Source organism: Amphiura filiformis, chromosome 2, assembly GCF_039555335.1.
Source record: "Amphiura filiformis chromosome 2, Afil_fr2py, whole genome shotgun sequence".
Classification (NCBI taxonomy): Eukaryota; Metazoa; Echinodermata; class Ophiuroidea; order Amphilepidida; family Amphiuridae; genus Amphiura; species Amphiura filiformis.
Window position 1 is genome coordinate 60,767,039 of NC_092629.1, and position 72,089 is coordinate 60,839,127.

The window sequence follows — 72,089 nt, forward strand, 5'->3', positions numbered from 1 at the left end:
GTCAAGTCCAGACAAGTCAAGTAATACTTTATTATACTATTCAGCAAATTCTCAGCGGTGACGATGTCCTTCTGCTTTGTCTGATTATCACATAAAAAAACTACAATCTTAGAAATAATTATTCGAACACTTTTAATGGCTTATTGGAAATGGTCCCCCTCTCTACCCCCGTATAATGTTTGCATGCCCAATATGCTCATCTTCACCATATCTTCTCCCAACATTGTTTGGTGGGGAAAGGGGAAAGGTACGTATGCTGAAGATGAACATTGAGATAACACTACTAATACTATAATCCTTAGTTTCCAGTGACTCATATAGCGTGCACACTGTACAAAGAAGAACAGGGGAATTACAGTGGGTGTTCGAACACATTTTGTCCGGGATTGTAGGTCACACGTTGCTACTAGCACACGTTTGACTAGCGAATGAGGTGCCAATGTGATTCTAGAGTTCAGTCTTTGATCAAGTAATCTACATGTGTATGCCAATTGAGTTTGTCATCAAAATAAATAAATAAATAAATTTCGGAAATTATATAGCGCTTTTTCCAGCGGATTCAAAGCGCTGTAATTTCGCTGCGTGGTGAATCATCACAATCAGATCGCATCAACTAGGCTAGTTGCAGCCCTACCTGGCGCAAACCTATCCGCACTTAGATTGTAACATCCACCCATTTTCTGCAGCTCCCCAAATTCCATTGGGTGAAGGAAATTTTTTGATAACGAAACAACTAATCACAGATTTTGAAAGCAGGAGGAAACCGGAGATCCCGGAGAAAACCTGCGAGAGCGAGCATGGATCGGGATAAACCAAGTGCACATGAGTCCTTGGGCCGCGTCGGGGCTTGAACCCGGGACCTCAGTGGTGCAAAGCGAGGGAACTACCGCTGCGCTAACTCGCCCTCCCTCAATCATAGTGCCAAGATATTTATATGAGGACACATGCTCCACATCACTACCCTTTACCACTAGGGTTTGGAGTTGTACTTGACGTCCGAAAATCAATTATCATTTCCTTAGTTTTGGAAACGTCTCAAGCTATGGAATGTTATTGTGCGTATCAAAATAACCAAATTGTTGAGACAACATGTCACATTATCCAATTCATTCCAATGCATAGGTTTTTAAACCTTTAGACACATCTGCTTCTGCTTGAGAACATATTACAGTAGCACTGAGTAATTCAATTTGATCGTTTATCTTACAATTTAAAGCTACTTCATGAAAGTTGGGAATTCCCTTTACCGTAATCACAGTAATCACAGTAAACAAAGTCAGGACTATTTATGTACCCGGAATCCCCTAGAATGTAAAGTGGATATTACATCATTTTGGAAATTCCCCAGGAAGTGGTGTAATATTAAAGGTTAAAGTTTAAAATTAGTCTTGGGAATTTCCAGATTACATCTTATTTTGTGCTAATAGTGTGCTAAAAAGAGTGCTAATAGAACGGGACATTTATTTATGTTTATGTATCAGAAGATTATTAATCATGTTTTACTTTTATTTATTCAGATACTGTTAACTTTTCAAACAGTGTGTTTTCTTGTGCACTCTGAAGTGAATTTGGGTGAAAGGTGCGTTTGGCCTTGACGACTCGGTAACAATATTTGACTCGCGTTGCTGTTGAATCGCACCTGCTGTCCCAAATCTACAGAGTGTATACACATTATACACACATACAGATAATGCAACTTCCAAGTCCCCCTGACAAATGTTTGAATAAATTAATGTAGTTTTAGCCGACAGAAAAAGCATAATATAAAAAACATGTTGTGCATCTTCAGTGTTTTAAGGAAATCCATTCAAGCTATTTTAAGTTAAGAGCAGTCCTGATGATATCATGCCATTGCTCAAGTTTTCAAATTTTGTTAACTGCTCTGAAACATGGGAAGCATCATTACATATTTAACACTGAAGATGCCCAACATGCCACAATTACCAGTCCTGTATTCACTATTTATAAATAGCTATTTATATATCACCATGGGGTACATGGGCGCAGCCATTACACAACATCGTACCACCAAAGTGTATCTAGATAAGGATGCACTCCATACAAATGCATAGGAAAACAAGATGTCGGTATTCATGAATTTTCACAAAAATGATATGTGCCAAAAATCTGAAGATTGGGGGACCCTGTAACTTACATATGTTATGAGAAACTGAAGTTACCGAAAGCGTTTTAAAATTTACCGAGCGCCATTCATTTTATAATGGTTTTTATTCGGTAAAACACACCAAATTTTGAGCGACTTGTTGCTGAAGTCAACTGCCTTACCATTGAAAAGTACAGGAAGACCACCCACTGTGCTAGAGGTCAACTCTCCAGACATATTGGCGCCATAATGGCAACCTGCATTCCTCTCTATCAAGAATTTATATATTGCTATTTATAAATAGTGAATACAGGACTGATTACATAATCGGTTGAAAAAACATTTATGAGGGGAAACTGTTAAAAGTTGTGTTACCTGTATGTACAAGGGCACTTTGTGAACACACATAATCTTGGGCCATGTAAAATCACGGACGTCACTTCATTACCAAATACAAGGGGAAACAAAGTATTACCTGCAATATTTGTCACATTGTGTCAACAGTGATTTGAGAAATAAAAGTTATCAAAACATAATGTTATTTGTGAAGTGTTTACTTGTGTGATTCAAAGAGTAACATTACAGCAGAGCATACAAGCTACCAGTTCCTGGTTATTTGAATACTGTTCTACTTGTCAGTGCTTTGAAAGAAATGAATAATATAGCTGGCTTAAATCTTTCAAGTGGAAAAATGCACAAGGCACATAATTTGTGAGAAGTCCAACTATGGATTAGCTCACGGATTTATTTGGTGTTTGTTTAGGCTAAAAAATGGCAAATTCATTTTTTTAAACTTTTTGCTTACACAATAAACGAATATATATAGACCCCATTTTTGCCAAAACCACATACCTTTGCAAAATATGTCATTTTGCATGATTATGCAAAATTACATACTTTTCCAAAAGTGTGTGCTTTTGCTTATACAAATTAGTATATACTATATTAATAAACGTATATAAGACCTAATGTCTTACAGTACATTATGCTTTCGGTGGTGGTTTATGCACCGCTTTTTACCCCCATTTTTGCCAAAACCACATACTTTTGCAGAATATGTCATTTTGCATGATTATGCAAAATTACATACTTTTCCAAAATTGTGTGCTTTTGCTTATGCAACTAAGTATATACTATATTAATAAACGTACAAGACCTAATGTCTTATAGTACATTGTATTTCTGGCGGTTGTTTATGCCACCTCCCCCTCCGTTTTTGCCAAAACCACATAGCCTACTTTTTCAAAATATGTCATTTTGCAGGGTCATAATGGTTATACAAAATTACATACTTTTCCAAAAAGTGTGTGCATTTGCCTATGCAACTTAGTATATTCTATATTATTGAATGTATATAAGACCTAATGTCATATAGAACATTATATTTCTGGTGGTGGTTTATGCCCCCCCCCCGTTTTTGCCAAAACCACATACCTTTGCAAAATATGTCATTTTGCATGGTTATACAAAATTACATACTTTTCCAAAAGTGAAAGGTGTGTGCTTTTGCTTATGCAACTTAATATATACCCCCCCCGTTATTGCCAAAAACACATAGGCTACTTTTGCAAAATATGTCATTTTGCATGGTTATACAAAATTACATACTTTTCCAAAAGTGTGTGCTAATGCAACTTAGTATATACTACCGGTATATATTAATAATAATAATAATAAACGTATTATAAGACCTTTCTTACACATTATATTTCTGTTGGGGGTTTATACACCGCTTTTACCCCCCGTTTTTTGCCCAAACCATGTACTTTTGAAAAATATGTCATTTTGCATGATTATGCAAAATTACAGACTTTTAAGTGCTATCTGATTAATAAATGTACAATAAGACCTTATGTCTTATAGTACATTACATTTCCGGTGGTTGTTTATGCAGCCTAATTTTGCCAAAACATAACATACCGTACTCAATTGCAAGATATGTCATTTTGCATGATTAGGTCTATGTAAATTAACATATTTTTCCAAAAGTGTGTGCTTTGCATATGCAACTTGGTATATAGGCCTACTATAAACGTATCTTTGGCCTATAATAGTACATCATCGTGGTTTATGCCCCCCCCACCCTTTTTGCCCATAGTTTTTACCCGTAGTCTTTCACACAGCGTGCCAAATCTAATAAGTAAAATTGGAATGAGAAAAGTATTACATGTGTAGCCAAATCTCAGTTTGGAAGGGATATAAGCGAGAGATGAGACTGTTTTGAATCGTTTCAAACACCAAATTGCCTGGAATACCTCCAGCTTCCTGCAAAAGCTCCGTGGAATGAATGGTAACGGCGCATTATTAAGTGGTGTGCTCCCGCTTTGGTAGTATGCGCCCTGATTCCCTATAGCCAGCCCGTGTGCCCCAATACGTGTTTCTATACAAAACATCTATTTTTGTATACGTACTGTAAAGTACGGTAAAGTATGATGTTTTGCTTATGCGAAACTACATGTTTTTCGTAAGTATGTGTTTTTGCATATGCAAAAGTACATACTTTTACAAAGTATGTAGTTTTGCATATGCAAAACATCACATTTTGTGTAAGTATCTGCTTTTGCACGCAGCACCGGATGAGAACTTTTATATGAATGATTCTGTTCCGCTTTTTGTTCACGCAAGTGAATGTTAATACCACTTGCACCCACATCTCATGCACAGTTTATCCCCTACATACCATGTTACTGTGTCTTGAATAGCTATTGTATCCCACCAACCCTGTGGTTAAGAGGCTAGGAAATAATTCCTAATATCTCATACCCTCGTTTGTAAGCTTTTGTATGCCTTTATCTAATCCTGCTACCCATAACAAGGACTATTTAGCACATTTAATCTTGAGTGAGACTGCTCAGTGTAGGAACTTTGTAGCATTTTTTTTTTATTAAACATGTTTGCAATGGCTTACAGCCATCACATGCTGATAATACACATAGCTGATTGGTTAATAAAAGCTAGGCAGGTCACTATGGTCAGTATAATTAGCTATGATTAGGCGATTAGGCATATCATCTGTATAGAAACCTATTCAGCAAGCTGCAATATTTACTTCAGAAAATAACTACAGTGCATTTAAAATTAAGTCCATTCTCTAGTTAATTGAATGTTTATTGACTCTTGTGATAACCAAGCAATGTGTGTATAAACATTACCAATGTATAATATATTTTCTGTTACAAAATAATAATTGGTGTTCATAAAACTGGGATATGAGACAGATATCCCTGACAAAAGCTAGCAAGACCACACAATGTATTGTAATTTGTTTACTTTAGTGTTAAGGCATCTAACACCTGTATAGAAAACTATTCAACAACATAATTTGATGCAGTGTTCCTGAAACACATTAGGCGATTTGCTTCCAAATAAAACTTCTTCTTTTAAAAAGTTCTTTGTTTCCGCAACAACGAGTTGAAAATAATGTGTAGTTTTATATTTTAAAAAATCCAACGGAAGAGGACAAAAAACACATCAAGGATCAATAAATGATACAAGAGGGTACCTGGAACGGAAGGTACACAACCTTGACGTGGGGAAACAAGTAAAATACAGACTAGACGGTACGCAGAGGGAACAAAAACAAGAAATGTAGGCATAGAAGTAGGTAAAGTGAAAATTATTTAGCACATAAGCAGACACGATAAACCAAACAACCAATAAACAGGCAAAGTTCGATGGCCAAAAATTGCCAATTTCTGAGCCCACGGAAGCGTCAGAAAAACAGGACAAAAGTTTACTGGAAATCACTGTGCACATACATAAGCAGACAAACACAACCAAACAGACAAAAATAAAATCCGACGCTTCGAGCAGATATAAACTGCTCTCCTTCAGGGACAGCTCAACAAAATATATAATCAAGCAGCGAAAACTACATTAATGTAGTGTAAAAACAAATTCAAGTCAAAACTGAAGACAAGTTCAAATAAAACTCAGTAGCAAACAAAACAACAAGCTCAGAGCAAAATTAATAAGCTGTGTCTTTACATTGAATAAAGCAAGTTTACTACACAGAGTGCTGGGAAGCTATATGCAAAAAAGCAACACCAGTATGCAGATTTGTACCAGAGTCCAGCTTGCCTGAGTCTGAGCCGAGCTGAGTCCATTTGTATCCGAGTCCGAGCTAAGTCCGAGTCCGGACTCGAGTCCAAGCCTGGGGGTGCCGACTCCGAGCCAAGTCCGAGTCCAACAAAAATAAGGCCCGATTCCGGTCTCGAGTCCGGTTCGAGTCCGGACCCGGAGGTGAGGAGGTCATTCAACTTTAATGTGACAGGTATCTGCCTATTGGCATTGCTTAGTAGGAGCCTATTTGTATAAAAATGGGTCATTGGGTATAACAAAATGAAAAAGGGGCAATCTGGGTATACCATTTTGGAAGAGGTACGCCCTTTGACGTAAGCTAGATCTTCTCCGACAACATTGGCAGGCAGTAGTACATTGACTATATAAAATATTTCTTTGAAGGAAATGGACTGTAAGCACATTAGCTGACCCAAAACAACACTCAACTTTGTAGAATTGTGTTTACATTTTCTTATATACCAAGCAATGGAAAAATCCCATTATTTTAATAGCCAATTGCTATTTGTGATCTTGAAAATTCCCAAGAACAATTATAAACATTTACTTTCACATTACATCACTTCCTGTGGTTTTCCCCAGTTATGATGTCATTTTCACTTTACAATCTCAGGGGAAATTATTCAATTTGTTGTTGCTCAATTTGATACAAGAAAGGAGAATCCCTAAAATGTCTCATGAAATAAACTTTAATTGTAAACAAAGATCACACAATCAAACAATTTTTAGGCCCAAGTTGTGTCTCAGTCCCCCTTTCTTGTTAAGAAGTGTCACATGACCAGCCCGGCGGGTCAGTTGCCTGATGAAGTCTGATGGTATCAGACGAAACGTAACAAGTTGTAAAAGTAAGTTCCAGTAAAAGATTTAATTCAAAACTTTGTGAAGTTAGCTTCTGATAGATGTAAGAAGGCTATTCCCAACCTACCCATGGTCGCCTATCGCAAGAAATGATAACATGAAGACTTTTGTTGAGGAGTTTATAATATTATCACCTATTGCTTTGCTTACGGAATTACGATCAGCGATATTAACCACAGAACTAACCTAAGTAAAATAATGTTGACAAGGCTACCACCTTGACACTGACAGCGATTACGTCCATTATTTGTAAGATGGTCAAGGCTGTGTTCTTTCACTGGGATCCGCATGATAGGACTATGTATAAGCGTTATTGGGCCCTATAATGACCAGATAAAAAGGTAAGCTTCATATTTTCCTGTATTTTGTCTAGCTGTGTCACGGTCACGAATGTTCTTAATTATAGAAAGACAATTACTTCTAATTTATTTATTTTTTGAAAGGATACTGTGAATCAAGTAATGAACCTTTAAAGGCGTGGGTATACGGTGAATCTCCGACATTGGATTCCAGTGTGTAACAAAAATAAATATTATTCAAAATACTCTCAGAAAAAGGATAAACTCAAATCCGTGCTAAATATATATTAGAAGTCGATATTTATTTGTCGTCATACTTGAAACCAACTTTGGCGGCACTTGCTTTTTCAGCCGGTCACATTATCATGATTTGTCAGCGGATTTGTCATGTACATGTACAATCGTTATCTTCGTTAGCCACCATGTATGTCCATTATTTGCAAAATATTCAAGGATCTATTTGTTTTAGCGTTATCAGCATGGTATTCCTATATTAACGTTATTTGTGCCGTTCATGAATATTCATACAGAGTCTGTACCAGACCGATTTGAAAAAGGTAAACTTTATTAAAGTTTAGTATTAAAGTTTAGAGGCACCATAGAAAGACAATTACTACTTATAAATACAAAAGTAAAAAGTAGAAAACTACAGTGAAATATATATAATTGGGCAAGCTTTCGGCCATAGACCTTTTCCATAGCCAAGTATTATATCATGGCTATGAAAAAGGCCTATGGCCGAAAGCTTGCCCAATTATATATATTTCACTGTAGTTTCCTACTTTTTACTTTGTATTTATCATCACACAGCCGACGCAGCTTTTTACAATTACTACTAATAGACAGGTAGCAACTCAAAAAACTAAATTAGGGGTTCATTCATATATTTCCATGACTAAACGGTTGTTAATGCCCGAGGGGCCGCTTGCGGCCCGAGGGCATAAATTAGGGGTTCATTCATAAGATTTAGGGCATGATCACTGTTTATACCCAACATTCTTAGCAATTCAATACAGATGAAAATAATAAGGGTTTACAAGTTTAAATAACATTTCCATACCGCTTTCCTTCATAAATTGGAAGAAAATGAGTAGGCCTACTTGCAGGAAGCAGCTCGGCTCATGAGGTCAACGGCCGGTTGTCAACGCGTGATACGCGTCATCTTTTGCGCTCCGCGTGAGATGGGCGCGGTGACATGCTCGCGTACGCAACACTAGCAAATCGTGGATCGTGTTAATTGGGTTCCAACGCTGCGTGACGCAGTTTGTTTATGCCCTGCGTACTGGTCATAAACGGAATTTATGACCAGCGAAAAAGGGCGCAAATCCAATCAGAAACGTCGTTATAACGTGAGTATGTATGAACAACCGTTTAGTCATGAAAATATATGAATGAACCCCGTTCATACATACGCGCTATATTACGGCGCGCGTGATTGGTCGAGAGCCGGGCATAAACAACATTTTGTGATTCTTATTTCATCAAAATAATAACAAATTATTACAAGTAACATTATTAAAAAACATGATTTTCCTTGCATTTTCCCACCCGGCGATCTCACATCCGGGACACCATGCATAAACGCTGTTTATGCCCGGCTCTCGACCAATCACTCGCGCTGTTACATAGCGTGTATGTATGAACTGAGCGTTAAACATTGCGGTTAAAAGCTAGACATAGGTTTAGATACATTGCATAGAGGAATAGGAAATCATGCAAAAGTACTTGTTTTCAAACCTCTTATGTCCTTTGTATGGTCACCACTCACCAGCTTAGGTCAAAGGTCATAATGATGTCAAATGATCAAGTTGCTTCAATCATAATGTAACGTGACTCAAACTGTTCCTCTAATCATAAGGAACAAAAAAGTTAATTGTCATATTTCTGTAGGAAGCATAGTTCATGACTTTTACATAGTATTCAGATTTTAAAAATGGCTCCGATTCGCCCGAAATTTTCAGCTATTGTGTTTAACCGTTCTTGATATCAGCAACACCCAACACCATCCGTAAAGACTGACAGAAAACATGACTGGATATGCGAAGAATGAAGAGGAGGATACTACAAGTAGAAATAAAACTCGACGCGGTGAAAGGCACGATAGTATTGGAGACAATGCCGATAACGTGCATCTTAAAAGACAGGTAAGCTATCCTTTAGATGAATCAAACGAATCAAGTGATGGTCATAATTCATTCGGCCATCCTGCCCAATTGGGTGGATAAAACAGCTTAAAATTTCATTTGGCTACGGGTGATGGAATACAGTATAAAATATATATTCCGTATATGAAGAGCTTTGTTTCAAAACCCCTTACATCCACTTTTGACATTTTGAGAAATACAGCTTTTTTTTAAATTGTGCAAGTATTACTTGTTCGATTTGATTCAATTTGGGTTCGGATAAAGTGTTGATGAATAGAAACTAAAATAATAGTTTTGGTACAATTTTCATGCCTTCCTATTTATTTTATTATTTGTTTAATATCACGCCTGTTGTGGATGTAGGGGCTTTTGCAACAAAATAAATCTACCCCTTTTCTAGAAACCACCTTTGCAATCAAATTTGAGCCCATTTGTTTGCACTACTTTATGTAACTTGACTAAATGCTTTCAAAATCAGAAAGAAAAATTGAATTATCTCATTTACTTTTTTTATTATGAATTTTGAATTAAATCCGGCAAAATGACGTGTATGAGCATTTCCGAAGCTACAGCTTTTGTTAATTTTAATGATTTTTTCATCTTGCCTTAAGGGCTGGGGTATGAACGTTTGGACAGTATTTATTTTGGGACATTAGAGCACATCAGACATATCGAATTGCATTCTGAATACGAAGAACATCATTCTGATATCAAATAATTTTTGAAAATTTTGATTTTTGAAATTCGCAATTTAATACACATTTTATGGCAAATCATTAAAATTGATATTTTTGATATTTAACAGTACTTGAAGTAAACTTTGTAAATCTGATGATTTATACTTAAAGTGTATGTAGGTGGGATGAAAAGCCGACGATCAATTGAAAATTTTGACCTTTGGTATTGAAGATATGGATTTTTTCCCAAAACAAAAAAAAAATTAGGTCTTTTTGGGAAAAAACCCATATCTTTAATACGAAAGGTCAAAATTTTCAATTGACCGTCGGCTTTTCCTCCCTGCTACATACACTTTAAGAATATATCATTAGATTTATATAATTTACTTCGAGGACTGTTATATATCAAACATTTGAAAAATATCAAATTTTTATAATTTGTCATAAAATTTGTATTATATTGTGATTTTCAAAAAATGAAAATTATTATCAGAAAGACATGCTTCGTATTCAGAATGCAATTCGATAGGTCTGAGGTGCTCTCATGTCCCTAAAAAATACTGTCGAAACGCAATAAACGCTCATTTTAGATCCCTTTTAAGGGATCTAAAATGAGCGTTAAAATACACTGCGGGGCCATTTATAAATGGAAAATATTTGCTATAGAAGGTTCCGACCTTAGCACTGCCGGACTTGCGGTATTGATGTTTTATAAGCCCTGGCGGGCTAGAGGAAACCTTCGTGAAATTGAAATATGATTGTCTGCTAGAGAAGACATTGATACTGCAGTTGAATTTAAGAACATATTTTTGGATTGGTTGTATTTTCTTATTTCTTACTTCTATGCTTTGTAAGATTGTGAAATTAAACACTTATTCGTGTGTAATAAGAATAAAGTGAAAATACGGGATAAATAAAGAGAAATCCACAGAGGAGAAAGAAACAGAGAAAGTACCACCAGTCAAAGTCACCGCATCATCCGATAATGAGGGCCGATTGTTTCATGAAATGCGACAGGCGCGACTGCTACGCAATTACCGCGTATTTTCATGGTCTATCGCGTAATCGCGAAAGCACGCAACGCTCTATTGCGTATACACATGTATGTAGTACATGTAGTAATACTACCAGGTTCAACGCCACTTATTATCTATTACACGAATATCAATGGGAAAATGGCTACTTTCGGGTGGAAATGCCAGTAATATCAGACAAAACTATGATTTAGATGCCAAATGATCAAAAACTCAACATAGGTTGACCTGAGACATTTCTTGCTTTAACGCACTGACCATAAACACCTTGAAATGGCAGTGCGCCCTCGAAGCTGAAAGCTAAAATATGATAGGGCGAATATTTATTAAAAACCAATGCCGTGCGTATGAATTTTGGTAATATTACAAAAACTGGCAATAACTTGATTTTAAAGCAGTCTTTTTAGATGCCATGCAAATAAAATAGTTACTCGTCGTATTTCCATGCATCGCCCAGGCCTATTAGTGGGGTATAACCTACTAAGTTTCGAAAGATGATATTAGTTTTGTTTAACATAATGCAATAAGGCCATAGATTCGAAAGATAAAGTGGTATAATGTGAATAAAACGTAAATAACATTAAAATGTTGGGTTATATAAAGGTCACGAAAACGTTTCAAAACGTTTTGTATGAAAACACACTACAACAATATTTTAAAAATGTTTTCAACATGTTATTGTAAAATATTTTTGCCAAATATTTTGTCAACACTTATATAAAATTACGTTAGAATATTTGCTGTAGGTTATTAACCCGACATTTAAACGTATTCTGGCAACCTTTTCTAACCTTTTGCAAATGATGTCCAAAACGTTTTGTGTTCGGCTCTGTTCTGCCGGTATATGCTATCAAATAACATTGATGATATCATCATCTTTCAGATTGGCCTTTTCACAGCCACTTGCATTATGGTAGGAAATATAGTTGGCGTAGGAATATTTATTTCACCTCAAGGTGTGTTGAGGCAGACGCAGAGCGTAGGAATGAGTCTCATTATATGGTGTTTGTGTGGACTTCTATCTATCATGGGTAATTTTTGTTTTAGAGATTTCGTTAAATGTTGTTCTGTAAGTCTGCATATTTTCCCAATACGTTTTTATATCTGTGGAATTCTATAACCCACTATCATTTGGTGATAGAACCTGGTGGCAGTCTGGCATGTGGATCGCCACTCCAGTGCCCGCCCGAATATTTTGCCATGGATGAAAGTGTATTATGTACTGCGGGGCCCTTATATTGGGCCCCACTTGGAGTGTTTAGTCGTCGTGTGGGAGTCGTCGGTCTCGGGCCTGCCGGATTTGTGGCCTTAATTTTTCAGTATCAACAAAACACATCAAGGCCGCATGGCCGGCAGGCCCGAGGCCGGCGACTCCCATTATGACAACTAAACACTCCAAGCGGGGCCCCAATATAAGGGCTCCGCATTGTAAGAAAAACCTTAATGTAAGATTGACCAACAGTATACCGTAATGTAATTTGACAGAATATATATATTCTACTTTCAATATGTCGATAGCCATTTTTAATAAGTCGACTTGGCATGTTAATTTATCTTACCATGTCAACATCCATTTTTTTCTGAGTTGATTCGGCGAAATAATTTATCTTGACATGATAACATAATGCTGATAATAATTCGACATGTCAAGATAATTATCTTACCAAGTCGTGGCATTTAGACACTTCCATCATAGGCAACTAATAATGGTTGGCAACATAAAGGCATCAAAAAAGAACGTGCCCACTAGATTGGGTAGTCTAAACTCTGAGCGACGTATAAGAAATAAAACGGATATGGACGTGAATCAAATCAGAAATTGTAGATTAGTGCGATTGACAATGTTGCCAATTCAGGGGCGATCAGTGTGTGCCATCCATCTGATGACCATGCTGACAGCGTCTTTTTTAATCTAGAGAGCATTTTGCATGGTTGATACGTATTAAAAGGGCATTTCGTGATCCACAGCCTCATCCCCCACTTTTCTCAAAAAAAGTTGAGATTTTATATCACTGGAATACTCTGGCTACATAATGTTTATGTACAAAATATTTCTTGCAGATTAATTCGTTTAGCAAAGATATCGCGAAATTTAAATTTCGTTCTGGTGCACCAGAACGAAATTACAACGTATTGTCTATGGAGCAGTGTAATTCACACAAACGCAAAATCGGAATCAATTGAAATTTTGGGAATATGCTTTTTCGTGGATATGTACTGAAAAATGTCATAAAAAGAGGATGCTAGGATCACGAAATACTCCTTTAAAACGTATTCATGGTATTATTTCACAATGAAGCTGCAAGTTTTTAATATCGCACTAATGTTAATTACTCATTAATTTCTCGAGCATTCCGTTTTCTTTAAAAACAAGTAAGGTATCCTCTCGGTTGAGAAATGTGAGAAATAAGAAAAAGGGAATCAAGTGACGTATCAAATTGGATATTCACACGTAGCGGTATATAGATAAAAACTTTTTTTAAAACTTCAACACTATATACTAAATTTGATCACTTACCGGGAGCGCTTTCACAGTACCAATTGCGTCCTCAGCCGGATGTTACAGCCCTAATGCTTTACCATGCTTATGACTTACGTCACACATACGTCGCTCGGTTCACGATCCATTTACGTTTCAACCTGGCGTGTTTTAATAATCGTGTGACACCTTTCATTCGATTGCCGACCCCAGAAGTAAAGGGATTTCGTGCGAGAAATGCCATAAAGCGGAAATATAACGAGCAGGTACAGCAAAATAATTTCACTTTGGACATTTTAAAGGGAAAAAAGAACATATCAATTTGTAAGCGCTCTTTTTTAAAAGTCATAGTTCATTTAATTTACAACCGTATAACAAAACAGGCGAAAATAGTAACTTTTTGCACAAGATTTGCAATTTAAAGAGAATTGACCATTGCTCGTGTGCTTTTTCATTTAATGACATAAAATTTGAAAAATATTGTAAGGAACCCTTGAGGTTGTGACTTTTACAACCTACATTTTGGTCAAAAAATGTGCTTGGAAAGGTAGTTTTCAACAAATTTTACACATTCGCCTTGCTATAACATTGAATCGCGTTATCTGTTGACCTATAGTGACTGAAAGTGTTTTTAGGGGGAAGTGTTAGCTTTCGTTTGATACAAAACAAATTCTTATTGGATGAAGGGAACACTTGAGGTTTCAACGAAAAACAATCAAAGAGGCCCATTTTCAGCTAGAAGCTCCACAGCTCTTACATTGCTATGTACTCACCACCTGTGTGCTCAGGTGTATCGAGGTGGAAACTGTGCGCATGATGCATGGTTTATAATAGAATCGTTTTTGTATAGAAATTCATAGAGTTTGGATTTGATTGTTGGCAAGTTTTACATGAAATGTTATGACCATGAAATGTTATGACCATTGGAGGATTAAGCTTCTGAAGGCGTCAGGGAGAGCCCTCCCTGTAAACAAGATAAAGAATAAAAGCCCCTCGTACAACTACACAGTCACTAAAAATAGGACTAACTGTTAAATCTTCTCCCCCGTAGGACTACATAGTAAACGAATTCCACTGTAGGAATACACTGACAGTAAAAAAAGACAAAAACAACAAATTTGCCCTGTAGCAATACTCCCCCAGATCTACACGGTGAATAAAGGGGAAAACACTATAGGACTTCTGGGCAAAACATATCTTCCTGTAGGACTACATTAAATAACATCTACCCCTGGATATCAATACAAGTAAAAGAAGTGTCGTGATGCAAAGAAACATGGTTCAACAGCAGATGCGATGAGCTTGAGAAGCAGAGGCATACAGGCCCCAAAGAAATGTACCGGATTATTAAAGAGGTTTGTGGAAATAAGGGGTGTACCTCAGCTGGTTGTATCAAGTCGAAGGATGGAGATATCATTGTGGATTGGTACCAGATCATCAAAAGATGGACTGAATATACCCAGAAATTCTGCAATCTGAAGTGCAATCGGTGGTCCACAATACGATGAGTTAGGAGTGGAACTGTTTAAGAACTTAGATGAGTTGGGGGATAATGAATTTGCCAGAAGTGTTGAATGAGATCTATAACTTAGGTGAAATTTCTCCAGAGCTGAGCAAGTCCATATTTATTGCTTTACCAAAGAGACCTGGGGCTATATTATGTGAGTTACTCAGGACAATAAGTATAATGAGTCATGCAGTGAAGATCCTGCTGAAGGTGTTGATGAAGAAAGCAAGGAATAAAATCAGGCCAGAAATACCAAATCTGCAGTGTGGCTTTATGGAGGATTGTGGAACCAGGAACGCAATTTTCATGCTGAGAATGTTATGTGATAGGGCAATAGAAATGAAGCAAGACATGTATAATGTGTTTTATTGATTACACCAAGCCATTCGACATTGTAAAACATAAGGAGCTGTTGAATATTTTGACATTGATGGAAAAGACCTCAGAATTATCAGAAATTTGTATTGGAACCAGACAGCAGAAATCAATGATGTTTGTTGAAATCAAGAAAGGAGTTCGGCAAGATGGGTTTTGTCGCCAGATTTGTTCAATTTGTACAGCGAGTGGATACTAAGAGAACTGGAGGATTTACCAGGAGTGAAGATTGGTGGGACAACTTATTAATAATCTTAGGTACGCAGATGACACTGTCCTGATAGCTACATCTGAGTCAGACCTTCAACAAATAGTCAACAAAGTTGTGACTGAAAGTCAGAAGCAAGGACCGTTCAACAACTGCAAGAAAATTGAGTGTGTGGTAGTTACCATGGTTACAAAACAAAAGGGTGTTCTTATTAATTTGCAACATTAAAATCATGAGGGCAATCTGAAGCAAGTTGATGGGCTTAGCTATCTGGGAAGCTGGATCACATCAGATGGGAGGTGTGACAGAGAAATCAATAGGAGAATTGCAATGGCAAAAGACACTTACACAAGGAAGAGCATCCTCCTTTGTAATATGAATATCACCATGAGTATAAAACTCAGGGTCTTAGATTGCTATGTACTACCAATTCTGTAATATGGTTGCGAGAGCTGGTTAGTCTCACAAGCAATGGATGATCGTTTGCAAGCAACTGAAATGTGGTTCCTCAGGAGAGTGTTGAGGATCCCTTGGACAAGTCACACCACAAATGAAACAGTATTGCATAGAGCTGGCAGTCAACGGATGCACCTGAAGGAGATCCGGAAACTGCAACTTGATGTCCTAGGCCACTGTATGAGGAAAGAAGATCTGGTGTGCTTGTTTCTTACGGGGAAGATTAATGGAAGGAGAGACAGTGGGCGCCAGAGGACAACATATCTTCTGAGTATCGCAGCCTGGACGGGTGTGGATAACATCAAGCTGTTGAGATTGGCAAAGAACAGGATGGATTGGCATTATATGGTCGCCCACGTCACTGGATATGGCATATATATATAGAGAGAGAGAGAGAGGGACCCCTGTAGGACTACTAACACATTACAATAAAAACAAAAGAGCCCTCAATATCATTGTCACCATTATATGTAAATAAGATATAATGACCAGTATAATGCTCAAGAGGTGTGGTCAATTAGGTGTTCATACACAGTCCCTGGTATTACAATCAAAACTGTGTGATTGCTAAGGGTATTGTTAATTCAGTTAACGTATCCAGACTGCAGGCATATGATCTTCAGACAGATGACAGGACATAAGTCATATGTCAACATTAGTGTATATTGCGTTGCTGTGAAAATATTTAGCTCGCAGGGAGCTTAACATAATTTGACACCCTTAGCGTAAACAAAACCAAAATTTGATGTTTTATTGGCGTGCGAACAACCTTGTTCTTCGCATTGCAAAAATCCGTTTTCCAAAATAATGTAAACTGTAAAAGTTTTCGGCTGAGGACGCATGTGGTACTGTGAAAGAGCTCCCGGTAAGCGATCAAATTTAGTAGTGTTGAAGTTAACCAATTCTTTTAATCAAGTGAGGTATCATGTTGTATCTAACAAAATTCTCTACATGTTCCTCTGAATTTGATTGCTTTTAATTAATTATGCTCAAAGTTATTTTTTGACGTGTTTAGTAGGTAGGTAATGGCCGCCTATCGCCTTCTTGTTTATCACCATATGCGGACATTGATTGGCCAAATGCAACTCTTGAGGTGAACAACTTGTTACATAAAATACATTTACCAATGAAACCATTTTATAAAACTTGTTAATTAATTTTATTGTCTACGCAGGAGCACTCTGCTATGCTGAACTTGGAACCATGGTACCAGTTTCTGGCGGAGAATACGTTTTCATCAAGACCGCATTTGGAGACGCTCCAGCATTTTTGGTCTCTTGGACTCTAAATCTGATAATAAGGCCGTCTGGTCTGGCTATAATATGCTTGGCGTCTGCCAACTATGTTATGGCGCCATTTTATGAAGGCGTAGATCATACATGTGGTCCACCGGAGATCGTGCTGAAAATAATGGCTATTATTTGTGTGCGTAAGTGTTTGTGGCTACGTTTTACATGCTTACAAATGTATTTAAAAAAAGCCAATCATGCCTTGCACATTTTGATAACTCATTGTTTGTGTAAATAGTCCTAAAATTGTTACTATTGTTACCAGGGTTTACTTAAATGCACAAATCACGGATATTTACGCGTTTACGCACTTTTCATACCCCATCAAATGCAAAGCGAAAAGTCCAACGCGTACAAAAACTCGTGCGCGTTCATAAATTCAATGATTTGATGCAGGAAAACCCGATATTTTCATCTGGCCGTGATAGACGACAAATTATACCCTTCTTAGCAGAATGAACGATGGGATTAATGGCTGTGGCTAGTGGTGGCACGAGTCAATAGTTAGAGAATAAAGGTATTGGTTTTAGCCACTGGAGTGCATCTATCGTCTCATATAACACGGGTGACATCATTATTTTAAGTAAAACAACGAGGCGCAGCTGAGTTGTTTTACGCCAAAAATAATGATGTCGCCCGTGTTATATGAGACGATAGATGCACGACAGCGGCTAAAACAATACCTTTATTCTCATTCTTAAACACTTCAATTCAAATAGAAATATCATAAGTATTACAAATTTTAATCAAATTAAATCCTACATTTTACAAGGAACTACCTAGGGCTTAAAATCGATCAGTCCCGTTGTTGCTATGCGCCTCCGATTGGTTCAAATAGCGAGCACGCGTATCGCGTTGATGCACACGCGCTGACCCGTGTGATATCGTGTCATATCACACGGAAAAGAATCGATGAGATTGCAGGAACGTTCTCAAGTGTTTAAGAATAATAAATAGTCTTTAGTTGCAAACATTTTCGCATCGCCCACCCACATTTTAGATTCTTGAGCGTCCTGGCGAAAACAAAATAATTTGGGTTAAAAATACAGTAAACAAATACCCCCGGGCAATGTTTTATATCCCTTCAGATGAAAAATTTACAATTGAAAGGGTAAAAATAACCAGATATCTCTGCCCAGAATACTTATGTGAAATTTGATCTTTTTTCAGCCAGACCAAACCTTGACATATCTGCCGGGAAATGAGTATAATCATAGGTTAATAAATGCGTATTACTTGCTGGGAATGAAATTGTACAAAACTTAAATGCACGCGTACGGATATGTTGATGCGTCGTAATGCACGAGCCCCGAAAGGGGGGGGGAGCGCATTAGACGCATCAACATCTCAGTATAAGTGCATTATTTTGTACAATTTCTCGAGCAACAAGTGAAACGCATTTATTAACCTATTTCATAAACGAGAAAAATATTCAACGACTTTTGCTATTTTTATAACAAAATTGTCACTAAAAGTGTTGGAGAATACAATCAATGTAAATGTATCTCCCGCAAGAAAAATGAACGCGTCCGAAAGCACTGTGCGTAGTAAGCGCCTGTGCATATACACAATCAATGCGTGGTTTGAATTTTTCTAACGATTGCTCTGGTTGGTTCTCGTTATCTAAGAGTGTATTCACGTTCTTTCATGTGCAAATAACCAAATGCACACTCTAATGGATTTGTGCGTCTATCAGGAAATACACTTTTGTTATGCTATAATCTTCTGAAATGTATGCATTGGAACTGGAAGCAGGGAGACGGGCCTCAAACTCACAGTTTTTATTTTTGTCATCACACTTTTTATTAACTTCAGCAATAAAGCAATAAAGACACATAATGATTTCTTTATCTATTTATAACTATTTATTTGTTTTGTTTCTCTCAGTACTACTGGCCGCAGTAAATGCCTATAGCGTAAAACTTACTTCATACTTTGCTTCTTTCTTCACCGTTTCCAAACTACTCGTGCTTGGTATCATTATTGTAATTGGAGTTACACGAATAGGACAGGGTAAGTACTGTATATCTCCCACCCATGGAAGGGGAGGCTCATCATGTATGATAGTGTAACATTTGCGATCAAATCAAATAGAAACCTCACAAAAAGAATGTCCGCATTTGTTTGAGTGGTCACCAATAATTGTAATGGAAGCCACGAGTTACTGCTCATTTCAGATGAGTCAACACAATTTAACACCGTAAAAACTAGTGGTGTGAAAAAGAAAAACCATCAACCATGTGTCAACTGCAGATAGTTTTTTCTACAACATTTGTTATTCATTTTCAGGTCATACAGAACATCTTCATGTCAAGTCATCTTTCGACGATGCGCCAAACAATATATTCTCTTACGGTATTGCATTTTATCAAGGGTTATATCCTTTAGACGGTTGGTAAGTAGAATACAAAATAATAATAACTTCTCAAGAGGGTGATTGTGAAAATTATTGTTTACGCGTGTGGTGTCATGGTGTGGAAACCCTCCACGGCAGTTGAGGCTTTTTGTCCGCCTTGAAACCGTTACGGTAATTTTTAAAAACACAAGTTCCACAACAACCATTGGTCAATAGATTGAAACGAAATTGAATAGCAATATAAGTATAAATATTTTTGGAACCCACATATCGAGAGGAACAATTTGTGACGAGTCGCAACAAAAGGTACACCTTGTCGGTTACCGTACAAACCTCGGGGAGCTAATCCTAGTTGCGAAAGTCCCTGGGTTTAATTGTTTAGTTGTTGTTAAATGGTTTATGGATTGATGTGGGCTGTAGTGGTCAGCGACAACCTGTAAAGTGTGCTGAGGCTTGTAGATTAACGTCTAGGCATTGTGTCTGTGCGTAGCGCACTATAGATCACTGCGCTTTCCCCCTATATATCATCACCCTGCTACGATCCTTGATAATTGCATGCCTAGTCATTTTTTGTAATTTTGAGAACAAAATATGGTTCAAGCATGCCTCAGTTACGTAATCAGTAATCACCCTTCACTAGACGGAACTCTATCATCCTTGTCTAAAACCTTCGTGGATTCCCGATCAATGTTGTGGTGAGATTCTGTCTTATATTCTGCAACATCAAAGGGTTTGTGGCTGGGGCAGTTGACTTGTGCTTCTTCAGTCTAATACCGAGTTGTCTACCTGTATGGCCGATGTACGAACTTGTACACTCTCGGTAGGGACTCTATTGGCGTGGGATCCGTAGGTGAGACTTAACAGTTTCCTCAGCGTATTGTGTGGTCTGAAGCGGGAGTCCGCTTGTAGCAACACCATAGGTCTTTAAAAAATACGCCGGTGTTTCTGCGTCAACCCCTCTATAAAGGGTAGGGTAACGAAAGTGGATGATTTCTTACCCTCTACCTGGTTGGCGTTTGTAGGAGGGTCAGGAATGTTCTTATGCTTGTCTTTGGATTTGGCCTGACCAAAATTCCAATTGCGATATCCACAGACTTGACTTAACAAGCAGATTTTGTTCAACATCCTTTACCCTTTCCTCCTGGTCTGTCACAGCAATGTCAGGTCTGTCAAATAATGTCCTGATGACACTTAGTTTGTGTGCGATTGGATGATGTACTGGTGAATCAAAATGGACGTATTGACCCGTGTGTGTCGGTGGAGATAATCACGTTTCGCGAAACATTAGTGTCCAAGAAAGCGTGGTATCCGTCATCTTCAGTTTAATGTGCGAATTCTGGCTGTTATTTATTCTGAGAAAATATCCACATCCCTTTTGTGAGTGACTAAGTAGGTGTCATCCACATAACGAGGCCACACGGATGGTTTAAGAGGTGCGTAAGGCAGTTGTCTCAAAATGTTTCATACAGGTGTGCGATTACCGGGCTGACCGAATTGCCCACAGCACATTTCCCATATTGATGGTAATATTATCCTCAGAAAACAAAGTAGGTAGTGCTAAGACAAAAATCTAAAGAATGGTCAGCCGTGAGATCAGTCTTTTCTTTCCAGCTGGTATCCTTCTCCAATAAAGTATTCGCTACATTCAACGTGCTCCCACCACGGCCACAGATCCTACCTGTCTAGCTATTGGGCCTTACACGCAAGAAGGAGTATAAAGAGGATTGACCAAAGAAAAATGAATCATTTTTATCTTTAAACACCCTACATTTGTTCATGTATCACTTTCATTAGGAACACTTTGACGTTTATTACCGAGGAATTGGAAAATCCGAATCGGTAAGCAAATGTTGTATTAGGAATTAATAATTTAACTTTTTAGGGTTATTTTACTTTCAACGTAGAAATTACAAATAACAAATGGGGTAAATTAAATACGACACTGTAAAAATAAACGAGATCACAGATAATTTCGGAATCTTGCCTCAGTGGGTAGTTGTGTTTGAAATGCGGAGGCCGCTGTTTCTGGTAATTCTATTATTCTAGAGTTGCTACTTGGTTTCTCCGATCTCCTCGAAGGGCCCATTTAAATTTATTAAATATGACCCGCTTTCTATTATCCATTAAAGGAATCTGCCTATCGCTATACTACTAGGTCTGTCAGTCGTAACAATAGCTTATCTTCTGACCAATCTGTCTTATTTTACTGTATTGTCGGTGGAAGAGTTCTTACGATCTGAAGCTGTAGCTGCGGTAAGTAATAAGCGGTGGCTCCGGCAGCCCTCAATAATGGTGACATGGACTCATGGGGTCAACAGGGGGCCTCAATAACGTGGGCTTGACCCCATTGCCCTCCCTCAAGATCTTCCGATGCCTACGATATAAGAATGGAAGAATATGACCCATTTCGTCGGCCGTATTACATACTGACGCATTTGCAAAATACGCATTTCGAGAAAATCGAACTTGGAAATTTTCATTCATCACTATCAGAGCATAACTTATTCTGCAAAAACAAATCATTTTTAGATAAAATACGTCACTATGTGAAAAGGACTAATGTCAATTTCGCCGTTCAAATTAATACGTCGTGCAAATACGTCAGTATGTGATACAGTTGCGCAAGTACGTCAGTATGTGAAAAGGACAAAACAGCAATTTTACCGTGCAATGACAGAGTCGCGCAAATACGTAGCGCAAATTGCAGATACGATTTACTGAGCTTGCGCAGTATACGTCGTTATGTGATGCAGACATTTCAAAGTTTTGTAAATACGACATAATTAAATTAATGAATATTTTACTAATTAAGCCACTTTGAGGCATGGTTTTTGGTGAATATCCCAAAGTGCCGGGCGATCTTGACAGTGCAATACCCAGCAAACATAAAACGTTTTCGACATCATTCGCAAAATGTTATAAAAGGTTATCAGTAAACGTTTAAATGTCGGGTTATATAAAGGGTACATTAATGGTATAAAACGTTTTCATAACATTAAATAACATTTGTTGGTAATTTACTGCACAGCAAACACAAATGTTTTATAGAAAACATTTAAATGTCGGGTTATATAAAGGGTATAAAAACGTTTTAATAACATTCCAAAAACATTTTTGAAAACTTGGTACAATTCATTCTAAACAGAATGTTATTTTGGGGTTGAAAAAATATTTTGCAAAAATGTTTGCCCAAAATATTTACAATAACGTTTTTAAAATGTTTTCACGACCTTTATATAACCCGACATTTAAATGTTATTAAAACGTTTTGTAAAAACATATTAAGAACATTTCTGTGTTTGCTGGGTGCAAATATTTTAAAATAATGTTGTTTAAGTGTTGACAAAATATTTGGCCAAAAATGTTTGCAAAAATAGTTTACATTGACATTTCGAAAACATTTTTAAAATATTGTTCCAGTGTGTTTTCATACAAAACGTTTTAAAACGATTTCATGACCTTTATATAACCCGACATTTTAATGTTATTAAAACGTTTTTACCTAAACCAAAACCCAAAATATAACTTAATTAAAACGTTTTAAAAAGGTTTTTGTGTTTGCTGGGTAATTCGACTTCAAAATTGTGTATTGGATATAAAAAAATCTGGATGACTGCAAACAAACTGTCATTAAATGATAGTAAAACAGAATTCTTTATAGCTGCATCACCATATTATTCAAACATTTGCCACCAAATATAACTCTGTCTATTGGAAATGAACGCATCGAATCTGCAAAGACCATTAGGAATCTGGGTGCTTTTTTCAATACTCACATGACTATGTCTTTTCATATTACAAATGTTAGTAAATCTGTTATCTTTCATCTTCGAAACATCGCTAGAATTAGAAAATATATAGACCAATCTACATGTCATCATACCACACGTTCATTGATACTTTCTCGTCTTGACTATTGTAATGGCCTTTAATTCTCTCCTCATCACCATCTACTCATATTATTCGTCTACAACGTCTTCAAAACTGGGCAGCACGTCTTGTATTTGAAGTCGACCGAAAACACTCACCGGGTCCACTTTTGAAATCACTTCATTGGCTTCCAATACGCCAAAGGATCATTTTCAAATTACTTTTGCTTGTATATAAATGTCTTCACAACCAAGGACCAACATATTTATCAAATTGCTTATCATTGTATGTTCCAAAGAGACAACTCCGATCTTAGCTGGTGATAGAACTTTTACAGTTTTTGCATCAAAAGAGTGGAATAAGCTACCTGTCTATATTAGACAATCTTCATATACATATATATTCAAAAAAGCTCTTAAAACTTATTTGTTCCCTTAACATGTTCTTATTGGTAATTGTAATTTGTATTTTTAAGATGCACCTTCAAAATGTAGTTTTTAAGTGGTAGTATTAAGGTATTTTGTAAGCGCTCTGAGCCTTATGGAAATGGCGCAAATGCTCTTTGTATTGTATTGTATATAATATATAGAGTAGAACATAACATACTAATATACCAATTTTCTCAAAAATGTTAAACATGTCGAATACGTTAGTATGTGATACGGCCGACGATTTAATATGGGTAGTTCTAGTCTCATAAATAATATTATTATTTATGCAAAAACATAAGTGGCTGGTTTTTGTGTCCTCTGCGTAAAACACCACATACGTGCGAAAGTGGCTCAACTCGGGCGATTACCATGATTACGTAAAATCGGGCATAGCGTTTAAACATGAACTAGGAAAAAATCAAAGTTTTTCTGTAAGTCAAGATATTACTGATTCTACTCTATAATCACATTTACGCCTTTATTTTTGTCTGAACAGCAAAAATGCAATTGCTAATCATGAAAGTCAATTTTACGCGATGCAAGCTTGATATGCGCGAAAATGTCAAAAGTGGCCCAACTCGTTTTCTGGACGATTTAGTTAGTTGAGCATATCGTTTGATGAAAGTAATGAAACCAAGTCAAATTTTTTCTGTTACGATTCCACTGCATATGACATTGTGAAATGATCTCTTACTTTTTCTAAAAAGCGAAATTGCAATTGCATAATTTTTATTGTTACAGTCTGTATTTTGAAAATGTTCCAACATCTCAAGGGAGGGCACTTCCCCCCGCAGACACCCCCTCGCGTCACTCAAGCGCGACACGATGACAGCTTCACGGCCAGATATTCGTACCAGTTTTCGTACCAAAGAAACCGTTCGTTGGGTAACGATCATACGCGTGGCTTGCTATACCGTTCTGCTGGTTGGCATTAAAGGGGTCGATGGGTCAAATTCAGAGGGCAGGGAAAACAACTTCTCTCTTCATCTTCTTCCTTCCTTCCTTCCTTCCTTCCTTCCTTCCTTCCTTCCTTGGGGTGAAACATGTTGTAATTTACATTTTATTTTGTTTCCAAAGACATTTGCCGCCAAAACAATGGGTCGTATGTCATGGGTAATACCACTTGGTGTTGTGTTATCAATATTCGGAGTCCTTAGTACAGGCTTGCTTCTCTCTGCCAGGTAAGCCTACAGTTTGTCCACTCTGAAGTACAAAGTGACTAAACAGTCCGCAGTGATGCGTCTCTGCTGCAGGTATGCGTCGGTATTTCGTACTTCAGACTAGACTGACTGTAAACGCCATGGTCAACTCAAAACGACAAAGTGAGGTTACATTTCTGTTGTAAGCATTAGTTGATCATATATCAGCACGTCAATGTTTTAAGGTTCAAATGGTAAGATTGGATTTATTTATTTATTTAAATTGGCGTTGTTTAAAAAAATGTACAACACTTTATAAATTGATAGTTTTGTCACAAAATAACAAAAATATTCAAAAAGCTTAAGAGATCTTTAAATGCGGGTTTCTGCTTCCAGTGTAATTTGACATTGTCTTTTTGGTGCACTTAATATTGTAAAACATAGTTTTTTTGGTTCCCTTTTGAAGACCTAAAACTTTTTGACCCCCCCCCCCCTCTCCATTTTGCCCAGCCCCCACCAAAGTATTTATGAACACTCCCTTAAGCACACGTGAAATATGCATGTTTAACACCTAATTAGTTGTTTGGTTATCAAAACCTTCCTTCACCCAATGGAATTTGGGGAGCTGCACAGATAATTGGTGGATGTCACAATCTAAGTGCGGATAGGTCTGCGCCTGAGGTTCGGCTGCAACTGGCCTAGATGATGCGATCTGATTGTGATGATTCACCATGGCAGCGAAATTACAGCGCTTTGAATCCTTCAAGATCTAGCTGGAAAAAGGCGCTATATAAATCCGAAATGTATTTATTTTTAATGACATTCTATACCAACTGGGTGCTTGTACAAATACAAAGTGATTTATTTGAAGAAAATAATGGATTCCATCGTCATGCAGCTACCTGTATAAAAGTATTATAGTGCATCCATTTTGAGAACCCGAATTTTGATCCCACCTGCATTTGTCTTATTCTTCAGATTACCGTACGTTGCAGCTCGTGAAGGACATATGCCTGGTATTCTATCAATGGTTCACGTTACACGACACACCCCACTGCCATCCATAATTTACTTGGTAAGGACAACTATAAGGAAAACTAAACTCCTCAACAAAAGTTGATTATCTCAGATTATTTGTGACATGTTCATATCGTGCTGCATATCAATGCATAACTTTTTTTCCCTTTACAATGAACCACATTTAAAACAATCATTCCTTTTCACGTCTGAGTACACATCTTGTGAATGTAGTGGGGTCTCAAACCGAATGTGCCGAATTTATTCTGTGCAGTAAACTGCAATCTCATATCTCCACAATCTGGGACCTAATGCAATCCTCCAAGATGACAACGCTCGCTCCTACAAGTCAACGACTACCTACAGAAAATTGAAGTAGAGAGAATGGAATGGCCTGCCATCAGCCCAGACCTTAACCCGATTGAACACTTGTGAGACCAGCTGGTCGTGCTGTGCGTGCCAGCATGGCCAGAGTAGCCAATGTAACCACATTGAATGACCTGCGACGAATTAGGTTGAAGAATGGAACGCCATTCGACAGCAACGTATGACCAGGTTGGTGAGCAGTATGAGAAGGAGTTGCCTGGCTGTAATGGCTGCATATGGTTTTTCCACCCGCTATTGAGGTATAGTGACTAGTGTTGTTTCGGCACAGAATGGTCAATTTGGCACATTCTGTTTGAGACCCCACTACATTCACAAGACATGTACTCAGCCGTGAAATGGTAATTGTGTCAAATGGGGTGTCACTGTAAAGGAAAATAACGTAGCTATCCATTGATGTAAAACACGATATGAACATATCACAAATAATCCCCCCCCCCCCCAGCTAGGTAAAGAAAGAAGAATCGGATAGCATTGCGTGTTCGTCAGAACTGAAATGCACTTGCCACTTGTTATCCACCAGTTTTGAAAGTGGGAGGAGCTTTAAAAAACATGGCTCTTAAAAGTGGTACGCACTCAGTTTGAATGGGCCAAATGTTATAAACTTACAGTACACAAAGAAACAGCGTGACATTGGACAACCAGGAATGCGCGCATTTGTTTTTTACCGTAAGTTTATAACATTTGACTCCAGGCAGGTGGTTAACGCCGTGCATTCTCTAAATTCAAAAAATTTCCTTTGTCAGCCCTGTAATTGAATGGGATTATTTTGAAATTTAAAAACGCTTAAAATATCACAAACAAGTAGGCCTATGTTAATAAATAATATTAGTACAAGCTAAAACCGTTGGGGTTCGATAATGAACCCCACAAAACTAACCTTCAAAGTAAAATTTGATTATTACTGGGTGAGAGTCGCTGTGACGGTTTTAAATTCGCCGTGTTGGTTAGGCTCCAATCACACAGTATGCAAATTGAATGGCGGGTACCAGTGATCACGGCAGCTGCGAAATTCAGTCCCGATTTACTTCCGTGTTCCGATTGTGTGGAAAGTGCCATACGGCCATGGAGCTTTATACGGCTTAACAGTTTTGCCGTCTCTCTATATCATGTCATCCGCCGCCTGACTCCAGGGAGGCGTTCAGACTCTCTGAGTACGAACCACTTTTAAGAGGCCAATTTTTAAGCCCCTCCCTTGTTCAAAATATTGGTACATTACAAGTGTATTTCAATTGTGATGAATGCCAATTGCTGACGAAGTTTAAGAAATGTCACCTCAAACCCCTATGAATTTGATAACAACAGCACAATGTTGCATAAGGTCCGAAATTGTATCCCCCACAAAGCTAAAATACGGCCGCCCTAAATCCGCCATTTTAGGCAAATTCGCTACATTAAGAGCACCATAATGTAAACTTATGGAAAGTACTTTTTTTTTCTATCAAACAATTATTTTACACCATCTCCCGACACACCCCAATTAATATTTAGCCCGTGCGGTTTATGCAGACTCCGTCTAGAGCAGTCTTGGAATTTGGCGAAAAAATATTCCATTTCAAATGTCAAGTTTGTATATTCATTAAATGTACAAAAATTAGTAGTTCCAACCATCTGAGGTCAACTTTTAACTATGATCATTAAATGAGGGTTATTGACTATGCTTTAGACCATTTGACTCATGTAATAACATCTAGGATACCAACGTATACAATTTGGTAGATCAGTCAACTCTAATGATGTTGAACTTGACTGGGCCAATCAACCGACCTTTTCTGTCTAAATTTGTGAATATTTGTATGAATGAGATTGTTTCAATGGGAATTAAAAGTGAAATATCTGAAAAGAAACATGCCTAGTGTCATGTCTTGATAAAATTATATCAACCAGCCAAAGGTCTACATCAGTGGAACCAGTCAATGATGGAACAATTCGTCGGTCGCAACACATAGTGGCGTACGTGAAGGACAAAATACGTCTCCGAGCAAAACGTTTTTGAAGGATATGCTACTAGTAACTGCGTCGATACTCGTCCATTATTATCCTTCATTATTATAGTGGTCATATTCCATATGAAATTAAATATAAATAACTATTATAAGATAATAGCTAGCTCTAAACCTGTACGCCACTATGTGAAACGGAAAGTTTGAAAAATCACTCTACGCCACTATGTGTTGCGACCGACGAATTGATATATGATTGGGTCATTCCTTTTAGGGGATTTTGTATACTCTGTGCGTTTTATACGCATATCACCCCAAAAATAAGCGCAGCAGAAACACGTTATTTAATGTTTCTACATGAATGAGCTTTATTAAAGTATCAAAAATCAAAAAACGGAATTGAAATCGGTCAATGCATTGTGATGTAGTGTCAATATTAAGATGCTCGTAAATGGAATTAAAACCTGCCACAAATGGCTATAATGACAAAATTGGCACATTTCGAGATTTTGAAGGTTTATTTGGACCCTTGCTTGAAAAAGCAACGTTAATTTAAGTATCACAGGTTAAATGCCTATCTTTCCTTACTTTGTTAAAGAAAACAAAATTAAAAAATATATCATTGAATAATATACTATTTTAGCAATTTCAGCCAATCTGCAGACAAATTAAAGGTGAAAAAATGATCAAGTTCAGCTAATATGCAAAATTGATGCCAATAGAAAACCGTACATGATATCAGGGTGCGTTTTTTGCACACATATGTATACAAAGTTATTTCAATTGATGACAAAAAATACACAAAAAGTAATTAATTATGCAAATTAGCTAATTACATGTATTCATGATATTATTATGTAAATTACGCATGAGTAATTGTGGGATTTTCAATATTTAATGAAAGTCTATTCATTCACCATAAATTTGTCAACTAAGAACCTGTTATGATGTTGAATAAATAAACTGCAGTTAATTACTTAAATAAATTTATAATACAAAAAATACAAAGTTTGACATTTTGACGATGTCTTCAATAGCATTTTCATTTTTTTCTGTAAACATGGTATGTGTCACCATTGCTCAAAGCCAAACCGAAAAGTACAAATAAAAATTCATTTGCAATGAGACATTAAATTAACATTTTGTTATCTGGATTAACATGGGAAGACAAATGGTAAAAGGAAAAGCCATTCCACTGTAACGCGTATACAAAATAGTATGGCCTTGGACACACACAATGGCTTAGAGCTATTGTGGTTTGGAAAATTACTCCCTAAAAACTATCTTTGATAATGTTTTGTTTCAATTAGTTTTCCTCAAGTGTTTCATTCGTTGTCGACGGAAATAATTTACATGCTAAGAAAGATTAATATTTCAGTTAAATGGTGGTAGGTCCCTTTATTTTAATAGGCCTATTTACTGATTTATGAACGATCTTCAAAAATCCATTAAAAAAAGGCAGTAGCTCTTAAACAAAACAATATTGAATTTTTGAGGACCCGATGGTAGCCTCGGAAAGTCTTCACACACCATATATTAAAAATTCAAACAATTTGGATAAATGAAGCATATGAGGAAATTCATTTTTCGACATAGATGTTTTCTAAAATTGGTCAACTTTGAAGCGCGCGCTTTTCAATTCACTGTTATGCTTGCATGCATAGTGTGGCAGAATTATTGTGCAGCCACTGTGACATCCCAAGACGTACTTTACGAAGCCTAAGAAGTCAAAATGCGCATCGTTACCATGGTTTCTGTGTATTTTGAGTGTGAATTTGAACGCAATTCATCATCGTTTATAGCTAGCAATAATTATATATATTGTAATAAGCGATATTTCTTCATTCTACATGTTCTAGGTCACATTGATTATCATAATGATCTTACCAGGAACAATAGATACACTTCTGAATTACTTCAGCTTTGTTAATTGGTTAGTTTACGGTAGTGCGTTTCTTGCCTTGCTGTGGCTGCGTTACAAACATCCGGATTGGAAGAGACCGATAAAGGTATCAAAATAATGCATTATTAAGGAAGTCTTGAATCTATTGTGAATTTGTGGAGACCGCATCGTGATTTTGAAGTATAAATTACCTAAATGTATATTTTTCGTAGAGTTTCCAAACTGACTAAGAAAAAGCATACAGTTTAGCTATAGTGGGAATTTCAATTGAATGAACGCAGCTTTCAATAGCGTGACGTTTTTTGCGTACACTGCGCGATGTACGCCAGCGTGTGCGACTGTGCGTGCGTAACGTGGAAGTGAATCCAACCATGCCAACGCACTCGTGATTGGTTAGCATTGTATCCAAGGTCGTGCGTTCGCGTTGTAGTTTGAAATACGGCATACGATCGCGGTTGGATGGAATATAGCTGGTGAAAGCTGTGTTCATTCAATTGCAATTCCTACTATAGATTGACTGATTTGGTTTTGGAATGAAAACACACCGATGTAAACCTTCGGCCCCACAAGGAGCCCTATTGGATGGCTCCTGTACCCCACCCATTTAAGTTCGCGTTTCGCGCTCGACACATTATTATAATACCGGCCAAATTATTTCTCTACACCCCCTGAAAAATGATCTAGCGACGACACTGTCTATTGCTTGTTTGTTTCTATACTACATGTAGAGTGTACTTTTCATATTGTTTCAATATACTATGTTAATTAATTGAACCTTTCAGGATATGTGAATTTTCGAAAATATAAAGCGAATATTACGCAATCATTTTGTTTCTATTCATTTTAGGTGCCAATCGTTATTCCTGCCATTGTACTCATAGCTTCTTTGTATCTGATTGCCGCACCTAGTATTGACAACCCGTCGGTAGAATTTCTGTACGCAGGGCTGTTTTTGCTTGCAGGACTGATTGTATATTATCCAATCGTGTATCGAAAACACGATTCTCGCTTAATAGGTTTGTATAGATCACATGTATATCATTGCTATTGACATTATCGATTAATTTGAAATAATAATTGATAACAAAATTAAGTTTCGGGCACACTGTCACCGCCGTCACCGTCAACCATATGTTTAGCTCTGTGTATGTCCTTTTCATTTCATTTCATTTTATTCGCTGTTAGATAACATACCAATGGTAAACTGCTTCACGAGTCCAACAATTCGCTCCCTCTCCAGATGCCCCACCCCCGATCGGAGAACCCCTTCAGCAACACGATGAACCAGCAACACCCCCACTCCCACCTCCAGAGCGCACAGCTCCCCGCAGCGGTCAGCCATACACATGACTTAGTGGTCATGCCCCTTCATAAACAAGTCCGCCATCACAGATCACGCGTCACATTAAAACCAAAGCATCGATTGGAAAAGAGCTGGGTTAACGCCAACAACGGTGATGAAGGGACACACTCACCAAATCATGCATATGACCAACCACCGCAAAGTCCGCACACTCCGGAACGAGAGTAGGAGTGCCGCCAGCCCCGCATCACCAATGACGTCCCTCGACCGGAAGATGAGACGTCCAAAACGCGAGCAAACTACCGGACCCGCAAAACAAAATTCACCAGTAGTACTACATGTATATAAGCACTACACATGTGTACATCCACATCAAAAACGATGCACCCGTCGGCCGTCACACGTGTTCTATTCCACATAAACAGCCAGGAACGAATACCAGACTCGTCCCAAGCAGAAGCCACCCCAAGCCATACCGAAGTCACCTGATCTAGGAATACAGAAATGTATTCCCAAACCATGCGACCCGGGGACGACCCGAAGCAACCCCCACCCGAGACAAACCCGGCACCCACCCCAGCTATCATGCGAAACGAGACACATGCAGCAACCGACAAGCGCACCGCCCCGATATGGATGTACACATATGGGAATTGAGCAACATGGCCTGTTGGGCAGATAGCACCAACCCCCGGAACGGAAGGGTGGGTCGGAGCAACAAATTATTGACAAAACAGGACGGAAAAAACAAGAGAACCCTGGCAGGGAAAGCCAAACAGTGACAAGAAGTCAACTTTCAAAGTTGCTAACCGTATGGCTCTCTACAAACACAAAACAACATAAAGGGCTGAGAGACCCCTCTAAGATAATTATATAATATTTTTACTCTTTCTATTCTATTTTCTATCTCCTTGATCATCTACTTCTTCACCTTTCTTTATATTTGTCGTCTTGTTTTTCTTAGTCTTCATTTTCTTTGTATTTTTCTTCTTATACATTCTCATGTTCTTATTTGAATTTCTCTCCTTTAATGTTCCCTTTTCTCTTAAACTCTTCCTGTTCCTGCTCATCTTTCCCTCATCTTTCCCTCTTCCCACCCCCGGTTCCTGTCGTTCTTCCTCCCCTTTTTTGGTCGTCTTCTTGATCTTTTCAAAAAAATTGCAATTAGAAAGATATTCTTCGTATTCAGAATGTTATTTGGTGTGTCTGGTGTGCTCTCAGGTCACACGACAAAAAGTACTATGTAAAGGTGGGTTACAGAGCCCTTAAAAGAGAGTCGTCTTCCCAGCAAACACAAAATGTTTTCGACATCATTCTCAAAAGGTTATAAAAGATTGTCAGAAAACGTTTAAATGTCGGGTTATATAAAGGGTATAATAAGGGTATAAAACGTTTTCATAACATTAAAAACATTTTTTTATAATCTACTGCCCAGCAAACACAAAATGTATTACAGAAAACGTTTAAATGTTGGGTCATATGAAGGGTATAAAAACATTTTAATAACATTCCAAAAACATTTTTGAAAACTTGATACAAAACATTCTAAACAGAATGTTATTTTTAGGATTGAAAAAATATATTGCAAAAATGTTTGCCCAAAATATTTGCAATAACGTTTTGAAAACGTTTTCATGACCTTTATATAACCCGACATGCTCTTAAAATGTTTGAAAAAAAACATCTTAAGAACATTTCTGTATTTGCTGGGTGCAAATGTTTTAACATGTTATTTAAGTGTTGACAAAATAATTGGCAAAAAATGTTTGCAAAAATAGTTTACAATAGCATTTTGAAAACATTTTAAAAATATTGTTGAAGTATGTTTTCATACAAAACGTTTTAAAAACGTTTTCATGAGCTTTATATAACTCGACATTTAATGTTATTAAAACATATTTACCTAATATTATTAAAACGTTTGTACCTAAACCAGAACCCAAAATATAACTATTTAAAACGTTTTTAAAACGTTTTTGTGTTTGCTGGGTTTCTACCTCCTGGATTCCATGCATAATTAGGCGTACACATAGTTTCAATAATTATGTGTACTGCATGATTCGTATTAAAGGAGTATTTCGTGATCCTAGCATCCTCTTTTTATGACGTTTTTCAGTAGATATCCACGAAAAAAGCTAGTTCTCAAAATTTCAGTTGATTCCGATTTTGATTCCGATTCTGGTATACCAGAACGAAATTCAAATTTCACGATATCTATGCTAAACGAATTAATCTGCAAGAATATTTTTGTACATAAACATTATGTAGCCAGAGGTTTCCAGTGATATAATAATCTCAACTTTGTTTTAGAAAAGTGGGGGATGATGCTGTGGATCACGAAATGCCCTTTTAATATACTCTGTTCTAATTCCGACCATTTGACACTTAGCATGCTTAGACTTCTATAGTGTTTTTACATTTTTTGCACCTTTTAAAATTTCTAGGTCGAGTGACGTACTACCTGCAGATTCTGTTGTTTGTTGCTCCATCAGGATACAACGAAGTATAGACCACAATCCACATGACAGTAATGGCACCAGAGTGAATTGGATCAATGCAGTTCTTGTTCGGCCATAAATGTGCGTCAGCTACTCAGCTTATTAGTGAATCTAGATTAAGAGAGGATGCGCTTGCTCAGTGGCTGGCCCCAGAGCTTGGAATAATCTCCCAAATCACATTCGTAATTCTCCAACATTTGAAACCTTCAAATCTGCTCTCAAAACTCATTTGTTTCAGATTTCCTATGTTTAGTTTTTCTTGTTGTTTTTGCGGCTTCTTTGTTTTTATTGCGCTTTGAAACCAGCGGTAAAGGCGCTTTATAAGTGTTGTGCAATGTAAATGTAATGTAATGTTATGAGCCTGAGAGTGTTCAGCTTGTCATATTTAAAATGGTTTCCTTCTCTTGCCTTCGATGCCGGGAATTATTTAAAGATTTCACTTACTACATTTGGTGATTTGTTTTTAAAATCTGAATAATTAATCATTTAGAGACAACCAACACGGTCTCTGAATATCAATCTTTTCATTTTTCAGATCTTAAAATGCTAATATTGAGCGCTTTTGTATACATTATGAAAACTGAGCTGCAAAAGTGTTCAATTTTGGCATTTTGAGATCAAAGCATTTAACAATTTTTCAAAAAATTGTAGCAAAAGAATGGAGCAAAGTATTGAAATTAAAATTTGATATGTATACATTAGAAACATCTTTAGCAATGTATTGGCAGAGGAGTTTGGTTTTGATGATCATTGATTTGATTTAAATTGACTTATTTTGTTGTTAGTTAAAATCAGTTTCAATATATCGTAAAAATAAGTTGTACATTAATATCCATTACAAATATATTTTTAATTGAAATGAATAGACATTTAGGTTTACACAATAAAAACACGATGAACTTAGGCACTTTTACAGCTCGGATCAATGATGATGTACATTCATATTCATTAGAAATTGAAATGAATAGGCAAATGTAATCGTTTGGATAACATTTACCTACTTCTTTAAAACAATAATTGTAACATCAGCATAGTAAACAAAGAAAGACTATGAAATACAAGGCATATATATGGCAGTGGGAGAAATTGGTACTGCATGCGATGCAAGAGGATCGGATTTTCAAATAAAACGAATAAAGCTCAGGTTACCATTACTTGTTAGGCAATCATGGTGTATTATGTTGGTGGAGCGGGATTATTCTATTCAGAATATAGCTTTGCATATTGAATTATTATGGATAGTTTTCCAAACAGAAGTATTTATTTCTTATGAGTGACTGCATTGGTAAAGAAGACGATAATAAATAATCTAAAAGAGTGATATTTAGTAACTCTTTATTCAATCAAAAGATATGAATATAACATTTAGATATCAATATTTAAAATGAAGTTTAAGTTAACATTAACAATGGCCTGGGGGCCGGAACGCGATGGAGAACTGTCAAAATCGACGCCGATCGATTAGAGATCAATGGCCGTTATACTATATCCCCGGGAAAACTATCCAATGACAACATGTGTTTATGAATTATAGTGTGTGAGACCAGGGGCTGGGAGGCACCACTTGGGAAATGTTCGTTTTGACAATTCAAATAAGGATGGGATAGCGCCATGTAAGATGTTTTGTTACCTAGAAGTAACACAGCAAAATAGGTAAAGTACCGTACCAATGAGGCCTATTGACCTTGACCTATTTTGCTATGTAACGGAACATCCAAGACAGTGGTGCAATCCTATCCTTATTTACATTGTTTCATCAATATAAACATTTTGATATCTCTTTTGGCAAAATCGGAGCACATTGATGTTTTGACCCCCATAGAGCCAAAAATATGACCTTTAACCTTTTCGGTTAAAACTCAAGAACGTTATGTCTTAGATAGGTCAAACTATACATTTTCTGAATCCTTGTGACAAGAGGGATACATTGGAATGTTAGCACAATTTGAGCAAGTTTGAAATTGGACCCTGTGTAAGGTTCGATGACCTTTTCCCGCCAAAAGCTACTCCCGTCCAATAGCTATGAGGCATTTTTGTGTAGCCCATGATGTCAACTACCTATGGTGAAAGTGCAGCTTTGCCCCCCCCATGGTGAGGGGCTTCCCCCGCCTGTGGAACATCTTTCTCCCTTCTTGTGGGATGCTAACCGCCATAGATTATGTAGCCCTTTTTTTGCCCAGATTTGAACATTTTCGTAAAAAGTTTCTCCCTTGAAAGGAAAGGGAGACTACACCACTGAGTCTTTCTATAATGACGAATATGAAACATGGTTATCGTTCACATAGAGAGATATAACTTCCTCATCAACCATGATCAATTTAATTTATAGTAGCGTATTCGGTGGTGAAGGGGAAGTGGTGGAGACGCAGAGGGCAGGGGGCAGGAAACAGGAACTTTCATTTTTCTAACAGGTTTTTGTGGGTCAAAGTATTGCTTTAACAATTGTTAAAACAATTTTGGCAATGCTATTGTCACTGTGGTTTGGGTTAAATGTTATCAATGTATTGGTATAAACCGAAATTCCTCGTAGTCCTTGCAGTGTGCTCCATTCATCATGCATCACAATAAATAATACGTTTATATTCAGCTGATAATATTGTTGAGTCCTTCTATAGACTCACGAAAATAATATATGTGACCGTACAGCACTAATGAGCCGTAAATTTATTGTATTCTGAGTTACAGTGTAAAATGTGCATGAAGGTCGTATTCATCGGTACCTCAAGTTGGCGCGACATCTATCTCATTTGGTAGTCAAATACCAATCAATAATCCTATTGTTGAAGAGGATAATAAGCTTCTACCTTAGATGGCAATAGAATTTTTAATATCTTTGGTCTTTGATTGCTTTGGCTAAATCCTGTTCAAGTGGAGAGTTACCAGGCATTGTATTTTGATTGATATTTATTGCCAGCAATGTGGAAAAAGAGACACATGTAGAAACGAAAAAAAGCTACCATTTTGTTGAAGGAGCAAAGTTCAACAAACCATATCCCCGCTTCTGGATATCGTTTGAAGTCAAATGATATACCATTTTAAAGCTTATGATGTATATTGTCTAAAAATGATATACCATTTTAAAGCTTATGATGTATATTTTCTAAACTCGAAATAAAACACAAGTGACCGGGGGAGGAATTTACGGCTCATTCGTCGTGTACGGTCACATGTTACTAGACAGGCTTTACGTGTACTCAAATTCTTTTATTTTCATTATAGATGTTCCAATGTTCTAGCTCGAATCAAGAATGACTTTTATTAACAAAATCGCAGTTCTATTATAAAGGGTTCACAAAAAATAACTCCCCCTCTAAAATTACAAGACATTTCTTTGCATAACTTGACATACATTTCGTTGATTTGAAAAATCTAAAAACCTGTGAATAAAGGGATCATTTTTCTACCCTTCCAAAGTTCTTTCCTTAAAAAATCTTTTTGTTTTGGCCAAAAATAATCACATTTTCCAAAAATGATGCTTTCAGAAAAAGTTGCACTTTTCCACATCCTATACATTTAATGTACAAAAACATTCTCGATATCATTGTTTTGATTTATTTAATGGTGTTTTTGTTTTCTTTAATTTTTATGTATACAATTACCCAGTCATCCATGCAGTCATCTTGCAGTATAAAACAATGACTAATTGACATGTACGGGGTTTTTCTAGAAGATTTTATTGAGCCGGTGTTTCAAAAATGGTAAAATCAATTTAGGAGTTACAAAACATTTCTTTGCATAACTTAACATTCATTTTGTTGATTTGAAAAATTTAAACAAATGTGAATAGAGGCATCTTTTTGCTACCCTACCAAAGTTATCCCTTCTCAAAATCTTTTTGTTTTGGTCAAAAATAATCACATTTTTCAAAAATGATGCTTTAAAAAAAGTTGCGCTTTTCAACATCCCATACATGTAATGTACAAAACTTTCTCGGTATCAATGTGACGATTGATTTAATTGGTTTTTTTCCTTCACCTTTTTGTCTCTGAACTCTTAGTCACCCATGCAACCATCACGTAGTGCAAAATAATGATTTGTTGAAGCCAATTTTGACATAAATGAGGATGTTGAAAAGTGCAACTTTTTTTGAAAGCATCATTTTTAGAAAATGTGATTATTTTTGACCAAAACAAAAAGATTTTCAGACGAAAGAACGTTGGGAGGATAGAAAAGCAATTTCTTTATTCGCAGGTTTTTAAATTTTTCAAATCCACGAAATGTATGTCAAGTTATGCAAAAAAACGTTTTGTAATTTTAGGGGGGAGTTATTTTTTGTGAACCCTTTATTAACATTAATTAAAGCTGCTCAGTAATAATAGGCACATCACCTCAAAAATAAGGGCAGCAGAAACACGTTATTTAATGTTTCTACATGAATGACCTTTATTAAAGCATCAAAAATCAAAAAACCGAATTGAAATCGGTCAATGCATTGTGATGTAGTGTCAATTTTAAGATGCTCATAAATGGAATGCAAATCTGCCACAAATTGCTATAATGACAAAATTGGCACATTTCGAGATTTTGAAGGTTTATTTGGACACTTGCTTAAAAAAGCAACGTTAATTTTTTTTATCTTTCCACTCAACGTTAATTTAAGTATCACAGGTTAATTGCCTATCTTTTCTAACTTCGTCAAAGAAAAGAAAATTAAAAAATCGATCATTGAATAAGTATAATAAATTAACCAAATATACTATTTTAGCAATTGCGGCCAATCTGCAGACAAATTAAAGTTGAAAAAATTAGTAAGTTCAGCTAATTAATATGCAAAATTGATGCCAAAAGAAAACCGTACATGATATCAGGGTGCGCTTTTTTTCGCATACATATGTATACAAAGTTCTTTCAATTGATAATAAAAAATACACAAAAAGTAATCAATTATGCAAATTAGCTTATTACAGCTAATTATGTATTCATGATATTATTATGTAAATTAGGCATGAGTAATTTTGGTGGTTTTTTTTTCAATATTTAATAAAAGTCTTTTCATTCATCATAAATTTGTCAAGTATGAACCTGTTATGATGTTGGGTAAAGAATCTGCAGTTAATTACTTTAATATAATACAAAAAATACAAACTATGACATTTTGACGATGTCTGGAATAGAATTTTCATTTTTTTCTGTAAAATATGGTATGTGTCACCATTGCTCAAAGCCAAATCCGAAAAGTAAAAATAAAAATTCATTTGCAATGAGACTTTAAATTAACATTTTGTTATCTGGATTAACATGGGAAGACAAACGGTAAAAGGAACAGCCACTCTACTATACCGCGTATACAAAAATGGTGTGGCCTTGGACACACACAATGGCTTAGAGCTATTGTGGTTTGGAATATTACTCCCTCTAAATTCACTTAAAAAATGTTTCAAATCGTTTTCCTACTCACTTAAAAAATGTTTTGTTTCAAATCATTTTCCTCAAGTGTGCCATTCGTTGTCGACAGAAATAATTTACATGCTTAGAAAGATTAGTATTTCAGCTAAATGGTGGTAGGTCTTGATTTTTCAAAAGGCCTATATTTATTGATTTATGAGGCATCTTCAACAATCCATAAAAACAGGTAGTAGCTCTTAAACGAAGCAATATTTATTTTAAAAAAAACCCGATGGTAGTCACAGAAAGGTTTTACACACCATATATCAAAACTTCAAACAATTGTGATAAATAGCACATATAAGGAATTTAATTTTTCGACATGGATGTTTATCAAAATTGAACAACTTTGATGCGCGCTTTTCAATTTACTGTTATGCTTGCATGCACAGTTTGGCAGGAGTATTGTGCAGCCACTATGACATGCCTAGTAATAACATGAGCAACTAGAAGAACAAGAATACATATAGCGTAGAAGAATAACCCATGAGAGATTAGTGTAGATAAGAATGACATATAAGAGATAAGGGTTGAGGAATAGCTCATTATATAGTAGGGTAGAGAAAAATGGAACATGAGAGGTAAGGTTAGAAGAATGGCTCATCAGAGATTAGAGTAGAAATATATATTCAATATTCTTCAATATATTAGTAAAATCGCCCGATTTTCGCTGTTTTATTTTTTTTCGATCCACCACACAAAAATCTCACGTCTGACATCGTCAGACGTCAACATAGCCCAAATCATATATCTCAATAAAAACAATCGTTATCTTGACCACAATGCAACCTCCCTGAAAGATGAAAAGGTGGTCTATTCTTGCCACAGATACACAAAATTAAAGTTAAAAAAACCAATAAAATTAGTTAAAACCGCATTCGGTATTAGGTTTTTAACTTTTATTTTAAAAAACAGAGCGATCAATTGTCAAAATTCAAAAAGTATGTAATAGCTGATATGTTTCTCAACATCATCATTTATTTAGTTACGTTTGGTTTATGCGTACTTAAAGTACCCAAAAATATCAGTTCCCGACAATACAGTTTTTTCAGGGACACCCTGTATTAAGAGGTAAGGTTAGAAGAATGGCTCATGATAGATTAGGGTAGAGAAAAATGGCTAATGAGAGGTAATGAAAGAAAAATGACTCATGGGAGATTAGGTTAGAGAACAATGGCTCATATTAAGCCTTTTTGAAATATGGTGGGCACAAAAGAAGAGAGCGTACTTTGGTTTGAGTAATCTTTTGTCAGCTGAGAAGGCATACAAAAGATTACTCAAACCAAAGTACGCCCTCTCCTTTTATGCCTGCCATACTTCAAAAAGGCTAACGGGAGGTAAGGTTAGAGAAGAATACATGGCCCCCTATCAGAGGTAGGTTAGAAGAATTGCTCATGGGAGATTAAGGTATACTAGAATGGCCCAGGTAAGGGGCAAGATGGAGGCCTCGCGATTAACATTATGATAAATACGTCAAGGTTCTATGTACACGTCACTATCTCTGGATGCATGACTAATGAATCCGCTCTTGATCTACACATTATGGTAAATCTAGAACTACATTAATCCAATTCAATATGGGATTACAAGTGCCATGTGGATTGTGGTCTATACTTTGTTGTATCCTGATGGGGCAACAAACAGCAGAACCTGCAGGTAGTACGTCACTCGACCTAGATAAAAGAAAATATAGATCTGTAAATTTAACAAAATGGTTGAAGTTTAAAGTCAAAAGGACAGCCTCCCTTGATAACAGGAAAATAAGAAGAATGATGTGAAAAATATGAGGAAGAAGAAAATTTGAAGAAGGTGAACTTTGCTTTGAAGGAGGGAAAGGAGAGGAAGGGGTGCATAAAAAGATGATGAAGAAGAAGAGCACGAAAAGTAATTTTTTTCAGTTATCTCAAAATAACCATTTATGTCAGTTGTGGTCTTTAAAGTAGCCTTAGGGTTAACCCTAACGGGTTTTCGGACTGACGGGGGTTCGGATTGACCGGGTGTTTCGGACTAACGGGATGTCCCCTTTGGCGCACACGATAGGATGGCATTATTCAATCTCGGTATTCAAACCCGGTATATTCAGAAGATTTTACCCACTTTGTGCAGTGCCATCCTATTTATTATGTCTGCCATACCTCTAAAAGGCCTTCAGCCTTTAAAGTACGGGCGATGATTACAAACCTAAAAAGGAAGGGTGATATTTTCGATACACGATTGGATAATATACAACCAGTCCTGCAAGCACAAACAGCCCTGCGTACAGAAATTCTACCGACGGGTTGTCAATAATAGGTGCGGCAATCAGATACAAAGAAGCTATCAGTACAATGGCAGGAATAACGATTGGCACCTGTAAACATGGTAAAAAGAATAGAAAAAATTACATCCTAAAAAGTTCAATAAGTTAACACGGATTAAAAATGTATAGTTTGTGCTATCTACGACCGATAGTTAATGTCGAAGCATTTGTAAATAATACAAAGGTGTATGACTTTTTGAAATTTATTTACGTCCATGGAATTACAAACTTGATACCTTGATGGGTCTCTTCCATTCCGGGTGCTTGTATCGAAGCCATAGCAAGGCAAGGAACACACTGCCGTAAACCAGCCAACTGACAAAGCTGAAGTAATTCACAAGTGTGTCTATTGTCCCTGGTAAGATCATTATGATAATCAATGTGACCTAGAACGAAGAAATATCACTAATTAAGGAAAGACCGAAATGGAAAGAGCGAAGTGCCTCCCGTGATCGCTCGATCCAATGAATTAATTTTCACTTTTTAGAGAGTGAATTGCGCTTCTTGTCCTCTTAGTCTTTCCAATGGGTATGAATATGTTTAGACATGTTAGAGTGAAATTATTTTTTACTCTATTACGATTATGATATACGATAATGATTTGGGTTACGGTTAGATATGCTAGATAGACTCAATACTCGCATAGTACACACCAACAATGCATTTTGTTCGTGACGTCCACCTCAAGTACTCTACTCTATTCGTATAAAACGCAGAGAGAAGGGGACAACATTATGCCTAATCACAAAGAAGGACGCATTTAACAGGATGAGGAACTTATAAATCGAAATCAACCCCGGGAATCAACCCGGCAGCCTTTTATGATCAACTCATTCAAAAGACAGTGGTTCCTCACCAGGAAAATTATGGATGGCAGTGGGGTGAGTCGATTAACGTGTACCATTGATAGAATATCAGGCATATGTCCCTCTCGAGCTGCTACATACGGTAATCTGGAAAGGAGCAGGTGAACAAGGTTAGTCTGTGCAATAAAGGCCCTATCTGCTGCTAGGTGTCATATTTGCAAGTGTATTCAATATTGAGAGGCTACATGTATTGCAGATAACACTCTCAAAATCTAGTTTCTCAAAATTGCTGTATTAAAATTTTCAAATTTAGCGATGGTGAATTCTTTTCTTTAAAATGCCATTAAATCCTACCACTTTCCTGTAAAAATATATAACGTGCGCATTAATGAAAAGAGTGACCTCGAATGAAGCTGGTGGCAGGGAAAGGAGGTTTTACACTAGTCTACCTCTTGAATACCTAACACCAAAGATACACCCGAATTCAGGCTTACCTGGCAGAGAGAAGCAAGCAGTAACTAAGAACACCAACTATTGATAGCACAACACCGAGTGGTATGACCCATGACATTGGACCCAATGTTTTGCCTGCAAATGTCTGTGCACACAAACAAAGTTAGATCTTCTGATACTCATTTTAATTAAGTAGAAGTAGAAGTAGAATGTGTTACTATACTGTATACAGTAGGATTTGACCATGTATACTTTGTACTCAAAATATAGTATAGAAAGTCGCAGTATTTTCTGTTAATATGGCAGATTACTTGTGCTTTCTATAACGCAACCACCTTTTAACAGTGGTGTGCACAGGGCCGTTCCGACCATTAGGCCAGGGCGGCAAATGTAGTAGGGACGCAAAAAAGGCGAAAAAAAAAAAAAACGGGAATGGAGAAAGAAAAGGGAAGAAAAAATGACGGCGTATAAAAAGAAAAAATGAGAGGAAAAATAAAAAGGGGGGGAAAAGAGGAACAGAAAACAGGGCAGAAAAGGAAAAGGGGGACCTGAAAAAAAGAAAAGAAACGGGGCATATTTCTGACCCTTCCCGTATATTTTGCCAGTGGTGGACATAGCTTTTCTAAGCTAAAGCTGATTAAGACTTATTTACGTTCAACGATGACCCAAGAAAGATTTTAAACCAATAATTCATACAATAACAGTGAAAAAAAGTCGCTTCAATTGACCTGTCAATATGTTATGTTTACATGTAAAGCAATACCGGGTAAACAATAAATCGGCTTTTTCAAACTAAAGTTTTACACAATAATAGTGCCAAAATAATCTACCAAATGGTTTCAATTAGGTCTTCATTTTACAAAAGTTTCTCACTTCTCACCCCTGCGTTCCCAGCATTATGAGTACATAATTATAAAGTAACAATTTATACAACAAAAATTCAAATTTGTCCACGAATGGCTTCAATTGGGCCGTCCCACAAATTTTAGGGGTTTTCAAACTAAATGTACACAATAATAGTGACAAAATGGTCCATCAAATGGCTTCAATTTCCAAAAGTTTCTAACTTCCGAGGAGCGCACATTCCCCCTCAGACACCCACCTGCGTCACGCAAGCGCGACGCGATGGACGCATTTTTTCTAAAATTGCCCCCCCCCCCTCTGACTGCTCTAGATCCACCACTGGTATCCCCCTAACACTTTTTTGGTATGCTTTGGTATGGTGGGGCGGCAGGGAGAGGCTTTGCCTTGGGCGGCAAAATCCCTATGAACGGCCCTGGGTGTGCTCTTATGGTTATGCTAAAACAATAGAACTAAAAAAATTGAGATAAAAACACAAAAACTGGATTGCACAATATAGGATGTTTCTTTCCTTCTTTTTAGGTCAAGCATATCTAGCCATTAACAGGTGAAATCTAGGAGATAACGCTGACTTTATCATATTACCATATCATAGGCGGCGGAACCATAAATTTTTCCTTGGGAGTCTTTCCCTAAAAATCTTCAAAGAAGAAGAAAAGTCAAGCAATAATTGCCCTGTGAATCTTTCTTTTTAAAGTCCAAAAACTCCAGTATTCTGGGCCAAAAATAGGATGAAGTTGCAAATCAATAATTTATTGTTCGCATTTTGAGCTATAATGTAAAATTTTCGCGCGTTATGAGTCCGACACAATATGAACTGTAAGTTATTCATGGTTATTCAGTCGTTATATATCACAATACATGCGCAGTGTAAACGACTGAAGTATATTGATCAGCTCGTAATCGGCGGGCCTTATAACACCGCGGATTAATATCAAAATATTTTATTTTGAGAATGTTCTTATGACATCTTGCCAGAAGCATCATGAATTATTAATTCAAGTCCTATACTTTGTCTACTTTCTTTAACACAAAAATAATGACCAAACAGGTCAACCAATATCACTCTTAACGTGGGTGTACTTTTCGGTGTAGTGGTAAAAGCCTAACATTTCCCGCCTATTACGAGCTGATCAAACAATATATACCTTCTTCATGTTTATTACCAAATTACAACGACCCAATTGGGTAAATGATTTTATACTCACCGCGGCTACTGCTTCAGATTGTAGGAATTCTCCCACAGACAACACAGTGAAATAAGAGATATTGGTTAGAAGATAAACGATTGTTACGACAGAAAGACCCAGCAGTATGGCAATGGGCAAATTCCTTTAAAACAAAGCAACCGATAAATACATTTTAAATGCAGAATTATTTATCCTTTCAGTATTCACTTTATCAACCTACTAAATAAGAAGTTGTTTTTTCTGATGTGCTATAAAACCAACTGGTCCTATTCTTTGGAATAATTTATAAAAACATCCTTTGGTTATTTTTTTGTTATTTTCCCAACTTCTTTTCTTGCTGTCTGTGTGAGCGTTTGGTGTTTGTTTGTTTTAAAACTAGGGGATGACCATTATAGTCTTGTTGGTCTTTAGGCCATGTCCGCCATAGCTTTTTGTTTTCTTTTTAATGTATTTTCATTGCATATCGTGTATACGAGGTTTATGTAATGGGGACACACTTTGTTACATATAAGGTTTTGTATTTTACTTTGGAATTACATAATAGAATTACCCGCCAAGCGCTGAATATTTGTTATGGGAAAAAATAAAGTTCCACTCAAATGCATGTTGAAATTAAAATTATATAACCCTAAAACTAAATAATTCCGGATACAACACTACTTACCGATCAGGATTTACCAATTCCTCGGTAATATAAGTCAGAGTATGCCTAGTAAAATGTGATATATGAAAATAAATCTATGAGTTTAGTTTCGCAAGCAATAGATATTAAAATAAACATCATAAGAATACCCCACATAAACAAAACAACATTGTTTATACCATCCAGTGCAAAGACTAACTGTGAAAACTCATATAATAGGTGAGACTAAACAACCGTTGCACAAGGTTAAACACCACTAATTAGAGCTGGGCAATGCTTCAAAAACAGAGTGGGACTATTTTTTTTTGCATGGCATCTGAAAAAGGTGCTTAAAAATCACTGAAAATACCAAGTTATATAGCCGGTGCATAGCGAAATAATCTTCTTATAGTATTAATAGCATTACATAACAAGAAATAGGCCTCAAACGTAGGTTATGTTTTCTAACTTAGCCTACGTGGTTTTTTTTTATATCGAAACATCATTGTTCAGAGGGTGAAAATTAATCCAATCAACATGGTATATAATATACAGTTTGATCAGCTCGTAATCGGCGGGAATGATTGTTAGGCTTTACGACTACACGCCGAGAAGTACACCCATGTTATGAGTGATATAGTTGACCTGCCTGGTCTATATTGGGCATTTTAAAGAAAGTAGACAAAGTATTATAGGACTTAATATTTAATTAATATTATTAATGTTATTAAATTAATAATTTGTGATGCTTCTAGCAAGATCTCACAAGACAATTCCTGATACGGATATTAATCCGCGATGTTATAACTATAGGTCTTTTTTTACTCGTATGCCCATCTCGTATGAGGGCCAGGGGCGTAGCCAGCTTTCTTGGTCAGGGGTGGCAAAATAAAATTTCGAGGGCACAGACGAAAAATAAATAGCAGTTGCATCATACATACCGGTACATATAAACCGTTTTTGTTTTTAGAGAGACTGTACATGACATGTCTTGGAGCTTCAAAAAGGCATTACTGGGACGTTGTGCCGCGTAGCGCGCACAATTTGTGTATTTGACACTATTTTCGCCCATGATTGGGATGAAAGGGGCTACGTTGTGACAATGTGCGCACGATTTTTTTATTTTACACTATTTTGGCCCATGATCTGGTTGGTGTAAAAGGGGCTCCTTGCCCTTTTTCTTTTCCTTTGCCCTCCAGATTTTCTCTTCCTTTTTTGCCAGAGGGGCACTTTTTTCTTTCATTTTTTGTCAGGGGTGGCACTCTGCCCCCCTTGCCCCCCTGCTGGCTAAGCTACTGATGAAGGCACACCACATGGAACAATAATTGCATGCTACTTACCAACCACCAAAAGAATATAACCCTTGATAAAATGCAATACCGTAAGAAAATATATTGTGAGGGGTATCGTCGAAAGATGACTTGACGCGAAGATGCTCTGTATGACCTGAAAATGAATAACAGACGCATTTGAAATAATGAAAAACATTGAAAGGGAGTGATTGGCCATAGATTACCATAGCTGAACAGATACTCATAGAGAGTACCATGTGGTGATACAAGTTGGTCTTGGGGTTTATTTAGAAGAATAATGTGGTAGCATGTTATCTCAAGACATGGTATCCTAATTTTGAGCGTCCTGGCAAATTCGGTTGGTCAGATAAAAAAATGCTAAACATTTTGGACTAAAAAACCTCATGAAACGATTAAAACATTTTCTATGTTTGCAGTGAGTGGGAAATTGTGCCCCAATATTATCCCAAATGAAAGTAAAACAGATTTTGAAACCATCAGTTGGTCTCATATCAAAATCCAAAAATAAAAGTGTGGGATTTCATTGGCAGATCACGTTATTGTGGCCTTAACCTTCGATAAAAAGCGCCCAAATGTCACCTGTATGGGCTTTTATCAAAATGCGCCATTAAGATTCCATAAATATAACAAATCGTTTTATAACTAAAACGTTTTAAAAACGTTTTTGTTTTGTGAAGTAAACTCATGGAATCTGTGAAAAATGAAAATATCATTGGATGGAAAGAGCAAATTCTACACGTCTACATAAAAAAGGAATTGTTGCAATTGCTGACAGTGAAGTCAAGTTATATTCATTGAATACAACCACCCATTTTTGTAGCTGCACACGGTTTCACTTCCCAAGTATCTATTATATCGATTGTTATTAAAGCGCGATATTCAAATGCGAATAACGTGGCGGGTGTGATTTCGATCAATAATTCATTGCACTACATTATATAATGAAACGGGCCAAATGACAACATGGTACCACAATTTACCGCACGGGAGCGCATGTGTCTGTCGACGAAATATCATGAAACTAAGAGTCTTGATTTTATTTTATTTTATTTTATTTTATTCGGTACATACAAATACAAACTAAAATACAGTTACATTACTATTTTTACAAATTTAAATAAATTGCACATCAATATTGCATAACATGAAATATAATGAATTACAAACCAACACAAGTACCAAGGATAGCCCAAAAAGCCTTGGGAAAAGCTTATTTCCATTGGGGTCCTTTACAAGCAAGAAAAAATGCCAATAACAAGAACACAGAGACAATAAATTATGCACGAAGGACGCAAAAGCAGATATGTGAGACCAGCTCAAACTCTATTAAAACATCAAATGGATCCATGATCAGATAAAAACTGTTTGACAGACTGCTTGAACAATTTAAAAGCATTAATGTTCCTGATTTCATTTGGCAGTGAGTTCCAATGATGGATGGCATTATTAAAGAAAGTGAACCTATCTTGACCCTTGGAGTGAGGAACCTTAAAGTTGAATGGGCTACCCCTGGTACTGTAATTATGTAGAGATGATACTCTGGTAAAATGCATTTTCATATATTCAGGACAACAGTTATGGAACATTTTCAAAACATGACTTTAATTAGTTTTAATTGAACTACTCTGTCTTGACTTGACAGCATACCCACCATGTCCAATTCTTTCTGCCCAATGAGTGCGTGGCCCCACATCCAAAATAAAACGAACAATCGTGTTTTGCATAATTTGTAATTTGTTTTATTTAGATAACCCTGTATACCATGAGGAGCAAGCATAATCAAAATGACATAAAATTAAAGCTGAACACAGTGTCTTGCGTGTTTTCATGCATAAAAAATCAGCATGTCTGTACAAGAATTTAAGTCTCCCACTTGCTTTTTTGATAATGTTCGAAGCAATTGATTCACCGGAAAGAGTATTTTTGAGGGTGACCCCTAAATATTTGACAGACATTGAGGTATTAATTAACTTGCAATTGCAAGAAACAGTGAAACTATCAACAGAATTTAGCTTCCTTTTGGTACCAAGATGAAGGGAGAGCTTATTATCTATCATCCATTGCCTGCAAGAGTCCAATTCGTACTGACTCAATTTATCAGCAATTATTTGGGGATCTTTAGCAGAAACAAGCAAGGCACTGTCGTCAGCGTATAAAAGTGATTTGCAGTCGACACTGATAGGCATGTCATTTACATAGCAAAGAAAGAGGAGAGGACCAAGGATACTGCCTTGTGGAACTCCACAGAAAATAACAAGTGAGGCAGAATCAACCTGGTTAACATTGACAATTTGAAGTTCAGCGGTTTTTTTCGTCTCCAATTTACCACAATTAATCGGATTCCATGTAAGGGAGCAGTATATAAGAATGTGGACAAGCTCAATGTGCAGGGGACACTAAGGAACAGACAGCCGGAAGCTTCAGGCAGACCACGATCTGCTAGAGCACAAGTGAACATTGCTAGAGTTAGACATGCGTTACAGCAAGACCCAAAGATCAGCTCAAGATCTTTACCCAACATCCCCAATCAAGCTTCTCCCAAAAGACTTGAATTGGTATCCCTACAAACTACAGTACCGTCATGGACTTCATCCTGTTTGTTGAATATTAATTAAAAGCAAAATTTACCATTTCAACAATAAATCCTGTTAGCACTTTGCTGATTCGTCGAAATTGAAAATGGATGGAAATCAATCAACCGTGTACAGCTACAAAAATGGGTGGTTGTATTCAAATGAGTATAACTTTAGCTTGCTGTGAGCAATTGCAACACTTTCATATTTAGACGAGTATAGTTTGCTCTTTTCAATGATATTTTCATTTATAGCCGATTGCTTACAGGTCTCTAGTTACAGCCCCTTAAACATGAGTTAACTTCTTTTTAACTCAGCCTGTAGATGTGAAGACACAATGAACATTATCCTGGCTTCCGTTATAAATGTGTTCAAGTCATTTCAGGGAGAAATTAAGTATTGGATACATGGGGGTAACCTGTCCTTCGTCGGTCTCATAAACAGTGAGGCATCGATGGTTCAGAGTCAGAAAGCCTTAACTCACTATGACCAGCTCTCACAAAATGAGCATTAAGTTGGAAAAATAACTTTGTGTGTGAGATATTCCTTATTTTATTTTTTAACTTCACACCAAACATGTTAGAATGGCTCCTTGCGTCTTCAAAAATCAATATTTTTCCTATAATTTCTTTTGTTTCTATTGTTTTTTCATAATTAATGTTCTTTAGTGCTGTGTGAGCAGGTGATTGTGAGAGTTTCTGGCTCTCAAGCCTAGACATACTTGTCCATGTAACCACAGTCATTGTCAAAAAGTCATCACCCTGGCTCTTACAATCTGTATACTTTGAAATATTTTAAAAGTGAATAAAAAATAATGTTTATTGTGTTTTTAAAAAAGTTTCTTGTAAACTTACCCTGTTCAATTCGTATAATTCCAACCACAATAATGATACCAATTACGAGTAGTTTACATACCGTGAAGAAATTAGTTAAGTATAAGGTGATTTTCACGCTGTAGGCATTTACTGCAGCCAGTAGTACTGAAGACAAAAAGAAATATAAATAGGAAAGCAAATGGAAATGGAAACACCTGTTCACGCCCCTTTATAAGTCTCATTTAGGAAACACCTGTTCACGCCCCTTTATAAGTCTCATTTAGGAAACACCTGTTCACGCCCCTTTATAAGTCTCATTTAGGAAACACCTGTTCACGCCCCTTTATAAGTCTCATTTAGGAAACACATGTTCACGCCCCTTTATAAGTCTCATTTAGGAAACACCTGTTCACGCCCCTTTATAAGTCTCATTTAGGAAACACCTGTTCACGCCCCTTTATAAGTCTCATTTAGGAAACACCTGTTCACGCCCCTTTATAAGTCTCATTTAGGAAACACCTGTTCACGCCCCTTTATAAGTCTCATTTAGGAAACACCTGTGCACGCCCCTTTATAAGTCTCATTTAGGAAACACCTGTTCACGCCCCTTTATAAGTCTCATTTAGGAAACACCTGTTCACGCCCCTTTATAAGTCTCATTTAGGAAACACCTGTTCACGCCCTTTATAAGTCTCATTTAGGAAACACCTGTTCACGCCCCTTTATAAGTCTCATTTAGGAAACACCTGTTCACGCCCCTTTATAAGTCTCATTTAGGAAACACCTGTTCACGCCCCTTTATAAGTCTCATTTAGGAAACACCTGTTCACGCTCCTTTATAAGTCTCATTTAGGAAACACCTGTTCACGCCCCTTTATAAGTCTCATTTAGGAAACACCTGTTCACGCCCCTTTATAAGTCTCATTTAGGAAACACCTGTTCACGCCCCTTTATAAGTCTCATTTAGGAAACCCCTGTTCACGCCCCTTTATAAGTCTCATTTAGGAAACACCTGTTCACGCCCCTTTATAAGTCTCATTTAGGAAACACCTGTTCACGCCCTTTATAAGTCTCATTTAGGAAACCCCTGTTCACGCCCCTTTATAAGTCTCATTTAGGAAACACCTGTTCACGCCCCTTTATAAGTCTCATTTAGGAAACACCTGTTCACGCCCCTTTATAAGTCTCATTTAGGAAACACCTGTTCACGCCCCTTTATAAGTCTCATTTAGGAAACACCTGTTCACGCCCCTTTATAAGTCTCATTTAGGAAACACCTGTTCACGCCCCTTTATAAGTCTCATTTAGGAAACACCTGTTCACGCCCCTTTATAAGTCTCATTTAGGAAACACCTGTTCACGCTCCTTTATAAGTCTCATTTAGGAAACCCCTGTTCACGCCCCTTTATAAGTCTCATTTAGGAAACACCTGTTCACGCTCCTTTATAAGTCTCATTTAGGAAACATTTAAAAAGACCAGATTCTTTACTTATTACCTCTCCCCTCCCATGTGCACAAATGGGTACCGGCTTTATTCAATGCCAGGAAGGTAAAAGACTCGATCGCTGTAGAGGAGGTGACGCGATTCGTCTGTAGCAGCATTATATGGTGGAATCTGGCTTAATCGCTTTGAAAGAGAGATGGACACTCTTTACATACTTCGTACATAATCACTTACGAACACAACTGATTGCCACCATTTTTAGTGCGATCTCCGGTGGACCACATGCAAGATCGACCCTTTCAAAAAATGGCACCAAGACATAGTTCGCTGACGCTAAGCATATTATAGCCAGGAGAGACGGCCTTATCATCAGATTTAGAGTCCAAGAAACCAGAAATGCTGGGGCGTCACCAAATGCGGTCTTAATGTAAATGTATTCTCCTCCAGAAATTGGTATCATGGTTCCAAGTTCAGCATAACAAAGCGCTCCTGCGTTGATCGTAAAACAGAATTAAGAAAATAAACAGTTTATAATGTTTGTACGGATGTTCTGTTAAAACATCTGTATGCCTATGAATAGGTTGGTCATGTTGGTAAACAAGATGGCATGTGAGACTTTGGCCGACCATTGATATGTTGGAGGCGTGTTTTGTCTATTTTAATCATTATTTTGCTTTTACAAGTAGTTATCTTTCAAAGTTATATTAATTGTTTTAGCATTACACAAAAAGCACACAGGTCTAGAAAATATAAGAGCAGTAAAGGAAACGGTAAAAGTAAATTGTAAACAATATTAGTACCCATAATAGATATAAGTCCACACAAACACCAGATAATAAGACTCATTCCTACGCTCTGCGTCTGCCTCAGAACACCTTTAGGTGAAATAAATATTCCTACGCCGATTATACTTCCTACAACAATGCATGTGGCTGTGAAAAGACCAATCTGAAAAAAGTTGATATTAATAATAGTTAAGCCTAATAATTAAGGTCATAGCACATAGGGGAGGGGTAGAAATACCCGAAGGTACGCGACGTTGTTTGCGCCCAAATATTTACCAGGTGGGCATTTATTAGGTGTGCAAATTTACTGTGCATTTGCCCTTCCAGTTTACCTGTTATTTACCACCCTACTCCCACTTTCAAAATTCCGGATCCCCCTTTTTTTCTTACCTATCTGTGTTCCAATTTTCTCAATTTTTCGTCTCACACTCCCCTTGTGTCTGTGCCTGCTCTAAGGCAGCGGTTCCAAAACTATCATTTCTTTAATTATCAACCAATTTGAACCAAATGGGGTCTTAAATCAGACCTAGAGTAACAAGTAGGCTGTTTATTTCAATCTTGACATATGTGTCTTTGTTTAGGGTGTACAGGGGTGAATTCTTACCTTAATTCTTTTGCGCATTGTATACTGTTATCAATGTAGTTTACCTGTCTTTTAAGGTGCACCTTATCATCACTGTCTTCATTACTATTGTGTCGTTCATAATGCGCTGTTGTAGACAATTTACTGCTCCTAGTATCTTCTTCTTCATTCTTCGCATATTCAGCCATCTTTCCGTTAGTCACTACTGATGGTGCTGTGTGTTGCTGATATCAAGATTGGTTATACTTTATGTAACTGGAAAAGTGGTTAAAAAACAAGGCTAATACTAGTAGTAGTAGTAGTAGGTAGGACTTCCCGCCTCTTGAATATTTCATGCGCACCCCTTTCGATGACAGAAGATCTGCTGAAGGGTCAATATAAATAATGTTCGTGAAGTTCTCAAAAATAACACTTGGCAGAATGCGTAAGATGGAAAACATGTATTAGTCCAAATCATACATAGAAGACGCTTGAAGGGATGGACATGGCAGTACATTATAAATATCAAAAGACAAATAAATACTGGTACAAAAGTGTAAAGTACAAAATGATTACACAATGTAAAGTATTCAATAAACAAGACTGACATATCCCAAGTGTGAGTTCATAAGATAAATACAGATTATGTCATATACAGACTTGACATTTTTTCGCAAAATTCCAAGACTGGTCTGGAAGGGGTCTGCTTAAACCGCACGGGCTCAATAATAATTGGGGTGTGTCGGGAGATGGTGTAAAATAATTGTTTGGTAGAAAATGTGCTTTCCATAAGTTTACATTGTGGCGCTCATAATGTAGCGAATTTGGAGATTTAGCGGATTTGGCGGATTTAGAGAGGCTGAATTTGAGCTTTATGAGGGATACAATTTTCGGACTTTAAGCAACATTGTTCTGTAATTATCAAATAGGTTTGAGGTGATACTTCCTATAAACTTTGTCAGCAATTGGCATTCCATCATGCAGTTATTGTTAACTACATGTATGCACACAACACAGAGGCACTCACAATAGGCAATTGAACCCACCCTACTGGTAGCGCTGTGTTGTAGCTATATGGGATGAACTAGTTAGCGTCATATATCAAAAAGTATAAAAGCTATGATTTTAGTACTTGCTCTATGTTTTAATTACTTATTCTTTTCCAAATATCTGCATTTTCAACCCGGTACAAGCTTTAATAACGGGGAACATACATTTTATGAAAAAGAAATCCTACCATCTATCCAAACTCGCCGTGTTATTCCAATGCACATTTTGCTTCACCGGGCAGCCATGGTTTGATCGTATTTGGAAGATTGGTGTCATAAAACCGTAATAGGTACAAATTTAGTACTTTCTGTCAATCTAGTATGGCTTATTCTCTACAATCTTTAAATAATTAGCATAGTCCTTATAATAACGGTGGTCCGCCTTGATGAGAGTAAATGACAGCAAACAGCTGCAAACCGTGAAAAATACCCCAAAACTCGGTCAGTGGAGTTCCGCCCATACATGTCAATAGCGTCATTATCGATTGGATTCGGTCACTCATTGGATTAATATTATCATGTGGTAATAAATTTGCATTGGACAATAGATTACTATATAATGGTTTAGTACTGCATATATCGGTTTAATCTTCGCGGGGTTATGGCTGGAAAGGTCACGGTGAATTTGCCGTGGACGTAACTGCACTATGCACAGCTGAAATACACTTGCAATGTACCACATGGAAGGAGTTTAAAATATGGGTCTCAAAAGTGGTACATACTCAGAAAGTTTGAATGGCCCCCCTGGGGTCAAATTAACTTATGCTGTACAACAACAACTGCGTGAATTCCTGGTTGTCTGATGAACTCACGCTGTTTCTTTGTGTACAGTAAGTGTGTAACATTTGGCCCCAGAGGGCCATTCAAACTCAATGCATACCACACGTTTATACCTCCGTCAGGCAGCTTCTTGACACAATGATCGAGATTTTTATTCCACAACAGAGCAACACCACTATAGCCTCTTGGGCGTTGAAAAGGAGAGATTGGATCGTCAACTCCTAAATGTTCCAAGTAAAATGTGGGAACTTTTTTGGATATTAATTTAGACATATCTTTACTCTTGATTTGTTGTGTTTTCATGTAGTGCCAAAGAGGTGACTACGAAAGTGGAAAACCAAGGGCCATAGAGATATGACGCATGGCCTATAGTCTAATGTTCTTGTAGACACACAATTACATCAGATTTATCCAGCATGTACAGCCTGTCTCAAAAAATATTGTGCATGTGAAAAGCGCCCTCGTTGGTAATTAGAAAATACCGTTGTGACATGATGCTTACATCAACGTCAAGGGCGCAGTCTTAGCTCTCAAATGCCGTTTGTTCTGGCCAATTTGCTTGTTTCAATCTCGAGATATGTTTATTTAACAACGAAAGGGTAAAATCACAATTGTGCCACTTTTACTAGGGAAGAGAGCTGTAGATGTAAATCAATGATAGCTGAAGTTGATGCGTCTAATGCACTCCCCCACCTTCGGGCTCGTGCATTAGATGCATCAACATCAGCGCGCGCGCATTATGTTGTCTAATTTCTCTCCCAACAAGTAATACGCGTTCATTAACCTATAAGTGTGCAATACCGTATTTGTTTGTCTTTTAACATGTCTTAAGTGACTAAGAGAACAGTATTTACTACGATAAAATCATTGATATGCATAAGTATTTAATTTTACAGCAGAATATGAAATATCTATTTATCATTTAATCTTTTTTAAGAGGTAAAATAGAATCATTATTCCTGCATCATGATAAAACAGTAAAAGCAGTAAAAAAAATTATATTGTGTAATTGATGCATTCTTTTGATTTCACGAAGGAACTCTTGATAAACTTGATGCTATCACTGATTTACATGTAAAGCCCTCTTCCCTAGTAAAAGTGGCACAATTGTGATTTTACCCTTTCGTCGTTATCTAAACATATCTCGAGATTAAAACAAGCAAATTGAACAGAACAAACGGTATTTGAGAGCTAAGACTACGCCCTTGACGTTGATGTAAGCATCATGCCACACCGTTGTTTTCTAATTACCAACGAGGGCGCTTTTCACATGCACAATTTTTTTTGAGACAGGCTGTATATAGCTCACAGCAATACTATTGATGTAATGCATGCCATCTGAATTTATTCAAAATAAATAAGGCAGTTTAAGGTTATTAATTATTTTAAACTGTTGTGATTTGGTAGTTCACAGCATCTTACGAATGGTAGTGAACTTTGGTAGAAACTGCATTGCTCAATTCATAGCGAGCGTGTCAAAGAATTAAAATATCACAGATATACTTTTATAGGTGCTGCGGTTCTTGAGATACGCTGTGAAGAGGGTTGAAACAACAACACTTTTGTAAAACGTACATAACTAATTAACAACAATAAATTAAGCAAGTTTGCAGCATATACGGTTTGTAGAATGAACTTTTGCAAAACATCAAGGTGTTAATTTTCAATAATATATTGATCTAGATAATGAAAATCGATTTTTAGGTTGCTTCGACCACCAACACCTCGTCTACCCTTAAACATACAGTCATTATAAGCATCTAAAAAAAAGTAACTAACCGCCTTAAATAATGATCGTTATTCAAAAACGGACGATTGTATTACAAATCTGTAAAATGCGTTGGAAGCAAAATTTATGTCTGTGCATTGTGATACCTCATTTGTAGTAATTGTCGTAATATTGACGCCGCAGCGTACATTTAAATCAATAAATTCTATTGATTTGTATTCAGTATAATGGAAAGATACATGTGTAATATTATTTGAGTGTTTTTGCATTGTTTTAAGTGCAACTTTCAAATCTGGACCGTACTTCATTGTTTTCTGAGCTATCGTATCAAATAGGTGTCAAAATGCGCAGAAATAAATTCTGCTTCCGACGCATTTTACAGATTTGTAATACAACAGCCCGTTTTTGAATAATGACCATTATTTAAGGGCTGGGGTATGAGCGACCTTGAAGTACCGGTATCTGGAGAGGGGAAGCAATGAGTTACCCCAAATCACAGCGGCAGGTAGTGACTGGGCCGCCGAGTGCTAATATATATTTATTTTGGAAGGTTCGTGTTTGTTTTAAATTTTGGGGCGTTTTTCCAAAATTTGATATTTTTGGTGATATTTCAAAAAAGCGACATGCCAAAGACAACTCTTTGGGCACATAGTTTGTTATTGTTACTGCAGTTCTTTTCCACATACCTACGTTAACATTGGATTGGGTGATCTACTAATATTTTATATTTTATGACTGCAATTTGGCGTTTTCAATGCGTTTTACACGTATCATGAAATTAACGCAAATATCTAGTCACGCTGCTTTTAGAATTTTTACCTGATCGTCGGCTTTTGCAGGCATGCAGATCGGCTCACGATAGATGTCGTATTCCTCTATGTGGTTCACTTATTGGTAAAATGAGTTTGCATTCCTTGTAACAACATACACATTGCCGTCTGATAACCGGGTCTGGTACTGATTTTGGGACAGCCATAGACTTCAGCGCCGTATCAAATCTCATAAAAACCACACGACTGACGACTATGTGTTTATGTTTCCCTATGTTTTCTATTACTATACTTCTTTGGAAACGTTGACCTTTGACCATTCTTTGTATAACGCCCTGATATGACCTTGATATGTTCACTTGATTGGGTACGTTATAGCATCCATTTCATTGAGTTTAGGACTTGGTCAGTAGATAATACTATACAGGGATACAATAGTTTAACATGGTGTGTGAGCATGGTGAAAGACTCATTATTGATTAGGCGCGGACATATTAAAGGCACAGGTCCTTTGCGTATATAGCAGAAAATTATAATAGAATGTGTGAATAGAATGTTTGGAATTTTGCAACTAAAATACTAACTGCATTCTGCATTATGTATTTATTTATTTATTTATTTAGGCCTATGCCTATTTATTTATTTTTACTGACTTATTTATTTATTTTATTTATTTGGTATATTAGTTAGTAGGCCTAGTTAGTAATATTCCATGATAGGCCTACGTCGGTTTATTATTGATTGTTGATAACTTGATTGATTGATCGATTGATAGTCATTTCACATTATATTCCTAGTTTATAGGCCAATTTGAATAGCATCGTACATTAGATAAATAGACCTATCAGTATTGATTTATTCTATTCAGCAATATCAAGGATTACTATCAAACTTCTCATAGCTAATTGTCAGTTGGCTCAGTGGTAACGCAGTAGCTTTTACAACACGGAGGTCCCGGGTTCGATTCCCACCTCAGCCTATTTTTTGAAAAGATAAAAAAAAAATGAATTTTCTGGACTGCAAACTTATTTGGCGCGCGATCTGAGCTGGTCCTTTTCTGGTGGCTGTGTCTGTTACAGGCACACTCCCTCTGCATCCAAACCAGGTTCACGCTCATTACACCTCCCTTAAGGCGGGTTAGTTACTTTTTTTTAGATGTTTACAAATGGCTGAAAGGACTCTAGTATTATTCCTTACCTTTAATTCGTTCTGGTAAACAGGGAAATATCACAAATCGAGGGCTAATGGAAGCAGAACTGGCTGGCTATATCCAACATTGATGTATTGAGTTTAACGTTTGATGCACTCTGGAAAATCAAAAAGCACAACCAAAACAATAATTTTCCAATTCTTCTTGATATCTTTAAGCAAAGGACATCATAATAATTATCTTTTTTTTTATTAAAAAAAATCAAACATTCCCAGCAAAACTATATTCTTAGGCAAAGGGAATCATAATAATTATATATTTTATTTCTTAATAGCACAACGAATATCTCAAACCGCTTTACAATAATTAAAATTATACATATTTTATAACAAAATTTATATTATACAACCACACATGTAGATTAAAATGCTCCTGCAACCTACATACTGCTGAGATAAACATAGATACCTTTGGCATGATGTCCAAGTTCATGCTTAATGGTGGACCAATCTAGCATAACATGTTGTGGCTCCAAACCCTCTATAAAATAATGCATATATGGTCGAATCCAACCAAAAGTGTCCACGGGCCAAAAATAAAAGTCCGAAATAAAATGTCTCCACAATTTTTCCTTTTGCCCATTGATTGATGACATATTGGCCTTATAGGAACCAAAAGTGCCATTACTAATCTTGAAAAATAAATCCAGGACGTGTGATAGTAAATGTGATATCAAAACCCAATGTTACCTACGAATACCACTAGGATGCTTTCACTATCGCAATACTAATCAACCTAAAACAAATGGAATATTCCCATTAACGCTTTTTTCGTGTAATGTAGACCACAGGGTGTCAGGAAAATGCTAGTTCAACCAGAAAATATTTGTTTTTATTTTTATAACGCGATCAATATGATCTTAGTCAATTTATGCTAGTTTATTTTTGAAAATGAAGTTTAGGTCAGTTCCTGTATTTTATTTATCAAATGAGTATGAATCAATTTACACATTGTATAAGAACGAGTAGGATATATGTTTTCAAGAATATTAGGAAATATAAGCATACACCTAACGCTTTATACAATGAAAAGGCGAACAAACCCGGGTATTCGTAGGTAACATGAGCGATTTAACAATATCTATATTGAGTCTGGAGGTTTAAAGTTTGCTATTATGGTAATGAATTAATAAAATGGTAGTTTTAGATCTCTTTCAGATGGTACGTCCAAATGAATAAATGCTATTACCTTAGATCAAAAATTTTTTGATGCTTTTAGCAAGATTTTGACCACTTCATTTTGATATACAAGTAGTTAATCAGCAATTTTACATAATAAATAATTGTTGAATGAATCCGTATGGGTAATAATAGTGTCTGGGGTACCGCTTAAAGTTTTTGACAATTAATTTCCATTGGTAGCGACACTTCATTACACATGTCATGTATTATGCTGTATTCGTAAGTAACATTTCAGTATTTGTAGGTAAGAATTAGACTTTTGGTGGATATCCCAATCAAAACTTCATTTTATAAAGCACTTTGAATGTATCATTTTCTTTATGTGCGTTTATTGATACTTTAGACCCTATCATGTATTAATAATGTCGGTTCACAGCGGTTGAAAGAGTATTGAAGTAAGAAACAAAGGCACTAAGGTGACTTTAATTTGCTTAATTGCACACAACTCGCTTAAAACCGTTATTGCAGACTTGTGAAGTCCATCTTGGAGTCAGTTACGTCTTGTGGCCTGTCGTTTGAGGGCAACTACAATTAGCTTTATACCAGGGTCCATCATGATGTTGTCTAGATCATGAGACAATGAGAACAGTCGTTTTTTCCATGGTATTCGTAGGTAACCTTAGCGAAAACGTCAAAAGTTACCTTCGAATAAGTCAATTTGGACACAAATTACTCAGACACCAGAAGGTCGGTAAACATTTAAAATGAAGCACACATGACAGTTGACAAATCCAAGTATTTATCCTTTTAATCTTCTTTGAATCTGATTTTTCTTTCAAATGAGCAGACCGTCGTCTATTTCAGTACATATTTTTCAACAATTAAGCCGTATTCAGTTTTGCATGGTGGGCATGTATGTGAATTCGCAACTTTCATTGACATATGATTTGATAGCAAACATACAGGCCTTCGTTATGTACCAATATGGGCATTGGCATGAATGGCGGTGTTTCACAATACTGTCATGATGTCAAATTGTATTCGTAGGTAACATTCGGTTACCGAAATTTACCTACGAATACTTGCTTTTATTGTTGACATCTCAGAAATATTTAAACGCAGGCTATTGAAACTTGGTAGAAATAAAGAGTGTATTACCCTGCACCTATTGCTTAACTATTGTTTACTATTCTCTCACTTTGTGGAAATGACACAGCTTTTAACATGTATTCGGAGGTAATGCATATTTTTTACCAAACCTACCTTTGTGCCATTTAGAATTTCTGGCAGCTAAACACAATAATAAAGATGCCTGAATGCAATGCATTTCAGTATTGGACATATCAAAGCTTGTATCAATTGCGCATTTATTAGTGATTTCCATTTTTTAAAGATATATCTAGTGCTATGAAAAATTGTATTCGTAGGTAATGTAAAAAATACCACTCAAAAATGATCACAAAAATTCATAATTATGTACAAATATATGAAAAATTGAACAGGCAATCTTTGAATACACGCCTTTCAGGAAATCAATTTAGATTCAATCCAATGACTTCTTTTCATAACTGATTTAGACGTTTTTAAAAATACTGTAAGAAATATTTTGAAAAAATGGGTAAAAATAGCATGTTTTGGGGTCTCTGTGTCTAAGTTTTTCACAGAAGGGGGTCTTATTATATATGGCGCGAAGCGTATGATCAAGGCGAATAAACACAATACAAAAATGAATGCCAGTTGATTAATACTTTTAAGTTATGGCCCTGAACATGCCGTGTACACTTTTCGTTGGATTCGACCATATACCATCATGATACCCATGCTTTGAAATTCGGCTATTAACAAATTATGGACGTAAGTTTATTTACAGGTATGATATCATAAAAGCGACCCGTTTACAAATTTGCCGTTACAGTAGGTTTAATATCGTTGACTAAAACCAACGAAAATAAAGAAAATGACGACGATAACGATTTGGTGTGTTTATTTGGTACCGAACTGTACCCTTTAGCTAGGTCAGGTTTGTCTTTCTAGTATCTTATCTGTGATTAAAAGCAGGAAAATACTGAACTGAATTAAAAGCTGAACTAGCCAAATCTAAAAGTAGAACTGTTCTGATTTCGTAATATCGGTTTAATGCTTTTATTATTATTATTATTATTATTATTATTATTATTATTATTATTATTATTATTATTATTATTATATTATTATTATTATATGTATTATTATTATTATTATTATTATTATTATTATTATTATTATTATTATTATTATTATTATTATTGTTATTTTTATTTTTATTGTTGCTGTTGTTGTTGTTGTTGTTGTTGTTGTTGTTGTTGCAACATATTCTCCAGCTAAAATTAATATATGTTTAATATATGTTTAATTCAGTGCAACATGTTGTTTTCAACACCCGCTCCCACAAATCTTTTCCCTGTGCATTAAAACACTTGAATAAGTGCTCAAATGACTGAATATTTTTGCACCAAAATCATTTTGAGAAGTTTAATATTTAGATTAAAATAGTGATTTGGCCGATCCATGGGGCCTGGCACACCCTCTAGTAAAACGTGTCCACAACAAATAAGTCAGTAAAACAATAATACATACGACTAATTAGCTTACATTAGTCATCCTGAATTTGTAAATAAAACCAGTCGAATACATATTTTACTATAAATTTTACCACAACTACTATGATTATAATATGTTTTGCCAAAGAAAATTCTAGACAAATCGTTGTTAAATTTTACAAGGGAAAATCAATTTTTACTATCTATTCACTGTCAACTAAATCCGCGTAATTCGTCAAGTATATTTAAAAATGTATTTTTGGCTTAATCTATCTGAAATTAAGTTTACTTCAGAGCACACCTTACGACGCGGGTAGCTATGAAATAAAATTATATATTTTTGTATTATCACCTCATAGATAAACGTTGTTAGAGCTTGGTTCCACCTAATGAAGCGAATCTGGATATGAATTTGCATTGGTGCTTGCACATCGTTATGCTAAAGCATTAAGTTAACAACGAAATACGGCGTATAATTATAGCTGTGTTACGTACATTTATTTTATCTTCTGGTATATTTGCATTTTTAAACGCATTTAAGATATATAAGCCTATGCATGCCACATTAGCAATAGTCGTCGTTTTTGATATAGTCTACTGTATTTGTCCAGATGTCCATCAGAGGATTGTGTTGGTATTTCACTATATAAACGAGGACATAAACATAATACTTCATTGTTTTCTCGACATGGGGACCGACATGAAATGTGAACTGTCCTCGCTTGTCTTTATGTAGGTGCAATGGACTTCTGTTTAACATAAAAAATGACTATGACGCTATGTTTCCCGTTTTGGGTAAGTTGGAAATCACACACCAGTGAAGATTCGTAATGTTTAATACAGGCGGTGTTTGCCCTCCGTCATTATAAACGTTTCTAAATAATATTATCATCGCAAGTCTCACTTACTTACTATTGGCAATGCTGAAGTAACAGTGCTCAACGGTTTTCTATGTGGAAAATATGATCACAATCTAGTCGGCACCCATACGAGATTTAAGTCTGTGTTAAGTATCATTAAATTCTTTTATATCTGCGTTCATATCAAGGGGTACAGAATAATTCCGGAAATAAACTAGTTCAAATATCCACGTTCGAAAATGATTATATCCTATGATAAGACCTCACCTGCTAACAATTGCGACCCATTTAATATGCATTGTGTGTTACCCTATATGTTCCGACATAGGGATGGGGGGGTAATCCATACAATCACCCCCCCCATGTTGACGCCTGTGTGTTAACCATGTTAACCTCATATTTGGTATATAATTTTTCCTAAAAAGTGCCATATTTCACCAGTTTCGCTTCAATATGGCAAATATTTGCTTCGCGCGCATTGGTACCAAAAACCATTTCAGTCATCAAACGGTGCTGGCTTCACTATATTTCAAGAATTATTTTGCAACCCCATCCCTGAATGTCAAAAAGAAATCTACGCCACTGTGTTCTGACCAATTCACGGTGGATTGTTTACAACACCTATCTTCCTATATAAAAGTTCCGGGATTATGGAAGTAGCTTTAGAAGCTTAGTTCCAAACTACGGAATAGCCTATGAGTTTCATTCCAAACTGCGTCGATCCCAGCAAATTCACATTTGAGAAAAAACATGAAATTAAAATCTGTGACCGGTTGAAAATTCTGTGAAATATTTGTGTTGAATTATAGATTTTTTTAACGCATTTTTCAACCGATCATGGATTTTTGGCGCTTAGTGAGTATTTTCGTGTCTTTTATGCCTATTTCTTGTCATTTTTTTTTGGAAACTACCAAATATTCTAAAACGTCAGGTGGTCAGGTGACATGGGTACAAAGTCAACGTCCATATCCAGGGTTTAGGTCCTCGTTTTTCCGTTCTCGACAATAGGGTGTGGTGGGGTTTGTGATTGAATATAGAACAGAACACCATGAAATACTAGCATCGCTTCGCTTCGTATTATAATCAGATAAATATGAGCGTGGTTAAAAAATTCACTTTACATTAAAAAACCCTCCAATATCGGTTTACTTTTATTTGAACCAATTAAATTTTAAATAATGAAGAAGGAGGCGGGCTATATGCTTCGCCCTAACAGGACGTAAGACAATGCGAGACACAATTAATATTGCGAGGATCGGAAATAAACGATGCAAGCCCGAAATATTATGATTTAAATGACGTTTTGGGGGTTAGAGCAAACTGACTATGTAAATTTTGAGAGACAAAAAATCAGGACTCAGCGGGGATTGAACCCTGGTCGCTGGATTACCGGTCCAGAGTCTTAACCACTCAGTTTACTCGAGCCTATAAAACGTCAATGACATTCAATCAAAATAATAAAATTGACTTATTTTTGTTTTTGAAATGTGTACATTTTTCAACAGGATTCATCAGTGGCTTGTGAAAGTATAGATTTCCCGCAATCAATCTCGTTCTCCAAGATGGAACCAGCATTTCAAATAAATGAGATGTGATACAAGTTTCTCGTCATATTGGAATCTACTTCTGTTCAGAAACAATTTTTAGAACCGTTGTAAGCAGAACATGAATTAGCAACAAACGTGGATATAGTGCAGATGTACAGACTCAGATTATTGTTGACGATTTTCTTTGATTTGTATGTTCTCCTCAACATTTTGGGCGCACCAACGATGAACTTGTATGCCTAAATCTAACATATTCGTTCATTGCTAACTTTCTGGATTAAATTGGAAGGTAAATGCTATTTGCAAATTGCATTACAAAATTAAGTAATGGTGAAAAAGACTTGTTGAAAAGAAATTGTTCTTAACATAATTGCAAAAGGCCCTACTTATATTACAGTTTATAACCATCTTTTAACAAAATATGGAGGTCAGTCATAGCTTCTCTAAACTTGCCGCCATTGTTTTGGTAATTTCATTCATCCATCAAAACCTGGAATTGTTTGCCAACGCGGAGTCAGTTCTGTCTTGGAATGGAACTAGTACTCAAAATGGCTCATGTCGATTTACACTGGATGAATATGATTGGCAAAACTCTACGACATTTACTTGCCATCCTGGTAAAACCTGCAGCGTGCCATTGCCATCATCTGTTGGGTTAGGAACGTTGATACAAATCCCCAAACCACTGACTAGTGATACTTTCATATACGTAGAGAAGCAAGGAGATCTGATGAGCTTTGAAAATAGATATGTGGTTATTGAAACCGATAGGTCTTGCTCTTTTGCTTTTTCCCACACGAAGCTCCAGCTATATTTGGAAGGTAGTGCCAGTATCCTCCTCAATGACATAACAGTAAATCAGTCTCTACCTATATGCAAAGATGATTCTAGTAACCAAACGGTTTCAGTAGTAAGTGGGACTGTCAGGACACTATGTCCCACAATTGAGTTAAATAACACCATTGATTGTGTCTACCCTAGTCGATATTGCCATATTACGCAGTTGCAAACAAACTGTCTCATCACACTGGGTAAGAAATATGTACAATTCAAGTGTCATCATGACAATATCTATTCACACCACACAGCTCTGATAATCTATCCAAATTCTATCACCGAATTACACCTGACAGAGCAGAACATAGTAGAGATAACTGAGAACGCCTTTTTCAATTTGAAACGTTTAATTCTGCTTGATGTTAGCAATAACAGATTATCCAGCGTACATTCTCATGCGTTTACAGGATTGAGAACCCTTGAAGAAATTAAAATGGATGATAATCTGTTAAGCATGCTTGATGCCCACGTGTTTAATGATTTAGTTAGTCTCTACGTTTTATCCCTCCGTTCCAACAAATTGACAACTTTGCCAAATGTTTTGTTCAAAAGGTTGAGAAACCTTGAAACATTAGACCTTCACGAAAATCACATTAGGTCACTTGGTTCAGTAAACAGCCAGCTTGATGATCACATGTTTAATGATTTAGTTAATGTTGTATATTTGTATCTCTCTTACAATTATTTGACAGTTTTGCCCAATACGTTGTTTAAAAGTCTACAATATCTTGAGATTTTAGACCTCCATGCAAATTATATCATTGCGCTAGATGCAAACTTATTCAACGAAAACAGTAAATTGTGGTACTTGAATCTTGGTGCCAATAACTTGACAGTTTTACCTAATGGTTTGTTTAGCAACTTGGTGAACCTCCAACAATTGCTTCTGCGAGGTAACCAGATAACGTCACTAGGTGAAAACTTACTATGGGAAACCAGGAAGCTGATTAACCTGGATCTACAAGAAAACGTATTACAGAATCTGCCAAGGCAATTGTTTCGTGAATTATCTGATTTGCATACGCTCTGGGTGGGCAACAATAAGTGTACGAATGTAAGTTATGATTTATTCTGGAATTTGAGAAGTTTGAAAATTCTTGACTTTAGTTACAACTACTTGACAAAGTTGAATCAGACGATATTCAAAGGATTGAAGAATTTGAAAGTGTTGTACTTGAACTTTAATCAGATTCATGCTTTAGATTTTCAAATATTCAAAGATACCGTAAACCTTAATTTACTAGAATTGTCTGGCAACCACCTAACAAATATTCCAAATATCACCAACTTGACAAATCTTGTATTCGTCGGCCTGTTGCAAAACAGATTGACTATGATAGATGAGCATTCATTTATTGGTCTCCCAAAGCAGACTGAAATAGTTGTAAATCAAACAGAAATTTGTGAATGTTACGTACCTAGTACTAATAGTTGTAAAGCTTTGGATGTGCAGTCCCCGTATTTAACATGCGACAGATTATTGTCAAAGAGAGTATTAATGGTCATGACGTGGTTTATTGGTTTAAATGCTATTGGTGGAAACTTGTTTGTATTGACGCGAAAGGAACAAAGATTACAAAGAACAAAGTTCAAACTTTCTTGCTCAGCAATCTGGCAACTTCTGATTTACTCATGGGCATTTATATGTTAATAATTGCATCTGCTGATATATACTTTGGTGATTACTTTCCGATGCAAGCTGAGACCTGGAGATCTGGTATTACCTGTAGAATTGCTGGTGCTATGGCAATTCTATCCAGTGAAGCTTCTGTGTTCTTCGTGACCTTGATCAGCATTGACAGATTCATTAACGTTCGGTTTCCTTACTCTCATCACAAGTTGAGAACAAAGTCATCAGTGGTAATAGTTACCTTACTTTGGCTGACTTCTCTCATATTAGCGACGATTCCATCTGCTTTAGCGGGGTTAAATGATAAGTTCTATGATATCTCTCATGTGTGCATTGGCCTTCCCCTGACTAAAATTAAAATATTCTCTAAGAATGTTTCAGAAGAACTGATTTGTCCAAAAACGGAATGGTACTGTTACCCAAAGTACTCTGTTGATTCTCAATTTCTCGGTCATGTTACCGGCTTGTACTATTCATTAGTGATATTTTTAGGCCTCAACGGCATCTGCTTTCTTGCAATACTGTTTTGCTATGTGGAAATTATACGATATGTTTACAAGTCATCAAACGCGCCGGGATTAACAATGATGCCAAAGAACAAATCAGAAGGACCATGAAAGTTGCAGCCATTGTTGTTACAGACTTCTGTTCTTGGTCGCCGATTATATTACTCGGTATTTGCGTACAAGTTGGTGTGTTAACCTTACACCCTTCTGTATTTGCATGGTCTGTGACGATTATTTTACCCATAAATTCTGCAATCAACCCATATCTTTACACAATTGCATCTCTTATTAGTAATCGTCGTAAACATCGACAGATCGCACCAGTAGAAACTTCACAAGAAACGGCACGGAGGCAGATATCTAATACTCAAAGAAATGAACCACAGATCATCTGTAGGATGCAGCATAGCAATGTCCAGACGCTAACAACAAACATCCCCGGTACATCAAATGTGGCGGAATCTAACGTTTGAATAGATTTATATTCTCTAACAGATACCTTCGACTATATTTATAAAAACACATATTTATACGCATGTGACCCACTTTGCTCGTTCGCTTCGACACATCCAAACCGTCGCTCTCCGCTCCTGATTCTATTCCGATCTCGGATAATCCATGAGCCCTAATATATGCTGTTAACCTAATGTTCTCTATATCTGTGTGAACCCGAGTGTAATTCATTTGCCAGTATCATGTACGTTATGGTCCGTACACACACAGCATCATAAGCTTTAACTTTGCCGATCGCTACCCTATACCCTATACCGAAGGCCGGATCCGCTACATTTGGTAGCAGCGGTGGGATTTTTGTGACAGTGGACTAGTATAGTATCAACATGTCAAAGACTGTTGGACGATGAGAAAGAATGGCGTCCGACTCCGATGATGATCACAATTGGATGGAGGATTTCCACAGCCAGGTGCAAGAGGAGGAAATTGAACGACTCCGGGAGCGTGATAAGCAGTAGGAGTTAGAAGCAAAGGAAGCAGCGAAAAGGAGTTTGGATTTACAGGAAGAGATCAACTTACTGAGAGTTAATAGTGAAGACGAGAGGCAGAAATTCATGCATGAAATTAAACGCTTATGGACAAAATTTACTGAGAAACAGAAAGCAAGTGATTTAAGCTAACTAAGGATTCAGCCAGACACAGTGTCTTCTACTGAAAGAAATCCCCAGCAGCAGTACGGGGAGACGAGTGTCTCCAAAAGAGAGAGACATGTTGCAGCTCGTGGCTCAGATAAGGCTGACCACGTGGAGTATGCGAGAGCATCAACTTCGGGAGAAGGGCAGGAACAACGCCATTTTCAGGCAACGATTCTCTTGAACAATGCCAGACAAACGCAACCAAGGGTAGCTGGACACGGGAATACAGACACTATTATTTCTGTCCAGATGAATAACAGTATTCCGGTTGACTCAAGGCCAGCTGTTTTCCCATGAAAGATCCAGCAGAAAAAGCAGATGGAAGTCCTCTAAAGTCTATAGGATGGGCATCAATGAACATCCACATGTTCAGGCCAGTAGTCAGTGGACTTCGGTTGTATATATAAATGCGCATATATAAATGCGCACGTGACATCTACAAGTCGCCATACCGTATTAAACGATATAAGGTACCCGGATGTACATAAACTCCCCGTGCAAAAGTATAGGGAAAATGACAGGTCGCAAGGAAAATTGCTTTTGCAAAATAGTGGCATTGATTGCAAAGGGTAAAATAACTTGACCCGAAAGATAAACTCTTTATTAACGTTTTCCATCACGGAAAAAAAAATTAACTACGGAAAAGCTAGATATAGCTGATTTACAAACTTATATTTCATAATTTCCGTGCTATATAAATGGGCGTGCCAATTGGCCATATCTATGACGTAGTGCTGGTTTCATACTATCATGCTGCTTGCCGCCGAGCGGCGTGACACACGCGCATTGTGAGACAAACAGACACAATCAAGACTTGTGAATGGCTGATAAGTCATGCCTCTTGTCGCAACGGCATGAAAGTATGAAAGGGGACATGATTGGCTTTAAGGTCAGACTGTGCAGGCGGCGGATGACATGATCGAGCCGGCAACTTGTGAAACCGCCCGGCCGTATGGCATTTTCCAATATACAGCTCAACTTACCGTACTTTCCCTAACCAGACAGTCCATGCCAAAATTATTACTACACCTTTACATTTCATCGAATCTCTTTTTGATGTCTGTCATTTTGAACATCACACTTGAAAGATGTATGCTATGTAGAAACTTTATTTTGCAATTTCATAATTTGCATATTATTAGCATATTTGCAAGAAAAACATGAAAATCAATAAATACCTATATTTTTCACAATTTCAATATTTCATTAGAAATTGAGCATGTAGGCCGTTTGTTATGACTTGATGAATGAAGCTGTTAAAACAGATTTTGATATTTTTGCTTTTTTTTCCTTTTTTGCCCCAAAATGTGTAAAAATCAACATTTTTGGATGACCTATATTTTCTTTGAATATTTATCACATTTCATAATTTAGGTATAATACAGTGCAGAAAAAGATGTCAAAAAATATGTTAAAACAGATTTCAATAAATTGTTCCATTTTCCATTTTGGGTTAAATACTCAATTTTCATGCGCGGGATATTTGAAACATAAAATGAAAAACATGTCCATTGCACTTTTCCCTCGAGATGTACTATAATATCAAGGTTACGGATATATTATAATCCTTCTTATCTTCACTGATCCATCAGATACCTATTGTTATGAATGATCAATGAAAAGGTTCAGAACTGGGCTACTAATGGCCTGTCAAGTATCTATAGTTATTTTCATGACTGTGTCAACTCAAAAATCATGCAAGGTCGAATGTAGGAAAAGTATGATCAGTTGAGCTGTAGTCGGTTAATTTTGTGGGGTTCATTATCGAACCCCAATGGTTTTAGCTTGTATTTATATTATTTATCAACATAGGCCTATTTGTTTGTGATATTTCAAGCGTTTTAAAATTTCAAAATAATCCCATTCAATTACACGGTTGACGATGAAAATTTACTGAATTTAGAGAATGCAATGCGGCCACCACCTGGAACTGTGGTCGCAATTTCAGTGATTGACAGTGAGGTAACACGAACATGGCACTGGCCATCTGGTCACGTGCGCATTTATATATGCGCATTTATATATACAACCGAAGTCCACTGGTAGTAGTTGCCGAAATAACAAAGGACGCTATGTTGGGTATGGATTTCATGTATATGTACAAATGTACGATTGATCCATACAATGAGCAGTTGATATTCGGAGACAAAGTTGTGCAATGCAACTTTAAGACATCGAGTACATGCACATTTTGTGCCAAAGTTACCCTCTGTCAGAATATAACAATTCCCATGGGCATGAGATGCTCATACCTGGAAAAATTAATAAGACTCCAGGAATTGAAGGACTCGGAATCCTAGAATTGGGGAGAAGTAAACTTAAAGAAGCCGGAGCTGTGGTGGTGAGAGTGGTTGTAGACTTAGATAAAACAAAACCTGATTACATTCACGTCAGAGTATTCAATCCAACCTTGTCAAACTTGCTAGTAAAGAAGAACACAGTAATTGGAACAGCAAGCTCCGTAGAAGGTTGGGAGACTGTGAACGGTTAGATAGATCAAGAAATAAACAAACAAAAGTCGGAGAAGAATGTACCAGAGCACCTACAGACGTTGTAGGAAGCGAGCGTATGGCGGATTTGCTAACGGAATATTAAGATGTATTTTAAACTGGAGATGTTGATCTTAGGAGAACCGGCATTATCAAACATCGGATAAACACTGGTAATGCTCCACCAATCCGACAAAAACTGAGAAGAATCGCACCCTCTATTCAAGCAGAAGCTGACAAGCAAGTTAAAGACATGTTGAAGAGAGGGATAATTAAGCCATACGAGAGCCCTTGGGATGGGAGTCCTTGGGCCTCTCCAATTGTCTTAGTCACAAAGGAAGATGACTCCCGGAGATTCTGCTTGACTATAGA

The 72,089-nt window shown here is 36.7% G+C and overlaps 2 protein-coding genes across 2 annotated transcripts; one reads left to right on the top strand and one right to left on the bottom strand.

Annotated features, from left to right (window-relative positions):
* Positions 1-9,368: 9,368 nt before the first annotated feature.
* On the top strand, positions 9,369-32,084 carry LOC140141828 (b(0,+)-type amino acid transporter 1-like). The gene is made up of 12 exons (XM_072163695.1): positions 9,369-9,485; positions 12,080-12,227; positions 17,396-17,650; positions 19,398-19,523; positions 19,800-19,905; positions 21,661-21,705; positions 21,996-22,119; positions 25,245-25,348; positions 26,285-26,381; positions 30,510-30,659; positions 31,401-31,523; positions 31,866-32,084. The coding sequence occupies exons 1-12, from the start codon at positions 9,369-9,371 to the stop codon at positions 32,082-32,084; spliced, it is 1,614 nt and encodes a 537-aa protein (XP_072019796.1).
* A 668-nt stretch (positions 32,085-32,752) lies between these two features.
* Positions 32,753-53,671, bottom strand: LOC140141839 (b(0,+)-type amino acid transporter 1-like). The gene is made up of 13 exons (XM_072163707.1): positions 53,549-53,671; positions 52,916-53,063; positions 52,350-52,604; positions 50,711-50,836; positions 47,311-47,416; positions 46,013-46,057; positions 45,367-45,490; positions 43,339-43,442; positions 42,895-42,991; positions 42,275-42,424; positions 41,921-42,089; positions 41,354-41,412; positions 32,753-33,001 (listed from the first exon to the last, which is right to left on the bottom strand). The coding sequence occupies exons 1-13, from the start codon at positions 53,669-53,671 to the stop codon at positions 32,753-32,755; spliced, it is 1,755 nt and encodes a 584-aa protein (XP_072019808.1).
* Between the last annotated feature and the right edge of the window lie 18,418 nt (positions 53,672-72,089).

What these genes read in the sequence shown, in the direction of transcription:
- LOC140141828 (XM_072163695.1), top strand. Translation starts at nt 9,369, where the DNA reads ATGACTGGATATGCGAAGAATGAAGAGGAGGATACTACAAGTAGAAAT. An exon ending in TGGACTTCTATCTATCATGG is followed by an intron (nt 12,228 to 17,395) that starts GTAATTTTTGTT and finishes TTGTCTACGCAG; the next exon opens with GAGCACTCTGCTATGCTGAA. An exon ending in AATGGCTATTATTTGTGTGC is followed by an intron (nt 17,651 to 19,397) that starts GTAAGTGTTTGT and finishes TGTTTCTCTCAG; the next exon opens with TACTACTGGCCGCAGTAAAT.
- LOC140141839 (XM_072163707.1), bottom strand. Translation starts at nt 53,671, where the DNA reads ATGGCTGAATATGCGAAGAATGAAGAAGAAGATACTAGGAGCAGTAAA. An exon ending in TGGACTTATATCTATTATGG is followed by an intron (nt 52,605 to 52,915) that starts GTACTAATATTG and finishes CGATCAACGCAG; the next exon opens with GAGCGCTTTGTTATGCTGAA. An exon ending in GAATTGGTAAATCCTGATCG is followed by an intron (nt 45,491 to 46,012) that starts GTAAGTAGTGTT and finishes TTTGTTTTAAAG; the next exon opens with GAATTTGCCCATTGCCATAC.